Here is a 69762-nt window from a genome sequence, read left to right as displayed (position 1 = left end):
CGAAGGAACTATCAACAGTTGATCAGATCTTTGATATTGATGTAAGTATATATAAATATATCTTCTTTGCGTGACAAACTAAGATTGGTGAATCTGGATAGAGACAAGGTGGGCAGCCCACAGAGAGTATGAAACCTCAAAGGGCCCAAAACCTAAGCAAACCCTAGAATCTTAAACTCTCCGAAACAAGACAAAGCAGTCCATAGAAATTCAACGGGGCCCCTCTCGCGATGCTTAGTTTTTCAAATCAATCATTAGGGCAAGAGAAGCCAACTTGTGGGCCCGCTGTCATCTCAAGTTTTAACGCCATCAGGCAATAAAATCAATACCAATAGTAATAATAATAATTATAATGATAATAATGATAGATGATGATGATGATAATAGTGTACTTACGATTTGGATTCCATGTTTCTCCCCATGTGCTAGATAGGCAAAGAGGCCTCCCAGGATGACGGTCACCATTGGAGCTATGGCCGATACCCAAAATAGTTTCGGGTTCCTTTTCTTCTGCAATAAAATATGGTGGTCAAGGGAAAAAGGGAATTCGATATTAGAGGGGTATTCAAATCCTATGAATACATGCAAATTATCTCGTCCCATATATCGGGTAAAGCTCCACCTGTATGGTTGTAGGCATGACACTTAACGTTAATATAATTTAAACACGGAATCTACTGGACAAATGAAGTGTCTAACCACTCAACCAATTCGTTTGAAGTTTCTTGAAGCTATCCAAAATACTTAAACTTGGCTAACTAATACTATTCCAGTAAAGACTTGACCCATCGAGTTCAAATCAAGTTCGAATTGCTCAGGTACCAACTTAATTAACATCAAACCTCATAATATGCGACTTGAGTGATTAATAACTAGCAAAGCTCAATAGAAAAAAAAGTAAGTTTTTCTGTTAGAAAATACAATCCAAAAGATCAAACCATCAAGGTGAAGGGAGGTCGCGTGTATGTAAACATTTTGCAATCTCGTACTCAAGTGATGTGAGATGACACTCAAACACTTTCTATGCTATGGACAGTTCTTTACAGGTCTCCGAGAAAAAAAAAACATGTTTAAATACCCGATTCCAGTCTAAACCAAACATATGTAGAATTCCCTACTGAGGGTTCTAGAAATTATGATTGTTCTTTCATCAAGTTGTGAGGAATGCAAATAATTCTACTAGTGGTGAAGTGGGTTGGTGAAAGAGAGGTAGAGAGAGGGAGGGTCTCACCAAGTATCGAGTGAAAAGCAGAAAAGCGAGGAAGATCAAGCCAACAACCGCGGACTCCCACCTCCACTGCACAAAAATCACAATTTCTCTTCTAAATCAGCAGCTTCCAAGAAGAGAGAACAGAAGACAAACCCATTTTTTCTTTCTACCCTTCCAATTATTAACAAGAAAGAAAGAGTGTAAATTCCATCTTTCGCTTTCAAAGCACAAGCCAAGACTTTTTGTCTCATTTTGCCACAAGACGTTTTCCTTTTGGTCTTCCCTTAGCCTTCTATATTTGACATCAACATCCGACAGATGTTTAAGAACGTGTCGTTTTCAAAGAGGTTTCGATATCGTCACGCTTTATCATTCGGCACATGTGTATCCTTATTCGTTCGGTCCAGGTATTCTCTCGGCAAGTCATGTCATCTCTCTCCATCATCCAGTTCTCGTCCACAGGGTTTTTTTTTGTCACATCGTACCTGGTGAAAATCCCTTAAAACCCAAGAAAAGGAGTGCAATAGAAGCAAATGGGTGGAGCTTATTCAATTGATCAGTTATTACGTGCCTCGTCTCGGTTCTTGAACACGGCATGCAAGACAGATATCACGTCCGTTTTGGTGGTGAAGCGAGTCAGGCCAAAGAAGCCCTTCAACTGTTGCAGGCATATTATAATCGCAGTCCCGCTCATGAAGCCGACGATCGTTGAGTGCGACAAGAAGTCCACAACAATCCCCAGTCTGCTCATAGATTTGATGAAGAACAGATAGAGATTAGCTTCTTTGCTAATTAATGAATTGAAGGAGAAATTGAGGCGCGATCACTCCTATATATACCTTAAGAACCCTAAGACTGACTGGAAGATTCCGGTGAAGAGCGTGGCTGTGAAGACCAAGCTGAGATACAATTTGGGGTCAGCGTCCGGGGACACTTTGTCTTGAATGGTCGCGGCTAGAAGCAATGAAGCAGCGGCCACGGTCCCGATCGCTATGTGCTTCGAGCTCCCAAAGATGGCGTATATAAGCGGTGGTACGAAGCTCGTATCTGTAATCAGTCAATATCGTAAGTCGAAAGATGAAGATTTGTGAAAACAATGGCATGGTTATTATGACCTCGAAGATACTTTGTCAGTCGAAAAAGGTAGCCACGTAACACTACGCACAAATAGTCCAGTTTTCGGTACACATTGACACTAAAATACGTAATATCCGTCAGGAAGTTTTCATACAAATTGCAAGTGTGCTAATCAGTGTCGTTTATATTTAATTAATGTGCTCTTATTGTCAATCCAACACATGATGCGTCGAAAACAAAAGTAAAGAGTACGCATTTTTACGCAAGCTGGCAAGTTAATCCTCTGGACTTTGCCAGATAAGTCACAAGAACATGCCATTTGGGGTATTAACTTCCGTAAGTGTGCAGTGACGCATCATTTGTCCAACGCAATCCGGCGTCGAGAACATAAAAGAGTATATCACTTACACAGCCCAACGATAGGTGGAATGTCGCCGAGCTTTGCGTAGCTGATGCCCTGGGGTATGGCGAGGCTGGTGATGGTGATGCCTGCGAGCAAGTCGTACCGGAAAAGCTTGAGGTTGTATTTGGGAAGCCACTCGAAGATCGGGACAAAGTATTGCACCGCCTTCCTGATCGGCCGCTTCTCGTTCTTGAACTGCTTGAACGGGTCATCGGGGAAGAGGGTCTCCTTTGCATGGGACTTGAAGGTGACGGCAAAGCCTAGCGGCGGTGCGAAATTCACCTTGTGGACCGATTCTTGAGAGTTGCTCATGGCCACTCAAAGCGAAATCACCCACCAAGATTTGGGGAAGAGAGAGAGAGAGAGAGAGAGAGAGAGGCGATCTAGATCAAAGTTTTAGAGAGGTGGAGCGAGAATTTTAGGTGGGTTTTTGAGCAGAAGGTGAAGTAAATGAGGTGCTATATATAGGGCAAAAGAAGTGGGCTTGCACTGTAATACCGACAGTGGCAGCCAGATACTAATATTTTATTAAAGATAAATGTATTGAAAGTGCTAAAACTTGTTACGAAATTACAATTGAGTCCTAAAATTTTCAAAAAATGCAATTAAGTCATACAATTTGTCATGAAAGTGCCGTCGAGTTCTAAAACTTTTATAACTTATCAAATTGGTCTAATTAAGTCTTTCCGCCGATTGCACTTTTTGAAAGTTTTAAGACTCGGTTGCAGTTCCGTGATAAATTTTAGGATTTGATTGTATTTATTAGGAAAAGAATCCAACTAACGGGATAATCTCAAGAGATATTCTATTTTATTTTCTTGGTGTCATATCCATCTGGCTCTGTTGATTTATCCTAACTTGGAAGAGATTACCAAATATTGTGCTATTTTACACAAGAATGGTTAATGGTTAATCTCTTCAGATTGTTTCAAAGTTGGTAAGTGACTGTTATCGAATTAGATTGAGAGAGAGCCTCGTAAGCACTGCCTCGTCTACAGTATGGAAGTCTGGTTGGACACGACAGGTGTGTCTTGTCTAGGACAGGAACGACTGGATGGATTATATATGCAACCGACAGAGAAAAAAAGAGAGAGTAGTGAATAGATTACTAGAAATAAAGAGATTCTTATCTTGTCTTTGATGTATTAGGCAGGCACGCGGTTTGGCCTGCGTTTTGCTGATGATTTACACTCCGAGACGGATAATACCAAGTGTGACCGAGAAACTGAGGAAACGAAGTTAGAAAAATCAAGGAGAAAATAAAAGATTTCTTCTATATAGTTAATGTGATATTATCAAATTTGACATTTAAATAGATGTCTTGCGCTCAAATGCCAAATAAAAGTTGGATTACTTTGTTAAGGGGTAAATTTATGAAAATGAATATCACCATACTTTGATTCACCTACCCAAGATGTTATCATAATTTTCTACAATTTCTTCTCTCTGTCTAACGATAGAGTAGCCAAATCAACACTGCCGCCTCCCACGTAGGAGATTCGTTGTGACTCCACCGTTGCTCTGACGCAGATAGTTCAGCTGATGGTGGCAAGCGGAGGCGGGTGAGAGATGGGTTTGGCGCCAATGGTTAAATGCGACGGGTGGCGGTGGCCAGATGTTGGTTTGGCATGGCGAGAGATATAAGGGATCATGAAATTCGAATCATTTTTATGTATCGATATGGGGATCTTATCTGGCTGACGAATTAATAATTGTGGCCATTGAATCTATCTTAATCCACTTTATTCTGTTATGTGTCCACCAATTTTGTAGAAAAGTCTAAATAGATCCCGTATAGAGGCTCAAGACATGCCGAAATAGAAAACATGTATACGCATCACTACCATTGCTCAAGTTTGTGAGCTTATCTCAATGAGAAATTTGGGCCTTTGTGCCTAGCTCATCGCTTATAGAAAAAAGAAAAAAAAAAGTCTACGAAGACCATTGAAGAAAAATAAAAGCAGAAATAATGTAAAAGGTGACATTTAGTAAAAGGAAGCGCGGGCAAAACAGTACTATGCTCCATTGACTTTTTCGGAGATGTGGAGGTTGACTCTATTCTTTTGATATATTTGGTGGTGCAGAAGACCTAGTTAGGTGAATATTCGTCTGAGAATATTTGGTTTAGTTACAAAGAATGATTTCTTCAAGAAAATAGTAACTTTACATTTTCGTTGGCTTGATAATAGCTTTACATTGCTTGCGATCGCTTAGATTCTCAATATATATTTCCATGTGATTTTCCTCTATCTATTACTGTAATTAAATTTTTGGATTGGACATTGTAACGAGAAAAACGAGGTCTTTTATAATACGAAAACGGGCTTAACTAATTAGAGGGTTAAACACGTTGCGAGGGCTATTGCTTGATTAAACACTTAGCACTACGTTCACGATCAAGATTTTGTTCCTCCGAGCTCTAGTCACCGGAGACTAAATTATTGCGAATCACTAGTTTCTCTTGGATGTCTTGCTTAAATCAAGATTATGTTTCAGTCTCATAAGTTAACCAAAAGTCAAAGGATCGGACACCAATTGTCGAAGAACAGTGAAAGAGCTGCCAAACATTAGCAATGGTTATAGTCCTTATAGCCCAACGAAACGGCGGAAAATGATCAAATCGGTCATGTCACTCAAATTTCGTGGCTAAAGTCGTTTGTGATGGACCAGAACATGATAGACGCTTTGATGATTGACTGGTGTCATCGCGATGCTTTGTCCATTGAAAAACCTTAGTCTCAACCACAGCTTCACCCCCCCTTAATCAGATTAATTATGGCTAATAAGGATCTGACACTTCAATAAGGGAAAAATTACCAAAAAAAGTTATAAACCTTTCAATTTGATCAATTTAGTATTAAACATTTTTGATAATCTGTCAATTAAGTCATTTCGATCAATTTTCGCCGAAAATCTCTGGTATGAACATTGGCCGTCCTACATAGCATCGGCAACCCTTGTTGGCCGGCAAGGCAATCGGTGAGGCGTGACCAGCAAGGGTTACCATTAACCACTTAAAAAAAATTAAATTAAATTATTTTTCTTTTCTTTTATTCTGGTTTTTTTTTTCATTGTGCCAGCGACGATCACCGGTGACCCTCGCTGGCTGCGAGCAAGGCAGCCCTCCCAAACTAGTGAGGGCCTTTGTGGCCCCGTTGGCCATGGGTGAGGCCTGCGTGGTCAGCAAGGGTCGCCAGTGACCCTCGACACAATGAAAAAAAAAAAAGCAAAGAAAAAAGAAAAGAAAAATTAAAAAAATTAAAAAAATTCAATTTTTTAAAAATATTACAAAAATTGTCTATGTCAGTGCTGGCCTTGTCACGTAAGATGGCCGGCGTTTAGGCCATTGATTTCCAGTCAAAATTGATCGGAAGGACTTAATTAGCAAATTGTCAAAAAGCTTAAGACTAAATTGATCAAATTAAAATATTTATGACTGAAATAGTACAAGTGAAATAGGTTTAGTACTTTTTTTTGTTAATTTACCCCTACAATAAGCACCCTCTTGTAGATTGCGAAAGAAAAATCAAAGCCTTCTTCCTAGAATCATCTATTAACCTAACTTTAGCAAAAGAAGTTCGTTTGGAAAACCTTATCTTTCTTCCACACGTCTGCTTGGGCACTTCTTCTCTTTTGGCACGAAGCATCTGCATTGAAACTCATGTTCAAACTTAGCTAGCTTGACCGGAGTAGTAGTAAAATAATTCTATTCCAATTTATTTCAAGAAACCTGATATATGAAGGCGTAGTTTGCTAGTTAAATGTTTGAATATGTTGGGGAAAGCTTAGCAGAAGTCGAGTAACCTTTGAATAAGGAGATCTAAAAGAGCCCAACACTTGAGCTTATAAACAACTGTAATTGGACGCAGCCGCCCCGTGCGCCCCTTATACATCCGCACTGACGAATGTTCACCCGAATCTCTAAGGATCACCAAACAGTGCCAACGCGTCTTCACCCATGGTCTCTTCCCGGACCGAACTGAGATAGAAAACCCTACTCGGCCACCGTAATGTGTAATTAAAGGCTGCGAATGGTCCACGTTAGGTGGACCTAGCTAACGTGGATCGGATTGTCACATAATCTCATATTTTTCTTGATATGTAATTAATTGAGATAATTAAGTCATAAACCTAATGCACTTATGCCAATTTAGTCATAATCATTTCAATTGTGTTATTTTAGTCTTAAACATTTTCGCATATTGCTAAATGAGACCATCCGGCCAATTTTGACCGAAAATCGTTGACATGGGCTCCGGTAATCCTACGTAGATTTATTAGATTTGTTGCTAAAATATCGGTATTAAATCCGAAACAGCTGACATTAATATGGATAATTTGTTTTCATTTTTTAATATTTTTCCAATTTTTTTATTAATTTTTTTCTTTTTCCTTTTCTTTTTCTTCTATTTTCTTTCTTTCTTTCTTTTTTTCTACTATAGCAAGCAAGGGTCATCGGAGCTCGCTGGCCACTGGGCGAGGGCCACGGAGTCTCCGCCGGCCGCCGGCGAGGGTTGCAGCCCTCGCCCAGATTTGGGTGTGGCAATTGTGGCAGCGAGCAAGGCTGCCTTGCCATGGCCTTGCAGTCCGTGGGTGAAGGCAGCCATGGCAAGTTTGCCCTCACCCTGTGGCCGACGTCGACGAGCTCTGATGACCTTTGTTAGTCATAGTGAAAAAAAAAAAGAAGGAAAAGAGAAGAGAAGAAAAAATTTCAGAAAATTTTAATAAAAAATTTCAGAAAATTTAAAAAATTATCTTCGTCAGTGCTAGCCATGTCAGGGAGGACGGCTAGGGTTCACATCAACAATTTCCAGTCAAAATTGGCTAAATGGACTTCATTGGTAAAACGTGAAAATATTTATGATTAAGTTAGCACAATTGAAAGGTTTAGGACTGACTTGGCACAAATGCAAGTGCAATGGGATTAGGGCTTTTTTGATAATTTTCCTACCTTTACAAAGTGAAAAAGTAAATTACTTTTGCATGACCCAATGTTTGCTCCAAATTGACAAGGTAATTATTATCAAAGTCCCAGTGGGAGACGAAGACGAGAGTTCTGACCATGACCTTATGAAAGTAAAATATCGTTTACTCTGTCTATTTCTTTTATTTCGAATTCTATTCTGAGCGTGCTCCGAAGCCATAAAGGAAGTCAAATTAGGGTTACCACTAACCACTTAAATAAGCCTAACACACTTTAATTTTTCTGCAAAGACTAAGCCACGCGTGATGTCAATTAAAGTAGCCTGCTCAACTTTCTGTATTTCCACCTACGAAATGATTCTAATCACACGAGTCTAGGTCAACCAATTTAATTAGCTATTCTTTTGGAAGCAACTTTGAGCAATTATTCCGGTTAGTTTATCTTGCTTTCTTGCAGTCTGATTTATCAGAAAACATTATGATTGAATGTGGATTAGCTGAGAGTTTTGACTAACAACGGACCATCAAAGAAACCTGCTTTAATCAATAATCTTCTCCTCGATCTCGTAGTTCAGTCATATGATAGAATATTAAAATATTAAACCATGCCTTCATTTAACAACTTAAGTTTATAAAACAGTCGGTAATGGTCCCACAAATCTCACATAGTATCAGAGCATAATGTTATCAGTTCAAATCTTTCTAGGCCCTATTTGCGTGAGTGGGAAAGGTAGTATATTAAAATATCAACTCACATCATCAAATGACTAACATATACATAATCTTGCAGATGTTGGTACATATTCGCCAATCTGAACAACCTGAATACCTTTGTCTAGTGTAGAGCATACCCCTGACTCACGGATTGTTTCGGGTTCTATGCCTTAAAGATAAAAACATACCCTTTTTGTAATTCGGATTTCAACGTATATGAACATAGAAAATGTGACCTAAAAGTTACTAATTAAGCTTGGAATTCGATAAAAGGATATGAAGTGAATCAAGGGTAATTTTCATGGGTTATAATACCCTTCAAGGAAATCGGTATGTCTCAATGTCATCATCAAGGAATGAATTCAGATAACCCTCCCCCCATTTAGTGTAAAGTTTTTGGCGACTACTTGGACACATTCCAGGCAGTGTCTCCCCATTCATGCACCCAGCAGGCAGGTAAACCCTCCCCCAGAAGCGTGGAAATAGCAGCAGTCACTGACTCAAGGAGACCAACTCAGACCTAAAGAACCGAAAGGAAACGTCCACTTCAGCGGCACACGTCGGCAACTGGACATAATAGGGAGAGAGAGGAGAGGGTCTCTCCTCTCTCTCTCTCTCTCTCTCTCTCTCTCTCTCTCTCTCTCTCTCTCTCTCTCTCTAGAGCGCTCCCAACAGACCCACGGACGAAAACTTCGATTTGATTGATCACATACTTTGAAAATTAGGAGAAGTGAACCCTTTTTTTTTTGTGGACATTATTATGACGCAAAAGATCGAATAGAATCAACCGAAAACGAAAGGAGTGGATGAAAGGGAGAAAAGGAAAACATCCGCTCATTCTTGGACGCTACCCACTTTGCTATCTGAATGAGCCATAGCGTAAAGGTGTTGGCTTCCCAAAGAAAGAGTTCAAAACAGTGAGAGAGAGAGAGAGAGAGAGAGAGAGAGAGAGAGTTAGGGTTGAACTTCACCAAATACAACCTTCCTCAGTCATGCATGAAGAGAGCATGCTTACTTCAATAATGTGATAGTGTGCAACACATCACGATGAAAGCTGATGGTAGGCTTAATTATTCAATTTTGAAACACAACGGGATGGTGGTGAGGAAGTTTGTGTTGGTTTGGTGGATCGTTTAATCATGAAGTCGCTTTTCGGACTGCCTCAATTATTGCCTCTCCCTTTTTTGCACCGAGAGTTACGTGTCGATCCATTGTTGGAAGAATTTTGAAGCAACGCTCTATTTATTTCGCGAAAAATGAATTATTTGATAAATATTTTCTTAAAAATGATTGATTGCATCGCTTGAAATAATTAGCTAATTAAAATTGTTTTCATTATCGACAATAATTTATGTCTAAATTTTGAAGTTTCCCAAGTACAAGAGAAAATGTGTTTGAGTTCTCGTTGACTTAGTTGAAGTCGGACTCTATTGATTCCTTATATCCCGTTAGTTGTTAGGTGAATCTTAAGATATTGCAAAGCTAAATATTGCGATATCTTACCATGTTCACTGTTCCACTAGTCATTTCGATAATAACAGAGACAGAGAGATGCGGCCAATAACGATGGAGTGGTGTCAAATGAAAACGATAAGCAATTGCAAGGTGGTCATCGAGGAGAAAGGAACAATGTCGTCGACAACATCGTTTTAACACATCGACGTCGACTCTTGGTTGTATTATTGAACCCTAATCAATCTCTAGCTACGTTGGCATTCCAATTTTTTCCTTACTTTAAGCATGTTATCCCCAATCCTATCCACTAGTGATTACTAAGGCTATGTTGTGCTCGGTTGCTAACCAAGACCGGATAAGGCAGAATATAAAGGGGATATAACCTGGATAAAATAATTCCATATGTGGAGTGAAATAAAAGTGGATAGGATATGTCTCACACTCATCTTTATTGTTTACCCCCTCCACCCACCCATGGCTACTGGCCACAGCCTTCGCCACCAGCCACAGCCTCCCACCGAGCTCCATCTCATTGCCACCGACAAGTTCAAATAAATCTCGACCACGGAGGAGTTCCATGGCCAGATCTGGAGCTCCTCCATGGCTGAGCTCAACTTCATGAAGCTCAATTGGACCTTGGCCACAGAGGAGCTCAACTCGACCTCGGCAATGGAGGAGCTCCATGGCTAGATCTAGAGCACCAATTGTCATCCTCCTCTGTCGTCGTCCCCCATCATGGCCAGATCTGGAGCAACATCCGTCGTTCCCCTCTATCTCACACACCTTTGTCACGCGAGCAGTCGCACCTTCATCCATTGGCACTCGACCTCTGTGTCAACCTTGAAGGAAGGGGTGGCAACTGAACTAGTGGTTGTTGAAGAGTGCATGCTTGCGATGAAGATGGATGAAGGACTGGTAGTTGATGAAGATTTTGCAAGATGGTGATGCCTAGGCAGCTTGAACGTCCACAAGGGTTCGAAGATCTGACCAGTAAACATTCAATCCGGCATGATAGGAGGTGGAGGACAGCAAGGGGAGTGAAGTGGCATTTGCCAGCGGTGAGAGTCAGGTAAGTCACCAAAAAAGTCATAAACTTATTTTATAGATGTTACTTTAATCCTAAACTTTTTAATTTGGCAAAATTTGACAATATTACAAATGACAACACAAAAAAGATCTTACATTGTGTCAGCACAAAAAAATTGGGAGTATGTGGGATGTGCCAATTGTGCCATGTAGGACAGGTGGGGTCCACATCAGCGATTTTCAACAAAACTTAGTCGAAAGGACTATATATTGACAAATCGTCAAAAGGCTTAGGAGGAAATTCGCCAAATTAAAAAATCCAGGACTACACGTAGGACGACTAGCATCCATGTGGATAATTTCCAGCCAAATTTAGGGGGTGGGACTACATTGACAAATCGTCAAAAAGCTTAGGACTAAATTTGCCAAATTGAAAAGTCTAGGGCTTAATTGGCACCCGTACAATAAATTTATGACTTTTTAAGTAATTTTTCCGGCGATAGCCATAACGTCAACATTCAATCCGTCTAAACGGTCTAGTTTCTATCCATCTTGAATACCCCGATGTATAACTATCATTGTATAAGACATTAAAATTTTCATCTTTATCCAATTTGATCTATGTCCCATCTGACCTTATCATATCCGATAAAAAAGTCCAGAGAACAAACGCAGCCTAAATCTAATGTAAGACCAAATTAATCCAATCAAGCTCTATAAGGAAATGGGGCCTTAATATTTGGCCATCTATACGATTATAGATCTAAATATTCTTTGATGTAGGTTCTATAAATTGAACTTAATAAATGGCGTTGGCCAAATATTAGGTCCGATGAATTTGTTCATATTCAAGCTTCTCTATTTGTTTAGAGTACGATACAATAATCTTAGTAATTGCAAATGCAGTGGAGATGCTTCAATGCAGGAATCTTCGTGTCGCATGGGAAAAATTATTGTGATATAATCCTTGGACTATACTTTTGCTACTAGCTATGACTCAAACCTAGCATTTCGGAGTGTAAGGCGTTAATTTTCAAGAGATTTCCGTGAAAGATCATGGAGGTATTGTTGGTGGGCTATAGACGAAAGAAAATACTTGATGTTATAGATTGTGATAGGTTGAAGTTATTTAATTGATCGAAAATGGCTTAATTCAAAGTTGAACGAACTTCTTAGACGAAACTCATGCCAGCTTATTGACAAAAAAGGTCAAATCTTTTAAAATAAGAGTGTGGCAATGTGTTGGAGAAAGAAAAAGAAGAAATGAGGTAATGAGATGTAAGTGTGAGTTGTATTTAAAAAGTCTTACATTGAAGAATTTGTGCGATGTGAAGCAATTAGTGGGGAAAATTATCCGATAAGTCATAAACCTATAGTACAACGGTCAATTCAATCCTAAACCTTTCGATTGTGCCAATTTAATCCTAAACCTGATTTGCCAATTTTTCCTAAACCTTCCAATCGTGCCAATTTAATCCTAAACATTTGGACGATTTGCCAATTTAATTCTAAATCTCTTGACGACTTGGCAATATAATCATTCTGGCCAATTATCCAAATAATAGGTTTAGGACTGAATTGGCAAATTTTCATAAGGTTTAGAACTAAATTGAGCTCTTCCCAATGGAACTCATCTTAAGTTTCAAATTAAAAGGTTTAGGACTAAATTGACAAATCATCAAAAGGTGTAAGACTGAATTGACACAATTGAAAGGTTTAAAGACTGAATTGGCTTGCATACATAAAGTTTAGGACTTTTTGGACAATTATCTCGCAATTAATGTATCTTAGTTAGCACATAACTCATCGACTAAAACTTTTGAGTGAAAATGAGTCCAACTGGATATGTTGACGAGCTAGGACTTAAGCTAACTCATGGCCATCTTCTTGAGTAAATGTTTCGAGCTAAAGGTATCGAGCTTCTTCTACATACTCCCAACACGAGGAAAGAAGCAGAGACAACGGAAAAGTGATAGATAGATGATTGATTCAATTTTAGATAATCTAAACCCACTAGAGTTAGCATAGTTGATTGAGACGTCCGAGGAGATTCCCAACTCTGGAATCGAAGATTCCACGTTAACGATTTCCGGCCAAAATTAGCTAGAAGGACTACACAAATTTTCAAAAGTCTTAGGAATAAATTTGCTAAATTGAAAAGTCTAGGGCTGAATTGGCACCGGTACAATAGGTTTATAACTTTTTAAGTAATTTTGCCGATGAAAGCCATTACGTCGACATTCAATCCGTCTGAACAGTTGAGTTTCAATCCATCTTGGATATCCCGATGTATATCTATCATTGTATAAGATATTAAAAATTTCATCTTTGTCCGATCCAACCTATATCCCGTCCGATCCAACCTGTATCCCATCCGACAAAAAAGTCAAGAGACCAAACGCGGCCTAAATCTTGTGTAAGACTGAATTAATCCAATCAAGCTCTATACGGAAATGGGGCCTTAAAATTTGGGCATCTATACGATTAAAGATCTAAATATTCTTTGACGTAGGTTCTCTGAATTGAAGTTAATAAATGGCGTTGGCCAATTACTAGGTACGATGAATTGGTTCATATTCAAGCTTCTCTATTTGTTTAGAGTACGATACAATAATCTTAGTAATTGCAAATGCAATGGAGATGTTTCAATGCAGGAATTGTTGTGTCGTGTGGGAAAAATCATTGTGATATAATCCTTGGACTATACTTGTACTACTAGCTAAGACTCAAACCTAGCATTTCAAAGTCTAAGGCGTTAATTTTCAAGAGATTTCCGTGAAAGATCATGGAGGTATTGTTCGTGGCTTATAGACGAAAGAAAAAACTTGATGTTATAGATTGTGATAGGTTGAGGATATTTAATTGATCTAGGATGGCTAAATACAAAGTTGAACCAACTTCTTAGACGAAACGTGCCAGGTTATTGGCAAAAAAAGTCAAATCTTTTGAAATAAGAGTGTGACAATGTATTAGAAAAAGAAAAAGAAGGAAGGAGGTATTGAAATACAAGTGTGAGTTGTGTTAGAAAAGTTCTACATCGAAAAATTTGTGCGGGGTGAAGTAATTAATATATCTCAGTTGGCACATAACTCATCGGCTGAAACTTTTGAGTGAAAATGAGTCAAACTGGATATATTGACGAACTAGGATTTGAGCTACCTCATGGCCACTTTCTTGAGTAAAGATATCGAGCTAAATGTATCGAGCTTTTGTTGCATACTCCCAACGGGAGGAAAGAAGCAAAGACAACAGAAAAGTGATAGATAGATGTTTGATTCAATTTTCGATAATCTAAACCCATTAGAGTTGGCATAGTTGATTGAGACGAATGAGGAGATCCCCAACTTTGGAATTGGAGATTGCCCACTCAAATATCGCTTGCTGCATACAAACTAATCTAGATCAGGCGGGCCACTGTGCCTGTATCTTAGGGTCAAGCTACATATTCGAAAAGACAACTATATAATAATTTATTGATGACTTTATTGAAAGTGAAGAGGAAATTAGGAATGAGAAGGACAAGGGTAGAAACAATTTTTAGAGTCATTTAGCAACTTCTTTCACCCTCATTATTCTTCAATTAATTGAACGCAAGGGCATGAAAAAAAAAAAGGGGAAGATAAATAAAGAAATATTTACCATGATCCGGCTATAAATTCCATATAAATGCCCACGACAAATTACATAAGCATCAATTCATAGATGAAGGGGGGGTCCTCAATCAAATCTTCACCAAGTTTGGTCTGATAATTTGGTCACATGTCCCTCCACAAAGATTACTTATTGATCAACTTGGTATTTTTTAATTAATCAATCTCTCCCAAGATCAAACCACTATCTATACAAGATCATCCAATCTTGAAGATCCACCCCCATTTTTGCAATAACACATTTCCACTTTTGCTTCGGCGACTAGATTGTCATGGAATGATCCCTACTAGAAAGGGGCTACACATTGAACGATGACTTTTTTGGGCACCTGAAGTGTGTTCTTAGAAAGTGGAAATCTTCGTGTCTTCCATTATGATCTCTTGCCTTACAGGCTCCCCACCTCATCCACCGCACCAGCCAACAATTTCCTGTTCCTACGTGGCATTTAGCTATACCAGATTTAAGTTCGGCCCATGTGACCGTCGGGCGACGCTAAAGTTTCACGTGAAAAACGTTGGAATGTAACCACAACCATTTTTTTGTTTATCTTGCTTCAAAACTTGCCCCCTCCATGGCTAGTCCTGGCCTTTGAAACGTCTCTTTTTCTATATTGACCTTTGGCAACTACAAAAGTCAACTTTTTAGGCTCCAAACTCACTTTTTATTGGTTGAGATAGCATCGGAGTTAAAGTTCAAGTTGAGGATGTGAGCCACTTCAGTTGAAAAGCATCGTCAAACCCAAAAGTCCCATGATAGTTCAAATCTAATTTCTTATGCATTTCACGAAAACGTGATCATAATGGGAACGAGATTGGACACCAATTTGGATAGAGAAACACCTCTTCCTAGGGTGACCGGTACTTTTGCTACTTTACATTAGGACCATTTCCTCCAACCACCGTTCTGATAAGTAGATTACAAGTGTGGATGCTGATCACATGCTAAATCAACTAATTTTAAATGTAGGTGATGTCCGTGATCTTAACCCACCGACCAGAATGGCAGTTGAATGAGCTCTAGGGGTTGGAGGAAAATACGGCCCTTGATTTTCCTCCAACCCCTAGAGCTCGATCAATGGTTGTTATGTTTTCCCTCATCCTTAATTAGAGGAAACTTCCTGCAATTGGTCTTTCGATTGGTGAGTTATAAATATGCACATCACTCGCATGTATTTTTAATTAGGTTTGTATATGGATGATGTCCATAACTTGTCATTCCCATTGATCAAAGATATGGAAAAATATGTTAAATCTAAAGTTGATTTGTTTTCTTATCCTATTAGATTTTCTCTTTGGTCATCTTATTTACATGCTAAATGGGAATGCGGTGGCTCAACATTGCATCATTGACAAAACAAAAGTTCTCTGGGCGATCTCCTAGATTTCTATCTCTAGAGAGATAGGAAGAAGATTATACAACAAGGAAGTCCAAGAGCTCCCGTGGAACCAACTTTCACATAACAAAGTTTTTCTCACAACGTCTATCTCGATATCTCAAATGCGTACTAATAGATAGTAGGTCAACGTCGATTGAAACCGGATTTATTGACTAAATTAAAGATCTTAGACTGTGTAAGTTGGATCTCACGTTCACGCAAGGGATTGTTCTAAGAATGTTATCCTCATTGACAATATTGCAAATGACTGCACAAAAAAAAGAGAGACATTTGCAGCAATTTTTCTCTTTGCCATGCTATATCTTCTTCAAATCATGTCCTAGCTGACGCAGAATGGATATTCGGTCAAATGAATGAAATCTAAAGCTGACATTTTTTGTGGGAGTTTCAGGGTGAGTGGATGTACAAGCAAGTGCCACCAACTTTGGATCAGGATCCAATGAGAGCCAAGTTACAAATTAGACAGAATTGGGAGATTTCATATAAATTGAAGTGTCCTTTGGTTGGGTTAATTTTGGTTTATAAGACATCCAACGTGTCATATGCAAAATTTTCTACCAAAATAGGAATACCATTAGAATTAGTGGATGACTTTCATCGTTGACTTTGCATGTTAGCATTCAATAGCTTTTAAAGATTTGGATGCTTAGATTAGGAAAAAGTCTAATTTCAACTATAATTCACTTTTTGTCAAAACCCTAAGGCTATGTTTGGTAGTCCGGATAGGATAACAAAATATCATATCCGGTATTTGGCAATGTCTTCTAAACCGGATAAACCCAAATATAATCACAAGGACCCCTACCGTGCATCCATCCTTGCCTCCAACCACCACCAATCGTGATCACTGTCCAACCAACCGTGCTCTAATGACTAAGGGTGAAAAGGAGAAGTTATACGTCACATGGCCATCACTAAGAAGAACTCGAATACTTTCAGGAGTGCATTCGAAGGATCTTGTTGTCCACAACATAGGCGTGTTCTCCCTTGTTACTCGCTATCCCAGTGCCATTCACTGGTGGATCTCTATCCACCATCTCCGCCCCTCACTACCCAAAATCGTCGGCTTTGACGTCAAGTGGCACCTGAGCTTTGCGTGCGACGTCCACCATCACGTCGCCACCCTTCACCTCTATATTGGCCATTGTTGCCTCGTCTACTAGATCGCCGTGGCTGCTACCTCTTCGGTCACTTCGTGACGCCCTTTGTGACTCGAGGCTTGTCTCCGTCGACATTCGAATTGCCTATGATACAATGAAGCTGAGCGAGGACTACGGTCTAGAGGTGGGATTGGCAATGGATCTGGCGAAATTGGCAGGGAAGGAGACAAACCGGAGGGAGCTAGAGAGAGCAAGTTTGAGACGCTGGTGAGGGAGCTCCACCAGTGAGATTTGGATATCGCAAGAGATGGTGCTGGACAAGTGAGATTTAAAAAAAAAAAAAAACAATCTTTTCTTGGATTGCAGCAAACATATGATGGGATTTTCTACAATTAAGAAGATATTTGGAGAATTTATAATCCGACCTTATCCTACCATCCCAATCCAAATCCAGACTAGCAAACGTAGCCTAAAGGAGTTTCATGGTTTTGAAATCTTTAGAATCTCGATATTTTCTATGAGAAACTGGAATATGATAAGGCATCGCCGATCACTCTAATTAATAAACTTTTGTGCTTGAAGTATGACAATGCGTAAAGTGTAAGGAAACAACGACATCAAGAAGTTTAGGTTAACAGGGTGAGACAAAATATTACACCTAAAGTTTTTAATATAAACTTTTCGAATTTCCTTTGCTTAAAAATCAGAAAAATTGTGGGACCTAGAGGAAGCACATTCAGCGCTACGATTGAAAAGAACTCCTATGAGTAATTGGAGGAGTCTCGATGCTTATCTTCCGGTCTCACATAAGTAAAGCTACTTTCTTGAAATTACACTGATGTCACATTGAGGCCTAGTCTTTGCCAGGCCCAGCCCATCAAATGAGCTAAAGATTAAAACGCATCAAGTTTATGATTAGGTCTACTAAGTATGATTCGATAGAGATCATATAACATGTAACTACTCTTTCGACTATGGAGCAAATGAAAATGTGCAATGGTCGAGGCTTGATGACCGATATAGACTCGAAAGGAGCTAACGAACATCGGGAGTGCTTGAGAGACCTGTTAAAGAACCCGGGTCATTGAGTCCAATTAAAGAGCTGGCCGGACTCGAGACCCGGCCGACGTCTCCAATGCAAGCCCATGACGTCCTGCTTAAAACACACACCTGCCCAAGAAACATGAAGACTTGGAAGTCAAGGCATCAACAGAAGTAAGATTTTTTTACTGAAGAGTAACTGATTGTATAGCTAATAAAGCATAACTCTCACATCTGAACTGAAGTGCCAGAGAGCAATGCTTGGAATCTTATTACTTTTTCAGTGCTTTCAGTAGCCAAGTCTTCTAAGCTGAGTATAAAACTTCCCGTTTTACTTACTAAGCATGAGAGAGAGAGAGAGAAAGAGAGAGAGAGAGTTCCTGGAAGCCAGAGTGGATGACATTCATGTCCAGAAGTAAACTGAGACAACTGAAAACAAAAGAATTTCTCAAATTGTACATACAAAACAAGAACAAATACTGACACCCGTGCTATGGGCATGTTGCCTATAAAATCCTTCTCTACCTGGTAAAAAAACTATGAATCTAAGTCCTTCAATTGGATATTTTACCCCTTTCTTTTGTTCGAATGAAGCTATTTCGTTTTCCAATTTTAAATATCTTCTTCAGGGAACAACTCCTTGAGCAAAGGAGAAATCCACTGAATCTGTATATAGGTGATGTCCCAAAGATCATCATCTTCCTTCTGCACCAGGATCTCACTCTCCTTCATCTTTGTGATAATCTTCCTCAGCAAATCAGGGACCAACTCCTTCAACATTGCGGACTCGCCATATGGCCCCAAATTAGCCTTCATGCAGGTGTCCATCCTCCTCAACACTCCGAGCCAGAATGTCCGAAACCCGGGGCTCTCTGAGATCTGCTTCAGGAACTGCAGGTACACACTGGCCAGGAGCTCCATGGCAATCTTCAAAGTCCCTTCCATGCTCCGCATCTCCCGCTCCGCATTCTCACGCCGCGAGTACTCCAGCATCTTCTCATGCAGGTCGTCGACCATTGCAAAGATCACAAGGTTGAAGCAGTTTATGCAGTTAGTTGAGGTGAACTCAAGGTCCTCCGCTAATGCAAAGCTCCTCTGGAGAGAGAGAATGGCGTGGTTCCTAATCTCTTCCCGGCGGGCCAGGCTCGTCTTTCGCAGCGCCTCACCTAGCTTGATGAACAGGTTCAGCGAAAAGTTTGAGGAGCCTAGGCCTTTTAAGTTGTCCTCAATCGAGGCTGTGCTGTAGTTATTTCCCACATCGGATAATCCGTTCCTGTGCCACTGGATCAATAGATTCACGGACTCGGACAACAGGTCCAGTATTTTCAGGTTCTTGTCGAGCGGACTATTTTTGAGCGCCACAAAGCCAAATGCACAGTCGATGCAATATGCGTAAGTCGTCCTTGAAACATGTGTTCCATCAGATAAAAGCATGATCAGAGTCTCCACTCCTTGGTCATACGTCTCCGGGTGTCGGCCGGTGACGGATAGCAAATGGAGGACCGACTTCCATCCAAGCTGGGTTTGTAAATTCGCAGGGTATTCGATGAGGATCCTGCTAACTGATTTCGTTATGACCTCACCACACGTGTCGAGAATTTCCTTGTCGAGCTTCCACATCAAATTGATTGACCTGAAGATAAGCTCCTCGGAAATGCTGTCCTGTTGAGGCTCAGCAAGGAGCTTGAGACAGACTTTTAAGAGACTCAACATGGCCTTTTCAGCGAACGGAATTGGAGAGAATAGAGGGAACTGTGCAACCGTTAACAGATTCTCATGGAGAGAAGCCCAGAATATAGAGAATCGATGAATGTTGGCCAATGCGATGGCAACGATCAGTTCCCAGCAGAACCCAACCGTCTCTTCTTCTTCAACCGGCGTGCTGAACTTTTGGCCTTTACCAGCGGCTGCAAATATTAGGGAACGCCCGAGGTTTAGTATAGCCTCATCAGGAAGGCTCGAACTGTTTGTAAAGATGTTCCCGATCCGGCATTGCCTGATAATTTTCACGTTTTGTTCGAATTCGCTCAAACCGAGACTCAGAGATTCTTCCGCGCTGTCCAGGGAAAGAAAATGCGAGAACCGACCCATCATGCCGTAGTTATGCTGTGCGCCGGGTCTAAAATCTTGGTTAGGGTTAACTATGCCCGACTCACATTGCGTATCCATTGCAAGGTCCGATGATGAAGTGGAAGAGGCATCTGTTTCAACCACCGATTGTGGAAGTAGCTTTAGTCTTTTCAGCTTCAACAAGCAGTCGATAATATTCCTCCACGCCCCACGAATCGAGGACCCAAAGTTGTTTGCGATGGTAAAAACAGCGAGAGTTGCCATTCTTGGCTTTAAATCATGGCTAAAAGCGAACAGAGTTTCTTCGGCAGAGGCGTACGGGTTCAGGAACGTGGTGAATTTGCAGAAAGAAGCGAGGAGCTCGTCGAGTGTGTCTTCTAATCCATATTGAGCTATTCTAGCTATTGAAAATAACCCTTCGACACACTCGTGAAGAAACTCATCCTCATCGGCATGCTCAAAACACGCACAAAGAGTTGCCACCGATGGTCCTGCAATTGTTGCGAACATATCCCTGCCCAACGTACTGTTAAACTTGCACTGGACGTAAGGATGAACGGTCTTTGATCTGTTCATCAGTTCTATCCATCTGCTCGGGCTCATCTCGATGGAAATTCCTGATTGGCCATAGAGCCTTATTGCATTACTCGATATCGAGTAAAATAGCTCCGAGAGGTACTCTCTCGGGAGATCACTGCCCTCGTTAATCCCTCTGTTGTTTCTTATGAACTCCTCCTCTGTCATTTTCTTCTTCACTTGGGGATTGTGTTGGTCAGTGTTGAGCATAATGAGAGAATAGCAAAGAACAAAAACCGCATCCTTGCTGACAAAAACCTCAGCGGACTGCTGATCGAAGAACCTCTCTGAGAACGCCTCGAGGACCCGCTGGATCTTCTGAGCTTCTCCCGGTAAACGGAACGTCTCCAGATAAGTTCTGAGAGCCGTGTCGAGAATCATGCCTGCGAATTCAAAAGTGTCTGTGAATTCCTTAAGGACTCGAACATGGAATTCATCCGGGTCACCAAGATAATCCCCGATCATGTTCTTATCGAGGCCTGCAGTGTAGCGGAAGAAGAAAGCAAATGCCTTTGGATCCATAGGGTCATACACCAGGCGAGAAAGCTTCAGGTACTCTATACCCTTCCTTTCGTCACGGTTAAAATGGTTTCCCGCGATCATCATTTTCCGTTTCTGTGCTTTCCTTATTCTTGCCGAGTCCACCCAGTTCTCATCCTCATCTTCGAATTTCTCTACCCAAAAGGGTCTGTATTCTGTGATTTCGACTGCATGTCTTGCTAACGTGCCCGAATTCTCTTCACAGTTGATGTTATCTGCAATGTTGTGAATCACTATAACGAGCCCTTCGAACGCTTGGATTTGTAAACTCGTCAACGGATTAGATGTTGGAAAGGCATGCTTGCACAGCAACTTCCCCATTTCTTCAAAGACATTTCGGCAAGTGACGTTGCAGTCGTAGTTCACATAGGCTTCGAATATGAAACTAGGCTGCCTACAAAAGTTTATGATTCCTTCTATTGCAACTTCCTGGAGTTGAATCGAGGTTGCGAACATTGCGACTCTCAACAGAACAAAGCTGAAGAAAGCCTCCAACTGCAAACGGATAAACCTGAAAATTTAGAACAAACAGCTCATTTATCCCACGACTTTCATCATTATACAGAAATGATAAAGATTAATAATTCTTCTAAAGTCAGAACCTGCGTAGGAAATGATAGATACTCAATATCGTGCTGCAAATCATAGCCAAAACTAGTTGGCTTGAAGACATTCCGTAATGGATCAAATGGTGAAACAAGTCATCCTGGATCATTCTTAAAAGCTTCGGGTGCTTCGCGACTGCATCTCCACTCAAATCGATCGCAGAATTGATTAGAACCAACGCAAATAGCTGGACATCTTCATCGGTGGTGTGAGATGTGTTCCCTTCTGTTTCCACTATTTCCACCACATTCAGCAACGAGCACAGGAAATGAAAAATGTCTACTGTGCATCTAACTCCATATCCAGAATCCAAATTACCACCGACATCATCGGTCTCCGACTCGGAATTATTTTCCCCATCCCTACCATCGATCTCAGGCAACCGTGAAAATATGATCTGGATCAATTCGTGCATCGTGTACCTCGCGTTTCGCTGAAGCAAATCCCCTCTGCTCGCAGATTGTTGCACGACTTGAAAGCACGTGTTGACAATGGTGCAAACGGCTTGATCGGGGAGAAAAACCGAGGCCCGATGCTTCATGATGCCTGCAAGGACCTGCAAAATCCGCATCATGACCGCCTCTTCGGACCCCGAATCAGTCCTCTCGAGGCGGCAATTCACGGTCGCGGTGACGATCGAGTTGATCGCGTCCTTCGCGCCGTGCGTCTTCTCGTCGAACATTTCCAACTTGAGCATCTTCAAAATCGACGAGAGGGCGACGCCGGTGGCGGCGGCTGGAACCTCGTCGCTCTGGACGACGTCGAGGAACGGGGAGAGATAGATCGAAGGGTCGATCGCCCGCCATTCCTGCTGGGGATTGAAGATGAGGGTGCGAAGGGATTTCAGGGAGTGCGCGATCGAGGAATCGTAATGGTCTTCTTGGGTAGGGAGGAACGGGCCGGCCGGGTCGAGGGGTCGACGGATCACGGCGAGGATGGCGCCGACCTCGGTGTTGAGCATGCAAGAGAGGCCGAGCTCCTTCCGCTTGGATCGGGGGCCGGGCTTGTCCCTGTCCTTGCATTGTGAGGAGTCCTCTTCTTCTGGAGCTGGCTGGGTTAGCTCTTCTGCCATTTGAGCGCTGAGGGGACAGAGAGAGAGGGACACAGAGAAAACAACAAAAGAGAAAACGGTTGAGATTTAAAAGACGGTTGGAGATGAGAGGACTAAGGAGTGCTGTGAACTCTTGGCGGGTAATTCTTGGAATGGCCCCATCTTCTGTGGAGGACCACATCTGTCCCCCAACTTTTCCTCTCTCTCTCTCTCTCTCTCTCTCTCTCTCTACAGTGGCATCGCTCTTCTATTTCACAAAAATTTACCTTTAAGAGCGATGTTAAGGCTCCGTTTATCGTGCGAAAATTTTTTTCCGGCATTTGGATCGCTTAGAAAGATGAGCCAACAGAACATCTATGCTTAAATTCAGGAAAGTGATTTCATCTTTAAAAATCGAAAATCATTACAGCACGGGAAAACATTTTCCGTTAACTTAATGCTCTAAGTCTAGTTCTATACGCAAGGAAAAGAGCTTATAACTAGATCATCTAGACCGGCATATTTTGTAATCTATATTACGACGTAGTTGTGTCCCGACGCCCAGATCATCACCTTGCTTTCAAGCCCCAAAAATCCATTAGCATGCGAAAGATAAACGAGGCAAATTCGGCTTAGACGAAAGCCGATAGTTTAAGGGGCTACGGAGAAATGAAGATGAAAATCAAACAAAGAAACGGGAAAAACAGAACTAATCTTCATGATTGAGGACATGACAAAGGTGACGAACACGAGATTTTTTTATTGGATTTTTTTCTCGCGAGATCAGTCGGGACGTAAATTTGAAAAAGAAAGTTGACCAATGATGCGAGTAAATCGCATTGTTTCAAGTACAAATTAACTTTTCTCCTGAGCAATCAGATCATACATTTCGTGCATCATTGTGATGCACAAGCACAAGCACATACAGTAAGCATTGCAATTACGGACACAAGTGCTTATGCACATTCGCTCCGCAACGCCTAACATAAGAATAAGTAGAATTACCGCAGTGCCTGACCCTGATCCAAGACAAGAAAATTTCGTATTTACCATAGAAGTAAACCGGTCAAAAGCAATTCACAAAAAAAAAAACGAACAAATCTAATTTGACATAATTTCACTGAGAAAACTAATAGTTAGAGGTGACGTGAATTATGCTCCGCCAGCATGAGTACGTTAACAAAGCTGTAAATCTGGTCAGTCGGAAAAGCACTATTCATCCGGAGCCAGACCACGCTATAAGAAATGCAGTTGAGATCACTATCCAATCCACAACACGAAATCCTCGAATTTGCTCATCCACTTCACGAGAATGGTTATAAATCACATAAGGTCATACTTACAAAATTTACATTAGCACCAGCCCACGAGTCATGGTTACTTAGGAGACGGGTACAGGCTCTTCAATTCGTGCCAGAGGCAAAAGAAAGTGTCGAGAGCATCTTCATCGCCATCCACATTATGCCCTCCAGTTTGTGCTACAGATAGTAGTGTCTTTAGCCACTCTTCATGAAGGGTCGAAAACTCCAACCTCTGCTCGCTTGATTTGAAACTTCCGCCAACCGACATCTTCATAAGTCGGCCAGCCTTCGAAGCAGATTCAACCACCTGTTGCGGAATTCCAGCCATACAAGCTACTTGCAAGCCATAACTCTCAGGACATGCCCCGGACGAAAGCTTGTAGAGGAAAACCAGCTCCTGGTCGCTCTTGGAGTGATTTCCACAGTTCGACTTAAGAGCACAGGCCATGTGTTGCAGGGTAACGCGTGGATGAGAGCCAAATTCCTTTGTCAGCGGGTGGTAGTGTGTTGCAAACAATAGCCGGCAATTAACCTTCTCAACAAGATGCCGGAATACCTGACGAGATATTTACCATGGTTCTGAGTGAAGGCTATAACATATGTATGAAGCAAAGATTCTTTGCAAAGAATTTTGCAGCCCTTTGTCTGCAGAACAATGCAGTTTAGATCCATATCCTGGTAGAAGTTGGTAGGCAACTCGTGGAGCTTATTAGCTTAAAAATTCACACAAGTTTGGGATTAATAGCAAGAGATTGTAACTCTAGTATATGATTTGCACTCATCTAGAACTAGTTATGGCCGCAGATGATAAAGATTGCTTAGTCCGCATACGTAGCTGTACTGGATGATGGGTGAACAGGCTTTACGATGCATGACACTCGTAAGGCAGGAGAGAATTCTTAAATTTCATGAAAATGAGCGGAGACCCTAAGTAATAGATTACTGGAAGTAAATAATAGAAAAATAAAAAATCCCAAGGCCAAGGTCTTACAGCATAAGCAATGGCATAACCATCAAAAGTGCTTGTCCCTCGACCAAGTTCATCAAGAATTACAAGAGAATCTTCAGTGGCATTTTGAAGAACTGATGCTGTTTCTGTGCACTCAACAAAGAAGGTACCTGTCGCGGAGAGAGAGAGAGAGAGAGAGTTATGATACAAAACCTTGAAGATTCAAAAAAGTGCAATACGAGTCGTTAATTGTTGGTCATATGCTCTTTTGTCCCACCGACAATTATTGATTCACAATCCTGGGGAAAATCTATTTAGTTAGTAGACCCATCAGTCTGCTCAATCTTCCTCAACTTTTACCATGAGAGTATAAATCACATGCTGAGGATCCACAATGAGTATTTCTCAATTCAATAAGTTGATTTGATCTCACCAACCGACTGGTTCCGCGATTTCTTATTGGCACAGGCATCCCAAGGAAGTGAGAGAAAGCCCACTCCCCTAAAGATTTATGATGCAGGTATCTTGACTTATGTCATTAGCAAGGCATAAGGAAGAAAGAAAGAATATGTGCGATAGCCTCACACACAAAGTACCACTTAGTCCCTGATTCGCCATACCCAGCACATAAGCTGTTTCGAGACTTGTAGATTGAAAAATAACAAGTTAAAATCAGATGATACTGATATTTCATTAGAAGGGAACTTACTCTCGCCAGCCATTATCCTATCAGTGGCACCGAGCCGTGTAAAGATGATGTCAACTGGGGAGAGTATACACCTCTCACAAGGAACATAACATCCCAACTGCAAGTCAACAAGGTAGATCAAGAATCAAGAAAAATGAATTCAGAACTTTAAGGTCACAGTCTCACAGATTGCTATTTTCATTTTCATTTGGAAATGACTTAAGGCTCTAAAAATATGTTTTAACCTTTCTTAAAATTGTTTGCATCTAAAGACATATAAAAACCTTTTTAAAAAATATAACTAAAGACTTCGAACAGCTTATTTTTCATGTCTTGTCCAGTTGTACTCCTAAAGTGAGGACTTAAAAACATGGACGGAAAGGCTATTTTCACTTAACATTAGTCTCTTCCTCTTGATCTACTCATCTCAGCACAACTGTTCTGCGAATATTCAGAAAAGAATGCAATCAATCGTGTTAAATTTATTTTATGTATTGTTTGCCTAATTGCTACCCTTCCTTTCTTTTGTTCTTCTATCAGATATTTCATACTTTCAGTGAAAATGCAGATGTGTGTTCAGATCTGTCCAGCCTACAATTTCACTTTATTTGATAGAGCTCCAAAAGGCTTCATTGAAGGTTCAAGAAGCTTTTATTAAGCTCCTCGAACAATTGCCAAGACTATTTCAAAGATTCAAGGTAGTATCTTGCTGAAGCTTTGAAGCTTTAGTAAGGCTTCAGCTACACCGAAGTTCTATTGAAAGAGCAGCTAGCTCTTATATGAAGAGGAAAAGATACAAAAGGAAAAGCTTCATATATACTTGTGTATTGGTGAAAAAAAAAAAAACAATGCTTGCGTTTATGGGGGACCTCGTGAGTTTTGAGAATGATATTTTATGTGACAGATAAATTATGTGTCTACTAGATTTTCTTTTTCAACCAAATTTGAGATTAGACTGAATTTTGTAATTTTTTCCATCTCATAAGAATTGTGTTTGAAAGGTATTTTCACAATTTTGATATCCTTCAGGAATATTCATTTTCTTCTACCAAGTTCTCAAAAAATAGTTATTTTAATTCCTGTTTCCCAACAAAACAAAAGAAAACCTTTTTCCAAAAACCAAAAGCAACCTAAAGAGCTTTGGAAATGCAAAAGCATCTAGCGATTAGTTTTCTTGCATTACATATAACTTTGTACTATAACTAACCTGGGCAAGTATAACAGCAAGACATGTTGCCCTCAAAAGTGTTGATTTTCCACCCATATTTGGTCCAGTCAACAACAATGTATGAGGATGATAACCATCTGTATCTTCACCGAGAAGTATGTCATTAGGTACTGGCAATCCTCCATTCTCAGCTAAGGCAAATGGATGCCATAGCCCTGTAATCTTAAGTATTGGTCCCTTGGCCTCTGGGCTGAAGCACATTGTTTTTGATTGAGGCAAAATGACAGGTCGAGATGAAGCTCCAAGTGAAGATGTAGCAGTGAGTGTAAAAGATCTCAATACATCAATACAGTTGATGGCATGAATGACAGCAGACCATTCGGGGGCTTTCTCAACAAATAACTCAATCAGAATAGAAAGTGTTTCAGCATCTGAATCCGTTACATTATGGTCCTGTTGTCAACACAAATTTGAAAAAGATAGCAATTTTGAGCAACATAAATGGTTTCTGCAGAACATACCCCAAAAGTATATCTGATAAAGTTAAACTGCGAAAGACCAATTAGTCCAGTAGCAAATTACTAGCATAGAAGCAGAAAGGTCTTTTTTCTCTGGAAGAGAGGAGACAAAGGGCTAAACTTGTCTGGACTTGGGTCAATATGGATCGTGTCAATCACAGCCCTTCATCATGTGGGTCCCATAAACAAATTTATGGTTGTGATTGCATATGGTCCATGGACCATTGCAAGTTCCTTTCCGAAGACAAGACAGTAAATCTAGGAATTAATGTCAATTAAAATAAAGAATCCCTCTTGAGGAATTCCTTAGATTGGATGGGCCAAACCGAGTACTCAAGTAGATGTATGAGGACATAAGTAATTCACTAGATATTTTCTTCTGTCTTGTTGGCCTATATGGTAGAAACAGCTGGGAGGGCCGGAGAGGCAATGGGTTCTCCAGTGGCAGATGTCAGCGGTTTAAGTATGCTTATCTCCAACTCATATATTTAGCCTACATTATCTGATAGAACACCACTTTTTTCCAATTCAGCAAACCCCACTAACATACCAAACCTCAAAAATGACTAACTAATCAGTCAGCTGTTAGATTGTCTATATAAACAGTTCGTGTATACAAAACATTATGTATCCTATTAAGAAACATTTGGCATGTCTCCCAAATTAATTGAGATAATAGTGAGGTGCACACTTATAAGGAAAGTTTCAAACATAGACAAGCACGATAGCGGAAGGAGATGGACCTGGTACTTTGGAAAATCACTATCAATGGCTGCTTCAAATTGGGTGAGATACTTATCGAGCCCATTGTTACCGCCTAAAAGTGGAATGTTGAAGACTTTTGACAGAGATGAGCTTATGTTCCTTTCTTCCTGTAATACCATTAGCAAATTCACTGCAGTCCGCATGCCTTTCACAAGAGACCCAAACAATTTCACCTGACAAAATAATATATTCAACGCATCAACTGTTTAGAAAAATGTGGAAAAGCAATTAAGAGATTGTTTTCGTTTCTTCATTATCAACACAAAAGATAAGGAGTCCAAAATATTTAAGCCAGCTTCTTGCCCATAAGGCCTGAGAGTCAAGACAACAGACACTAACTAAGCTGGTTAGGCATTAACCATGTATAATAATGACCTAAAATATAGCAGAGGGTACGGTTTACCATACAATGTACCAACCTAATTTCCAATAATCAAGGTTCACCCCAAACAGAAAATCTTATAAAGCTCATCGTCAACTTACCAAATTTTTTAGTAACTTTAGCCCAACCAACGGCAGTAACAAGGAGGCTGATAACTGAACGCTGGACTTGACCCTCCCAAGCAGCCTTTCTAAGTCTGGCAGTTTGTGAAGATTTTGAGCAATAAGAGACATTACTTCCGGTTGTGCAGCTAGACTGTCAATGACATTGAGTCTATTATTAATGCTCTCTACATCTTTGAGGGGATGACAGATCCAGTGTCTTAAAAGACGCTTCCCCGAGCAAGTTGTACAGTTGTCAAGGTACTTGTATAATGTACCTGAAAAGAAAGCAGATCAGAAGTATAATGCAGACACTAAAATTAATGATCGAAACAAATGTAAGAGTGGTACATTTTGTGTGCAGAAATGCAGTACATAGAATGTTACACTGAAGTAATTACTTACCTGATGTACCACCATCCGCACTGTTGCTGAAAATCTCAAGATTCACCAATGTCTGCCCATCCATTCTGAGGCAACCCTTATACACCTCATAAGGCGTGATATCCCCATTTTTCAAAACATCATCTAACTGCAAGACAACACCGTGAGTTGTAAACATTCAGAAAGAAGCATAAGAAGGTTATAGTTTTTCATGTTAAATGGCCATGATAACAGGCTTACCATCAACCTTGACATATGATCGATAAGACCACCTAATGCACATAAGGCAACATCATGTCGCACTACACCATCAAGAGCACAATTCGACAAGCTGGAACACCTCTTGAAGTAGTCTTTTGACTGAATCAAATTCATAACATCAGAAGAATTTGGGAAACCAGCAACCGGCATTACGGGAGTCAGTTGCACTGCCATATTGCCTGCAAGATAAAAACCTTCATAAACATTGAAGGCATGGTAATGCCCCTCACCATTACAAGGCTAAGGCGAGCATTAACATTGGTGGTTCCATCTCACACTTGACTGATGAGAAATTCGGAAGACAGAAACAAGTAAAGAAAAAGCAATACAGAAGAAATTTTTTTTCCAATATAACAGGTGATAAATTATCACGCAGAAAGCACACATCATGCCCTCCGTTAGAAATACACATACCAAGTTATACTGTTCATATTAGGGCTATTTATACAAGATTTTGTATTAATATCGTATCTAATATAATAATTTTGTTTAATGGGTTGTGCTATCTAATGAGAAATCACAAGAATACTATGCTTGTTTCCATGAATATGAAATAAAAATAAGGACAATTTAAAGGACATGAAATTAGTTCAAAATCAAAGTATTTTACCAGAGTATAACACTCTAGGTGTTTTATTCGTGTATAGTTCGGTCTACTCCAAAAGAACAAGTATTTTTTTGCTAGTTGAGTGAATGAGCGGGAAACTGAACTTCAATGAATAACATACATACAAGTATTTTACGTAAAAGTACGATCATTTACTAACAGAGGTCATGCTAGAAATTTCAACAGCCTTCCAAGTCTAATGCTTGTTTATCTCACCCATTAATGCAATCCAACTTCTCATGCCTTTTTATCGGATCAAATACCTCAGCAATATTTGCTTGCTTCTCACACAAAAGTTTGAAAACAACCAATGACGGCCATAGACTATTATTATGATTCACGTGATAAAGAATCCCGCAATCATTTTCAGCATACTTTTGCTCCAGAAAGTAAAACACATAAGTCAATACTGCCTATAGGGGAATGTAAGTTTCATCAAGAATATTATAGGACAAATACAAAATGGATGACAGAGATCTGCTCAATCCTGTGAGCCTAATGGTTTTGACATGTTAAGGAACCTACATTATTGGAATCAAGCAGGACACTGAAGTCCTAAATCTTAAGTCAAATTGCTTTAAGATCTATACTAAGAAGGGTAGAGAAATTGAATAGCAAAAGGTCAGGTTCACCATCTCTCACCTGTCAATGAGTACTTTCTGATTGCTTTCAATGCTTCTTTTGATAAACCTGTAATGTTCAGAGAATTCCGCATCATGTTTAATAACATAAATTGAACTCTTCCCAGCCCAAGGAGGAAAATACAGATTAAGGCACTCCTAGCAGGTGCCAATGCAAACTGACAAAGCTCATTACCGCCAAAGAAAAAAAAAACACACACTGTAAAAGAGAGAGAGAGCTTACTTCTGCTCTCATATATCACTTCCTTGGGTGCTACCTGCAACCAGATTTGGTTTAAATGAGTGATATAGTACATGCTGAGAATAAGAAGACAGAAATGAGTACCTGCATCAACAGAGCCCCCAACGCAGCACAAGAAGCATCATCATTAATGGAACCAACCCAAAACTTCAGAGCAGCACAATCAATGAAAGCAAAACCATAGGCAATTGAACTGCCATCTTGTCCATGCTCCCCCTAAAACAAAATAGGGTAAGAACACCAACTTTAGAAGCAACCTCACAATTTCACGTGCGGGGAAAATTTTAATAGCTACACTACCATCGACAAATTATCTAACAACTTTGTTTCATACCAAAATAAATTTCATTATCTGATGAGGACCTTTAGAATCATTTTGTTGATAACGAGCCTCATCTCCACATTGTTTCCAGGGATGAAAGTTATTGATTAACATAAAATGCATTACGACTAGCAAAGGTTGACTTCATGCCCAATTCATACATATCAGAGAAAGCGTGAATGCAAAAGTCTGCCTCTATGCTTCAGTTTTCATCAATGGCACTATGAAGTGCTTATATCATCTAGCGATAGAGGTGTGCAAATGAAACAAATCATGGGAGTATCCACTACTAACAAAGGAATAAGATTAAGAAGCAACAAGCAAAAGCAAGACAAGATAACACATATGCATCAACCTAGGTTACAAAATTTTACATCAAGCAATTACTAACCTCTTTTATTGCAAGAAGATGAACAGCATCAGGGCCAATGTTGCTATCCACTGAGGTTGATGGAGTAATCACATGAACCAATTTTCTTGAAATTACCTAATCCATGTGATGCAGTAAAACACTAAGGTGAGCACTTGAAGTAAAAGGAAGTGCAGCACACCAAATCGAACCTCCTTGCCCCGAAGTAAGAGATAGAAAATGCTTCATGGATTTGACATCAAGAACTCGTGACTAGAAGAGAATATCGAAAACTAATAGCACACTCAAGCTGGTGTAGTAGGCAAATAGGTGGTAAGTAGCTCATAGAACTTACTCAGAAGGCATGACAACAACAGACCAGTGCACCATCCATATGAACCAGTCACTTCACTATCTGAGCATCCATTAGAAGATTTTACATCTCACTCTTCTACAACACTAGTTTTAATTCATCTGCGCAAAACACCTAGTGAAGGCAACAAGCTTTTCAAAATCATCACATATTCTTGCCCTGAAGAAGCAAACGGTGCCTTCAATCTGACTTGCATTCCCGTAATTTGCACATCATGCGTTCTTCAAAGGCTAAACTCGGTGAAAGCTTCTTTCCAATTAATAGCAGAATGCAAAAAAGAAGTAGAAAAGAATGGAATTAAGAGGTGAGCAACAGAAGAAAGTTCAGGTCCTTGTCACTTCTTGAATATACTGTCATATCGTCAAAATTCCAACTCAACAACTTAAACTGTTAGGTAGAAAGAGACTATATGTATATGAGACAGATTACCACCACTTCTCACGTGCAGACCAAAAGAAGAACAAAATATGAAATTGGCAAACGGGAAATAAAACAGACAAGAACCACATGCCAACTGAAATATTATATGAGGTATGGAAAATTAAGACTTGGCTCTAATGCGTCCCAGAGAGTTCAACCCAAGAGACTAATTTATTGGGTAAAAGGAACCTATATGTATATAGAAGGCAGACAAATCCCATGAACAAGTGAAGTAACTATGGGATTCTCTAACCCATATGCTTAAGCCATTTTATCGAGCATACAGTGAAGGAGAGTGCATTATCGCAACCAATCTATGGTTAAAAAAGGCCAATATAGATACGAATTCTTCCTAACCTTCAATATGTCCCATCAGTTCATCATCCTCAAGTACAGCAAATAAGGCCACGTTACAGACCATTTATTTGAAAACATAAGCAAAGAAGAGAAACGGGACACTTACAGAATTTGGACCTCTGGCTTTTGCTTGTGCAGATGTCTCCACTTGCTCCATTCGTCCAACTTTATATCTTCAAAAACAGACACAGCAAACCTAATATACATTGATGCAGGAAAAGTAGACATGCAACACAGCACCAGATAAAGGTGTTCATCCTAAAAAGAATAGTCCATTATAACGTAAAGAGGATTCTAGAACCTATCAACACGGTGACTATGTCAGAAACAGATAAAGAAAACTCACTAATAACACAAACTCCTAATATTTTATCCATAAAGAAAAATTGGGGCAATTGACTAGGCTACATAATTATTATAGAAAGTAGGCCATTTTCTTACCCACGAGCAACCAGTTTCTGAACAGCATCGTCGATTCCACTCTCGGAGATTCCAACCTGGTTAGCAGGGTAGAGAAAATGAATATATCAAATTAAGCTCACTACTTTCTTGAGTAAATTGCGCACTTCTAATCGGTTCACAATATATCTAAAATGAGTTAAAAGATTCATCCAGAATACCTGCCGACATTTTCCAACACCACTTAATGTAATCTTCCAGTCAAGCTCTTTGTGACCAACGTCTGCATCCAGTTCATACAGCTCATAAAACTTTCCCTGCATCAAAAAGCATTCAATACCTTTTAGACATATGAGACCAAAGAAATATGCTGAATCATTACTAGAATTAGAGGGTGAATTCTGATCCAATAGCACAAGATGATTAAGTGACCCAAGACATGTCAAAAACTTAGGCAGAACTTGAAGCACATAGAGATTGGAAAGTACAAATAACTTTTCCTATGTGGAACAGATGTCTTGCCTGACATGCACCTAATGCACCAAACAAATATCAATGACTCTTTTTTATTATCAATTTTCAGTGAAGTGTTCTCCAATTGGAAATCTACAGTATGATCTAAATAATGTAGTATGAGAAGCAGAAGAAACTAACCACTTTAAAGAAAAGCACAACATCCATATATTGACATTTAACACTCCAATATTGTCTCTGACTAGCTGACATCTTGCTCAAAGCCTCAGGAGGTATGTAAAGCGTCCGCTTGTCATAGAGAGGATCATCAGGTCTTCTTCTGTTACCATCCCTAATTCGAGAAGGATCAAGCCATTCAAATTTGCTTGTAGGATCCTGTGTGTCTTTCTCATTCTTATTTGAGGGTTTGCAAATAGAGTCGGGAAGAATTTTCAACTTTTTGCCAGGATTGAAAGAGGATGAGTCATGTTTAGACTCGAACTTAGGAGTTTCCTCTTGAACTCGCTTAAATCGAGGCACAAGGGGTCGAACACCTGGTGTTTCGGGACCAAGAATGTCACTATCACTTTCAATTTCCATGAAACATTCATGATCGACCTTCTTGTTGAACTTGAAGTCATTGTCCGTTCTAGGATGTTCGCTGAGGTCACCGACTTTATCAAATAAAGGGGAAGCCTTAGATGTACCATAGTGCGACTGCGAATTGTTCCTGCAAAATATAAGAACGCAACTTTTAAGGAGCTCAACAAAGAAAAAGAAGCTAATTAGGGAAAAAACAAGTATCTATATATGTATGACAGTTGATGGACATAGAGGCATCACAATGCGCAGGATCAATATCAATACAACCGATGAGAACAAATAAAAGTAGCCCTTATCCACACACGCCCTCGCCAGGCACAAAAGGAAAAAATCCATAGAAGTTTTTTGTTACAGGAGTTATGGCGTTTGTTTGCCTTAGATCATTCCTAAACAAGAGCCTTATGCAGACTTAATACCTTCCTTGGAATGCAATGCAAGCATATGGGTTCTGACATTATGTGGCATAGTCAAAGGGATGCGAAGGAACTAGCACATCACAAGAATTTCAACCTACAGCATTGCTAAAGCAGGTATCACGTCATAAGCCTAAAATAAATTGCTTATCGAGAGACCGTAGCTTCGCAATGACACAGCTTGAACATAGGCCAATCACTAAAAAGCAAATTTTCACAAAATCAAACTAACATCTAGCTAAGTTCTATCAATGTGGTTTTCTCGCCAGAACACAGCAACCAAACTGAAAAAAAGAGTAACGCATATCATCGTATTCATCTCCACGCTATTCCTCAAGCTTAATCCAAGCAGAAACCCAGCTTCGAGCAAAAGTGCTCGCTAAAATTAAACGAAAAATAGAAGCAATACAACAAAGCAGAAGCACCAGACGACATAGAAAAAAGCATCCAAAAAATAACAAGCAAAACATCCCCGTCATTTCCCCGATGGATAGGGAAAACGCACCGATCGCTCGTCCTCTCCTCGCCGTCGACCCTAACGAACTTGCGCATGATGCTGGAGTACAGGGAGGGACCGCCGTCCTCGCCGCCCGACCGGAGGACCTGGCGCGGCGCCTTCTCCGGCGGAGTGTCGGTGCCGCGCACCTCCGCGGACGAGCCGGCCGCGCAATCGCCGGGGGCGGCGGCGCCCTGGAGGCCGCCGGAGCTCCGGCCGTCCGACGAGGGCCTGAGGAAGGAGAGGATGGACTTCTGGCGCTGCATCGCTGAGGTTTCTGGGCGCAGAAATGGAAGAAGAAGAAGAAGAAGAGAGAGAGAGAGAGAGAGAGAGAGAGGAGTGAGAAGAGGAAAGTAAAGAGTGGAACTTTGAGCGCGCCAATTTTAGCGCTCCCCGATTTTTCGAGGGCAGCGCCCCTCCGGTCGGACCGTGTTGGACCGGATAAAACCGAACCGGTTTTAGTGTTTATTTTTTTTTTTTTTTTGTTAATAGCACGAAAAACCCCGGACCGGTATACCTGTGACAAATTTACCCCCACCCAAAAACCCAGACCGGTACACTCGCAATAAATTTACCCTCCATTAGTTTATGTTAAATTAGATTAATTACCATGAAAAACCACAAATCAATATACATGTGACAAACGGAGGGTAAAAATCCAAACTGATACATCTATTAAGTATCACATGTCATCTAACTCGATAATTTGACGGTAAAATTCAACGAAAACTAACGATGATATATTTGTTACAGGTGTGTCAATTTGAGATTTTTTATGGTAGTAGATATACAAATTTGGGATTTTCGTGATAGTAACCCTTTTTCTTTGTTAAACTTTTAGTGCTTTTCTCGTTTGTTGATTTTGTGTATCACCGAGCGAGCACTTGACCGTTCTCCATCGGTTGTGGCGGTTGTCGCCATACCTCGCTCACATCGGATGATTAATAGAGAGAGACACACACGGGTCTCCAATTTGAAAGTGATCTCAGAAGAATGCCCATTTACGACGGTTCGAATTCATGCGTTAAGCAAGGCAAACAAACACACATATCACTCAAAATAATTCAGTGCGGCGGCCTGTAAAGCCCACCTTCGACCTTCGCGGCTCCTTTATCTTTCGATTTCCTTCTATTTTCGATCCCTTGCGCCTTACATTTCCCGCCAACTTACCCATGAGATTGTGCAGGTCCATAAATGATTCTACAACTCCATACTATTCAAGTCCTCAAGGATGAACTTATCAAACTGAGTCCTTTCAAATTTTCAGAGCCAAGGAGAGTTGAAGATGGGAGTGACAACAGACTTGACGTGAAGATACTTGTGAAGAGCTTCCAAGCCCATGTCCCTTCCGAAGCCGCTCATCTTGCACCCTCCGTAAAGCAGGTCGTTGTCGAACGCGAAGTAGCAATTGATCCAGATGATCCCTGCCCGGATCGACCGCGAGACGGTGTTCGCCACGTTAATGTCCTTTGTCAAAATTCCCGCCGCGAGGCCGTACTTGGTGCTGTTGGCTCTCCGTATTGCCTCTTCAGCAGTCCTGTACTTGGTCAGTTCTTTCATCAGCTAAATGTTTGTTGTTCACTTGCATCAGAACAGATAACCCAAATGTCTAAGGGGTTACAGAGTATATACTCACTTGAACTTCATGAGCGACATCACGGGTCCGAAAATTTCATCCTTCGCAATTGGCATATTCTCCTGATGTTTTCCGAGAAGATGACAAAAGCGCGAATCGGAACTTAAAATCCTTTTTTTTTATAATGTTTCTCTGTGAAAAGAGATCGGAATTTTTACCTGGACATTGGCGAAAATCGTCGGCTGAATGTAATGCCCTTTTGTGTCCAGAGGCTCACCCCTGTCAAAAGGGTGGCTCCTTCTCTCTTTCCGTGTTCAATGTATGAAAGTATTTTCTCGAACTGCTTCTTGTCGACCTGCGCCAATCGTTAAATCGTAAGTGATCATTCACATAATGTCGCTCATTCGATGCTGGCTATTTCAGTTCCATCGACTTAAAGTGTCTTTTGCTTATATATTCCAGCTCTAACCTGGCGTCCTTGACGGGAATTTGGATCAAAAGGATAGCAGATCGGCCAATTTTTCGCCTTCTCTACCAGCTTCATCTCGAACACCTGGTAGATCCCTTCTTGGACATAAACACGAGACCCCGCAACACATATTTCTCCCTGAAGTCAGAGAGTTAAACCGTGAGCTCTCTCTACTTATCACTCATTGGACTACGATATATCTTACTTGGAGGCATAGTCTTAAGCAGCTTACTTTGCTGTAAAGTACTCCGAGGAGAGCGATAGCAGTAGCTGTATCTACATCGGCATCATCGAAGACCAGAAGAGGTGATTTCCCCCCCAATTCAAGTGACACCGGCTTTAAATTGCTCGTAGCCGCCGCCTGCATTACTAGGCACCCAACTTCCGTGGATCCCGTGAAGCTGACCTTTATGTTTTCGAGACAGATAATTGAAGGTTCAAATCCGAAACAAAACAAAAGAATGGTCATCGTAGTTTTACTCGCATTTTATCGATCACAGACTATTAGGGACAGATAGCATCCATAAGATTAGAACTAGGAATTTACCATATCAATGTCCATATGATTGGTAATAGCTGCACCGGCTGTTGATCCGAAACCGGTTACAACATTGATCACCCCGTCCGGAAAACCGGCCTGATCAGCAAAACGACGAAAGAAACCCTCAAAAGTCAACACATTACGAATAAGACTTTAATGGAATTGAATGTAATAGGTCTTGGTGTAGAGTTTAGTTCCAAAATCAAAAGATGGAAGCAAAAGAATCCAATCTAGCAGAATCAGCATTCCCTCTGTTAGTCTAGGAATACAAAGCGCACTTCTAAGAATTGCCTTGCGATTGTCAATCTCCAAGAGAAGATGTCTTTGCCTCAGCTTCACATTTGGACCGCAATTGCAGGACTAGATTGACTTTCTTTCATTTTGGTTATGGAAAACCCGAATGCAATAGCTTCATGCCAAATATTCCCCTCTCTAAGAGGTGGGTAGGAATTCCTAGAAGGTGCTGCGAGATAAGGAGAATATGTACCCCAGCCCCCAACACTCACAGACGCTTAGATAACTGCAACTGAATTTGTAAGCAGCGCAGGGCAGGATGGACGAGAAAAGCGGCGAGAAGAAGACAGAGAGGGAGGGAGGACCTGCTTCTACTGCCTTCCCAAAGATAGAAGAAATCTAGAGGAACACATACATAGCGGTTCTGACCTGACTGATCAAAAAGCTTTTAAGAGAAAAACTATGTGACAACTGGGTTTGATATTGTGTTCTGCTGGAAAACTCAACAATGTCTTTCTTTCCAATCTCACAAACTTGAAATGTAAACGCAAAGAACAAGGTATCTGAAAATGGTTGCTTTACCTTTTTAGCTAGATGAGCATAAAAGAGGGCTGACAGTGGGGTCTGCTCGGCGGGCTTCACGACCATGGTGCAACCCGCGGCCAGCGCGGGGCTGACTTTCATGGAGAACATGTTGCTCGGGAAGTTCCATGGTATGATGTGCCCGACCACACCGATGGGCTAGCTCAGCGTGAACGCGTGGAGCTCGCTCTTCATCTTCAGCACCTCCCCCTGGACTTTACCTGCGGCACCCGCATAGTACCTCAGCAGCGAGGCGGCACGGGGAATGTCCAAGGTCTTGCCCCAGGAAAACAGCTTGCCGGCATCAATAGTGTCCAGAGCGGCCAGTTCTTCTATGTTATCGTCGATCAAGTCTGCGAATCTTGGCATGATCCGTCCCCTTTCCTGGTCATGACACGAGTACAAGTGACCCATAAATAGACATGAACAATCAAAGATAGCTGTTGATGAGTCTATACAGACATTATGTGTGATACTGGCAGGGGATCTCTCTTTTCGTAATAAAGACGAGCCCACATTTTGTATGATGTGTGCTATAGTTAGAACAGCAATATGAAGATACAAGGCACTTACGTAGCCGGACATGCGAGGCCATGGACCATGATCAAAGGCTTCTCGAGCCGCTTTGACAGCCAAATCAACATCTTCCTCGTCACCTTCTGCAACTCTCGCTATCACCTCTTCTGTTCTTGGATCGATCGTCTCGAAAGTCCTTCCTATTGATTCGTAACGAGGGGAAAAAGAAAACAAGAACCCAAAGACATGCACTTGTCACAATCGAACCGTTCATCTAGTACCCGGGCCAATGAAATAGCTCACTTGTATCATCAACTAGGGAAGATGCTGCAAGTCAAAACTCGAGTGGGATCGCGCCAAGTTTTATGTAACGATGTGCCCGAAATTGAAATACCTCAAGTGAAAACTTCTGTTTACGGAGTAGTAGTATTCAAAAGAACAAGTGACTCGCCGCGTACAACTTGTCTCCTAACTTGTCACCATTTTCCCTTTCGTGTTTGATGATAGATATGTTAGTTTTAGAACACTCAGGCTCTGTGGTTCTAGAAGATATTCATATAATTAAAATAAGTAACTCACTTTTCCGGACTGGCATTCTGACCAAAAAAATGCATAACGAATGTCATATGCGCAATTCATCTAAAGTACTTTCTTTCTTAAGAACACAATTTGAATCAAGATTTGTAATCCGTCCGTACTTGTCAAACGGATGGGTCGAATTTAGATAAGTCAAAAATGGGTCCAACCCAAAAGGGAAACAACATCGTATGGATGAATATGGTGCCGAGCTCTTCCATTTGTAGACCTCTTATATAAAGTTCACACGACAACTTACATTCAAGTCTCGTTTATTTTACGGAAAATGAATGATTTGAAAAATATTTTTCTAAACATGATAATTTGTGTATTGATTCAATGAGAAAAGTTTTCATTATCAACAGCACTTTATGTCTAGCGACTAAAGAGCTCTCGAGAAAACTTTACAGAGAGGGACCGAAGAACGATGAAGAGATGGAAATCCAACCACCTTTCACGGAGTTGACGAATCGGCCATTGATGAAGAGCTTGGTGAACTTGATCTCCGGAACATGCGCGCGCCCGGGCTTCGCGAGGCTTCGCGCTTCCATTATAGTTGCTGTGCTGATCTGCCATTACAATAAATGCGTCCGAGGTCTCTTGTTCGTTCTGGAGAGGGGTGGAATTCTTATACTCGTGGACTGGTGCTTCTTCGATTTGGCGTTTTTAGCAAAGGCATCTTTTTCTCTAGCTAACACCCGAATATAGATAGAGATATTGTATATGATTTCCTTAGGGAAAATTACCAAAAAAATTTTAAAGCTATTGCAATTGTGCCAATTCAGTCATAAACCCATTTTTTTTAGCCAATTCAGTCCTAAATCTTTTGCAATTGTGCCAATTCAGTCCATCCGGCCGGGCGGCGCTGACGTGGACGCCGGCCAGCTGACGTGGCAATATTTGAATATTTTTTTGAAAATTTTTTATATTTTTTCCTTTCTCTTTTTATTTTTTTCTTTTCCTTCTTCCCCTTGGCCGGACGGGCCAGGGGGAGGCTTGCCCTCGCCGGCACTAGTGAGGGCGAGCCTCGCCCAACTCTGGCGAGGGCAAAGCTCACCATGGCTGGGCGAACTCCGCCCTTGCCGCCGTTGGGCCAGCTCGACCTCGCCCAAATTTGGCGAGGTCGAGCTTCGCCATGGCTGTGGGCGAGGGCGAGCCTCCTCAGTGGTCGGCGAGGTCTTGCAAGCCCTAGGCCCTGGCCGGTCCGGCCACCGGATCGAGGGAAGAAGGAAAGGCAAAAAAAAATAGAGAAAGGAAAAAAATAACAAAAATTTCAAGCTCTGCCCTCGGCAGTGCTAGTGAGGGCGAGCCTCACCGTCGCACAACCATGGAGAGGCTCGACCTCGCCAGATCTGGGCGAGGTTGAGCTTGCCCAGCCATGGTGAGGTTGAGCTCACCCAGCCATGGCGAGCTTCGCCCTCGCCGGAGCTGGGCGAGGCTCGCCCTTGCCAGTCCCCAGTGCCCTGCGAGGTCACCTCGCTGGCGAGCCTCCCCCTGGCCGGTCCGGCCAAGGGGGAGAAGGAAAAGAAAAAAAAAAAGAGAAAGGAAAAAAATTCAAAAAAAATAAAAATATATTAAAATATTGCCATGTTAGCCGTCCGGCGTCCACGTCAGCGCCAGCTGGCCAAAAGTGGCTGGATGGACTGAATTGATACAATTGCAAAAGGTTTAGGGCTCAATTGACCAAAAAAAAATTTAGGATTGAATTGGCACAATTACAATAGGTTTAGGACTTTTGTGGTAATTTTCCTGATTTCCTTACGCCGGCTGTATAACAATGTGATTAGCTTCTCATTCTTAAACTAATTATGCCCAAGGGAGCGAATATGCTTGGAAAAGTTTTTTCATGTTTTGCAAGATTTGCTATCGTAGATGGCCATAATCAATGGGAAAGTTTCCAAGTAAGGGCACAAAGTGGGGATGTCCAGGGCCTTGGCGAAATAAACGCAACCTTAGACAAAATTGTCACTGCTCTAGTAGTTGGAAAAAGCTGCCAGCTAAGATTTGGTCGGCCGGCGAATTTGAATTCTCATTTGAGACAATATCCACTATGTACATGCTTTTGAGAGAATGACTCAACTTCAAGTTCTTATTCGAAAATTTTCCCCAATCAATGCGATGTGATTTCAAACAAACCTTTCAACGGGTGTATGGATATGATATGATGTAAGTTTGAGAAAACCTTGCAGCCCATATACACTGATAACCTCTAGCCTTGGCTTTAATTACATAATTTATATTAGATTAGATGACTGCTTAGACAAAAATATTATAAATATATGTTAGTATAATGAAAACTCTTGAGGATAGACAACAAAGAAATTGCGCACAAATGCTGCCCGTTTTGTAGCATAAACCCGTTAACATCATGTGGGTACCAAAACGATCTGCATTTTGTTACTTGTAAACTATACCTTATAATCATGTTTGATTTTGAGAAAACTTCGTGATGAAGGAAAACAGTTTTCAAGAACTCATTTTCTAGGAAAATGCTTTCCCCTTTTCAGATTGGATTTTATTTTCCTAACTTTAAGTATGCATGCTTTTTTTTACCGTAAATGATTTTCCGTTAACCGATCAGTTTTAGCATTTCAAAGGCTCGAAAGTTCATAAACTAATTCACGGAAAATACTTTCACACAAACAAATACACCCTTAATTATACATTATTTGAGCCATCATATGATGCCAAGTTTTTCCCCTCGTAAAATTCTCTCAAAGCCAGGGAGAGTTATAAATAGGGGTCACAACAGACTTAACATGTAAGTATTTGTGGAGGGCGTCCAAACCATAATCTTTGCCGAAGCCGCTCATCTTGTAGCCGCCAAAAGGACAGTCGTTGTCAAATGCAAGGTAGCAGTTTATCCAGATGGTGCCCGCTCGGATTGACCTCGAGACCGTGTTCACTAGATCTATGTTCTTGGTTAGAATCCCCGCCGCTAGACCATACCTCGTGTCGTTGGCCCTCTTGATCACCTCCTCTGTAGTCCTGCAATCCGTTGTAAAATGTTGAATGCGGCACAATATACTTTGATATTTCTCTATGTTTGTTTTAGCTACAATAGGGCTTGCTCAATTGCATCAGAACCGGGGTAGATAGTTTCGGGGACCAATAGCGGGTTGTACTCACTTGAATTTCATGAGCGACATGACGGGGCCGAAAATCTCGTCCTTCACGATCACATTGTCCTCCTGATGAAGGGAGAGAATTAGACGAAAATGCAGAACAGACGGAAGTTTAGCTACTCTTCAACAAAGGTTCATGTTCTTAACGGAATGTGCACTGGATTGATAGCGTACCGTAACATTTGTGAAGATTGTTGGCTGAATGTAGTACCCTTTGGTGCCCAGAGGTGCGCCCCCGGTCAAAAGCGTGGCTCCTTCTCTCTTTCCATGCTCGATGTAAGAAAGTATCTTCTCAAACTGTTCCTTACTGGCCTAGGATTTATCGTTATTCGTGTCAGGCTAATTGTCAACCATATGCTTTATCGCAAAATCTAGCAGGTTCTTGCTACTTGCTAGTGTTCGTTCTTACCTGCGGTCCTTGACGGACATTCGGATCAAACGGGTCACCAACTGACCAAGCCTTTGCCTTCGCCACTATCTTCTTCTCGAACTCTTCATAGATCCCTTCTTGAACGTAGACACGAGATCCCGCAACGCATACTTCTCCCTGAAACAGAGAGTTGAATCGATAAACCATCACATTTTCGAGTATCATTCGGAGCTTATCTTTTTTTTTTTTTTTTGGTGACCGAAGATCCGCCACCATTCCCCGGGGACGAGCCCGCACGGGTAATCGAGGCACCTATATCTCGGGGGAGACTAGCCCAACAACCCACCGCCAGGGCCCCCCACTTAAATTACGGAACCGAGCGGGGATTCGAACCCAGAACCTCTAAAGAGGGAAGGAAAGCACCCACCAACTCGACCATGCGCAGGTGGGTCATTCGGAGCTTATCTTTGTCTTCGCAAATCCCATAAAAAGTTCAAACACCGTACCTTGTTAACGAGGATACCCGTCAGAGCAAGATCAGTAGCGGAATCTAAATCAGCATCATCAAAGACCATAATAGGCGATTTACCGCCTAATTCAAGCGACACTTGTTTCAAATTGCTCGTCGCCGCGGCCTGCATCACGATGCGTCCTACTTCCGTTGACCCCGTAAAACTGACCTGAAGTGAAGTTTTCATGCTGCATCGGTCAAAAGCTAAAAGTCGACGAGCACATCTATACTAAGTTCAACTGATGTTATGTCATTCCAAAGAAAGTATTCAGAATCGCACCATATCAATGTCCATATGACCGCTTATCGCCGCACCGGCTGTTGGTCCAAAACCGTTTACGACATTGATCACTCCATCGGGAACACCGGCCTGATACAAAGCAAACCAAAATTTTAGGCAGAAAAATTACCTGAACAATTTCCTGGTATAGCCTCATTTTTTTCTGAAAACTGTTTTTAGGAGCAACTTTCACATGGCATAAATTATGTTCAGTATTATGTTTTCACTTGCTCTTATATTGCTGTCTTCGAAAGTTTGATTAAAAACCTGTGGAACATTATTACTATAAAGCTTAACCATCACTTCTAGACTAACGAATGAAAATTCTTTCATTTTGTCTAGTGAAACTAATTCTTAGTAATTAAGACATACTTATTAGTACAATTATATGCTAGAAAAATGACTTATTCTCTCACAAATTAATTTTTTTGACTTGGAACGACGTACCTTCTTAGCCAAGTGAGCGTAAAAGAGAGCCGATAGAGGGGTTTGCTCGGCGGGCTTCACAACCATGGTGCAGCCTGCCGCAAGTGCCGGCGCAACCTTCATCATGAACATGGTGGCAGGGCCGTTCCAAGGGATGATGTGCCCGACCACGCCAATCGGCTCCCGCAGCGTGTACCCGTGAAGGTCACGCGACATTTTCAGTACCTCGCCATGGATCTTGTCCGCTGCACCGGCATAGTACCTGAGCGACGCGACAGCGTAAGGGATTTCCATGGCCTTGGAGAAGCTGAATAGCTTCCCACCATTTATAGTGTCCAAAGCTGCCAATTCGTCTATGTTCTCTTCGATTAAGACCGCGAATTTTGACATGATCCTTCCCCTTTGCTAGTGATGAAATTTATAAACACATGTCACATAAAAATCAAAATACATGATCATTAGAATTTAGAATGAAATGTGGCTAAACTATGTGTTGGAGGTTTAGATAGAACTACATATATTTCGCCATCTGTTTATTCTTTTGGCACTAGATTGTTATGATTATGAAACGAAAATTAAAAGAAAAAAAAAACAAAAGAAAGGACTTGTATTACTAACTGAAATCGAACAATGCTACACTCATTCAAGTTGTCTCAAACTATAAGTGGCCTTTTAAACAAATGAGCCACGTTCAAGAACCTATACAGTTGACACATCGTTTTGTAAACCGATTTGTCTAGCATTTTCTATTGCGATAACACTAGATATGTATCTTCATGTATGCTTCTCTAGATGCAAGAAAATGAATCAAAAGCATATGTTCCTAGCAAAAATGGACTAAAACACATGTTGTCTATAATAACTAGTAGTCAAGAAAAACTGTACTTCTGCAGCTTTGGGAATATATTCGATAGATCATTCAAGTTGATTATGTGCTCTAGCTTCTATGATTGATTGAAGAATCTTCTTCAACATAATTACAATGAAGTGTTCAATAATGCAGATGTGATGTGAGTGGGCCCCCCCAATTTAGTGATTTCAAAAAGACAAGCAAGTAGGAAAAAGACATAAAATAATCTTATCTCCATCATTATCATGGCCGAGAAGATGCAATTAAAATACGATTTTGAGAAATTTAAAAAAAAAAATAGTTCTGTCCTTTTCCCCAATCTTGTGAGGTTAGCGTTTTGCGGGGGATCATGTTCGGCCCACCAAAAGTACCCCCACCAAAAAAATTTATATCTTTAATTGGGTGTTGAATTAGGAGGTGTATCAATCAAGATAGTATTAACAAATCACAAGTTATGGACCTTAGAAAATTGTCTTGGGTTTTGTTATGTGTGCTTTTCTGCTAATTGTGTGAAAAGACAATGTTACACGCTGTCATTATTTATAACAAAGTCTTCATATGATTGGGGAGGGAGGAGGAGAAACTGAACCGAAAAATATACCATACTATCGTATCCGTTAGATGTATCATCTAATAGTACGATTCGCATTATACCTATCTCAATCGAATTTTTTTGTTTGAGTTTCGAATCTTTCTATTCTTATTATTTGGTGCTCTTCACGTGTCATTGCTAGGTGACGTGCTGCCTGACGTTTTTGGGATATCTAGAACGGGTATTATCTTTTTCCCCTAGAAAGCCAGAAAATTCCGCTCATGACCTCGAGGGCAAGCATTGGGACACCGCACTTTACGCTCGACTTGTGAAGATTTTACATGTTAGTCACCCGTCATTTTTCTTTCTTAGCTTCAAGAGTACGCTCGAACCCGTCAACGATTCTTTAATGAAAATAGAGATCAAAGACAAACATCACACGATCAATCACTAAAATCAATTTACTAAATGATGCGTCGAATTCTAACTTCTAACCGGTTGCCTGGCTCACGAGCTCGAGGCAAGAAATGACTGTAGTCATTTCGATAAAATTATTTTTTTTTTTTTGGTCGAACCGATAAAATTAGATTCATAAGGTAATTTATGAATTAATTTTTTTAGTGGTATCATCTTTTTAATTTGATGGAAAAAGAAGATAAAAAAGGGAGGGAGGGGCGTACGTAGCCGGGCATGCGCGGCCAAGGGCCGTGGTCGAATGCTTGGCGAGCAGCTTCCACGGCCAAATCCACGTCCTCTTTGTCTCCCTCTGCAACTCTCGCCGTCACTTGTAAATTTCTTGGATCTACCGTCTCCAATGTCCTCCCTGTTCATCCAGTTTCAATCGCCATAACAAATTAGAAACCCAAGAAGAAGAAGAAGAAGAAGAAGAAGAAACCAACAAGAACGAGGCTTTGTTAGGACTGCGAGGGTAAAGACTCTCTCAAGATCAATCTTGATTCAGATAGCCCTTTTTCCTTCACATACTCTGTTTTCTGTACTTCCGAACAGAGCAATGAACTGTACTCATCAAAAAGAGAACTGCTTGAAAGAGAAACTACAGAACTGTTTGTTTTACGGCGCAACTCTACTCTGTTTCCTTCCTGCGAACGAGTGTAAGCTAAGCAAGAACAGATCTTGACGAGCAACATCTGTCTGAGAGAAGAGTGTGGGGGGAAACATGAAAAGCCAAGAAACGAATCCTCATCGAGGAAGTGCAAAGACCCGACGAGAAGCTGGCGATTTCTACCTTTGACGGAATCGACGAACTCGCCATTGATGAAGAGCTTGGTGAACTTAATCTCCGGGACATGATCATCGTAAGTCTTCAGACTTCCGTTCGCATCGCTCCGGTTCTCTGCCATCTCTCTCTTCTCTGCACTCAGAATCTCTTGCGTCATTGGCACAGGAGGGAGGGCCTCTTTTATATGATAGGTAGTCGTTTTCCTTCTCGCAATACGTAGGAGTAGCTTGGGAAGAAACACTTCTTTAGCGTTATATATTTATTGGTTATAGGCGACGAGAGAAAAAATCAGTCATCCTACATGATTAATCTAGTCTCCCCGATCTTTTGTCAAAGGAAAACCATAAGCAGACGGCACCGTCGGCATGGTCTGCGCCACATATTTTGCTAAGGAAACCGGGCAACTTGCTTGTCCGGTCTCCTTGGAATATTAATAAGGATCCCCCCGGTGAAAAGGCACCGGGAGCCCCACGTCTGACGCTCTGCTCTGCTCTGCTGTATTCCCGCTACTCTCTTTCTCTTCTCTCTATGGAAATTAAAGAAATAAATGAATGAAAAACAGGAAACATAAAACAGAGATCTCGAGGCAGTCGCAACTTCAGAGTGTCGAAATGAAACTATTCTTTACTGACCAAGAAGAAGAAGAAACACACTTCCCTCACCTTTTTCCATTTCAATCATGCCAACGAACTCGAAAAGAGAAAAAACACAGCTTCTTTCCTTCTTGATCTCCCAGCTCAAAAAAATCGTATTCTAATAGACTTGTACGATCTCAGAATTTTACAGAAAGAAAGAAAGCAAAACCATATGTATTTCCCCTGGCTTGAATAGCTCGACAAGAACTCGGAAAAAGAACAGCAAAAATAAATGCAGAAAAAAGAGCGCTGGCCAGTAATTTCCTCAAGATCGAGACTGAGTAATCGAGGATCCGGGCGGCGATGCTGTGCACGGCGAGGGCGGCGTCAGAAGGAGAAGAGGTCGGGCTCGAGGACGGGGAGCATTCGAGGGGTGGAGTTGTGGGCAGGAGGGTCGACAGGCGAGAGCCTGTGCTCAAGAGCTTGAGTAGCAAGAAGGCAGCGTTGGTGATGGCGGGGACGAAGAGGATGGCGCAGACCGGGGGGGAGAAGGCGGAGAAGGCAGAGGCCCAGTTGCCCAAAGTCGCTGGAGGAATTGAGGATGTTGCTGCCTTTGCTGGAGAGTGTCGTGGGAGAGAGATCAAGGAGGAGAGGAAGAAGAAGAAATTGAAGCGAGAGAAGAGACAGTAGAGCAGGAGCGTGAGTGGTGCAGATGAATGAAAAAGATGGAATCAGACGTGGGGCCAGTAGTCATGTACACGTGGCAACTGATAAGTGGGCTCGAGTAAATTCAACACGTATTTAATATTTTCTCTCCACTCGGTTGCCCATCCCATACGGGGTTGTCCATCCTTTTGCAAAATAAAACATGCGGTCCAGCTTGCACCGTTACAATTTGCCCGTGACGGTGCCCGCCGTTATGCTAGCCAGGTCCAAGTTAAATCACTCGGAACCCTTCGATTGCCTATGTTAAGAGTTTAAGACCTTCGATGTGCAACATAATTGGTAGGAAGATATATGCATTTGACGTGAATGGACCCATTATACTGTTGGTACTTATATGGGTGAGACTTTGCTCAAAGGTCACGTGAACGTGATTCTATTCTCTAGATTTACATATTAAGCACTAAGCTCCATAAGCTAGAGAAATGTTAAAAATATGTCTCGAATTTAAAATCGATGAACAAACACGGTCCGAATTAAATCGAATAACTGTAGCGAGCGCCGCTCAAGACGAAGAATGCGGCCGGAAGGAAGCGTGCAGCTGCAAAAGGGAAAGTCCAAAATTGCTGCCTTCATTTATTGCAAATAGTGAGGCCCTTTCTTTTGTTTTATTATGCCGAGTCTTAATTGGCGTTGGATTCTCTGAACGCGAAAGGAGAATGGCAATGTAAGTGGGACTTCTTCACGTGTGAACCGTCGTGAAGAGAGACAAAGAGGAGATGAAGTGCAATAATGATGACCATTGAATGGTCATGGCCATTGAATGATGAAGACTCTCTTCAGACTCTTCTGCATTATAAAAGAGAGTGAGAGACGTCCAACGAAGAGCAGCGCCAAGTCCTTGGTGGCCGAGAGAGCGCTAAGTCCTTTTGGTGGCCGAGAGAAGACAGATACTTCTTCTCGTGAGGATTTGTTTGTTGTAATTATACCCGAGTGATTTTAGCCAATTAAATTCTTGGAAGTAGAATTTATTTAATTCCTTGAGTGAGATTTCACTAGCAATTGTGAGGGGCTAAACACTAAGTGAATTATTGAGTGTAATTGGGGGCTGAGAAACACCGAGAGAGTGTTTGAGTGCTCGAGTAATTGTAATCTCCGTTGTATCGCTTGCTTCTATAATGGAATTCCATGCTGCTCTTCTCGTGAACGTAGGTTTCGATATTTAGACCAAATCACGTAAATTCGGTGTCCAAATTTCCTTTCCTTCCTTCCGACTATTTATTCGATCCGCTTGCCTATTATTCTCAACAAGGAAACACTTTTGTAGCGATATATATATTGGTTACAGGTGACGAGAGTAAAAATCAATCATGATACACAATTAATCTAAATTCCACGATACCCTTTTGTCGAATAACAGTAAGATAAGGGCTAGTAATTCGCACTAGCGATATTTAAGTTAAGGACATATAACGTTAAAAATGTTAGTCACTCGAAACCGTTCGATTGCCTATATTAAGAGTTTAAGACCTTCGATGTGCAACATAATTGGTGGAACGATATATGCAATCTGACGTGAATGAACCAATCTTACTGTTGGTACTTATATGGGTAAGACTTCACTCAAAGGTCATGTGAACGTAATTCTATTCTTTAGATTTATATGTTAACCACTTTGCATCATAAGCTAGAGGAAACACTTTTGTAGCAATATATATCTATTGGTTATAGGTGACGAGAGTAAAAATCAGTCATGATACTCGATCAATCTAAATTCCACGATACACTTTTGTCGAATGACATTAGATAAGGGCTAGTAATTTGCGCAAGCGGTATTTAAGTTAAGGGCATATAACATTAAAAATGTTAATCACTCGAAACCCTTCGATTGCCTATGTTAAGAGTTTAAGACCTTCGATGGGCAACATAATTGGTGGGAAGATATATGCATTTGACGTGACTGAACCAATTTTTTTGTTGGTACTTAGATGGGTAAGACTTCACTCAAAGGTCATGTGAACATAATTCTATTCTCTACATTTACGTGTTAAGCACTTTGCTCCATAAGCTAGAGGAAACACTTTTGTATCTATATATATATATATATATATATATATTGGTATATAGGTGACTAGAGTAAAAATCAATCATGATACACAATTAATCTAAATTCCACAATACATTTTTGTCAAATGATATTAGATATGGGCTAGTAATTCGCACTCGCAGTATTTAAGGGCATATAATGTTAAAAATGTTTGATCACACAATACCTTTCAATCAACTACATTAAGAGTTTAAGACCTACGACGTGCAACATAATTAGTGAGAAGATATACACAATCTAACGTGCATGGACCATATTAATTGATTGATACTTATGGGTAAGACTTCGCTCGAAGGTCATGTGAACTTAATTCTATTCGCTATATTGACGTGTCAAGATTTCGCTCTATTAGCTATGTCTACCCGTTGATTTCTCTAATTGCGATGCAAATGATGTGTGTACCATCTAGCAATATCATGGCATCTTTTGACCAATTTTCATTCGAGGATGTGGTTTCATTATATTCACAATCTTTGAAAAGTTTATCTCCACATTTTTTTTTTTTGGGTGAGAGGAAAGTTTTATCTCCGCACGTAATCGTTCCTGACAGAGAGAGAAAAAGATGGATTCCTCTTATTTCTTTCCCCTACCAAAGCACTACTCGATCAATTATTGCTCTTTCGACCACCGCTCGACTCCTCGTGGATGATATATGGAAGACTAGCCAAGTCAATGTGATGGTGGATGACGGAGGAAACGTAAGGGGTGCCGGTGATGGACGAACGAGAGATCTGCGTTCGACAACGTGTCCGCGAATGAGTACTTCCTTCTATGAGTGCTTGCGTGTTCTCTAACTTTCAAAGCGGAAATAATTACACAAATTAAGGGTGAGCGTGATCCGAACACGCGATTCCTGACATGAAATCAAGAACCGCCTACTAATGACCGATTTTGAGAAATTGGAACTGAGAATCGCCCGTTAGTTCCATAGATCCACCCAGGAACCGGACTATCGATCCAGTCCGGTTTCCGGGTGGATCCATGGAACCGGTCCCATCAAGTTTCACGCAAATAGAGGTGACCGACAGTGAGAGAGGAAGGCGATGGACGGCTAAAGGCGCGATCGTGAGTTGATGGGAGTTGAGAGTCAAGCTTTAGATTAGGGATTTTATAGTTTTCATTTTTCTAAAAATGTTTTCTTTTTTTTTTTGGTTAAAATTTTTCCAAAAAAATTATATATATGCATATATATATTACCGGTCCGGTCCGGGTGGGCGGGTGGGCAGTTCCACGGCTAGAACCGGGAACCGGATCAGTCCTCACGGGAACCGCCGGTTCCGGGCCAGTCCGGTCCGGTTCCGGGCTGTCCGAGCGGTTCCCGGTTCATTTGCATACCCTTAACACAAATAATCTCTGAATTTTATCACAATTATAATGTAGTACATGAATATTTAATTTACTTAATGTGATCAATGTACTTTAACCTAATGTGCAATGTGGTCCTGAACTAATTTGTTCAATGTGATCTTTGAACTTTTGATACATGTTAGTTCAGGAACTGGATTGAACATTTTCCAAAAGTTCATGGATCACATTAAATAAATTAAAAGTTCATGGACCATATTGCACATTGGATTAAGGTTCATGAATCAGATTGAAGAAATTAAAAATTCAGGGACCACATTATAAATCGGAGCAAAATTTAGGGATTATTTACATTATTATAACCTATCTCAATTAAAGCTCAAAACCATGTCCTTTTACTCATGAAATTCGGCAAGTCCTCCCCCATATTGGCCGAATTCTACTGTCTTTACATGCCTAGTCCATATAATTCAATTAAGTCCACTCAACACCGCCGGTCTAATTAAAATGCATTTTTATGAACTTAATTATATAATATGAAATGCAAAATACTCCTGAGACTATATGTAATTTAATTTAATTTTTTGTTTAGAGGCCAAAGTCGGTCTCTAATTTTCTAGGAAATAAATACCTGATTGAGTTGCCAAAATTTATGTGTCAATAATGACGATTTTATTTTTGAACAATCTTGATAAAAAATTAATTGTCGATTCGTAGCTTTTCTGGTTTTCGACATGGATGAAACTATTAAATTGATTGGTACTTATATGATAAAGCGTTCGCTCAAAGGTCATGTCAACATAATTCTACTAGCTAGATTCATGTGCTGATTTCTTTAAGTGCGACGCAAATGATATGTCTAGCATTTAGCCATATCATGACATTGTTCCTCCCTTTTTCGTTCAAGGATGTTATATTCACAATATCCTAAAAAACTCACATACCGTACTTGCTGTATCTAACAAGTATCCCTAGGTCACATTACATTCCGTTCCGTATCGATTTGGGTTGTATTGGAGTTTCGATTGATTGGCGTCGCAAATTCATTTGCGTGATCTCAAGGAAACTTTATGACCACTGTTTGGATATGATATGATATAAGGTTAAGTTAGATTAGATGATTCCTTAGACAAAAATATTATAAATAAATGTTAGTATAACGACAACTCGAGGAAAGATAACAAAGAAATTGCGCACAAAAGCTGCCCGTTTTGTACTATGAAACCCTTAACACCATGCGAGTGCCAAAATGATCTGCATTCTGTTCTTGCAGATCATGCATTAGTTAGAACCCTATGATGCAAAATTTTTTTCCCTGTAGAATTTTCTCAAAGCCAGGGAGAGTTATATACGGGGGTCACAACAGATTTGACATGAAGGTATTTGTGGAGGGCGTCCAAACCGAAATCTCTCCCGAAGCCGCTCATCTTGTAGCCGCCGTAAGGACAGTCGTTGTCGAACGCAAAGTAGCAGTTTATCCAGATGATGCCCGCTCGGATTGACCTTGAGACCGTGTTCGCCAAATCTATGTTCTTCGTCAGAATTCCCGCTGCTAGACCGTACCTCGTGTCGTTAGCCCTCTTGATCACCTCCTCCACGGTCCTGCAATCCATCATAAAATGATCAATGTAGCACAATATGCTTTGTTAATTGTCTATGCTTGTTTCAGCTACAAATATTACTTGCTCAATGGCATCGGAACCGGGTAAGCGATAGTTCTGCGGACCAATAACGGGTCATACTCACTTGAATTTCATGAGCGACATGACGGGGCCGAAAATCTCGTCCTTGACGATCACATTGTCCTCCTGATGAAAGGAGAGAGTTGGACGATAACGCAAAACAGTTAGAAGTTTTAATTCCTGTGAAAACAAAGGTTCATGTTCATTAAGGAATGTGCTGTGGATTGATAGCATACCTTAACATTTGTGAAGATTGTTGGTTGAATGTAGTACCCTTTGGTGCCCAGAGGGGCGCCCCCGGTCAAAAGCATGGCTCCTTCTCTCTTTCCATGCTCGATGTAAGAAAGTATCTTCTCAAACTGTTTCTTATCGACCTAGGATTTACCATAATTCGTGTCAGGCTAATTGTCAACCATATGCTTTATCCCAAAATCTAGCTGGTTCTCGCTTCCTGCTAGTGTTTGTTCTTACCTGCGGTCCTTGACGGACATTCGGATCAAACGGGTCACCGACCGACCAAGCCTTCGCCTTCGCCACTAGCTTCTTCTCGAAGACTTCATAGATCGCTTCTTGAACATAGACACGAGATCCCGCAACGCATACTTCTCCCTGAAACAGAGAATTAGAATCAAGAAATCGTCACGATGTTGAGTATTAAGAGCTTATTCTTTGATTTTGCAAATGGCATAAAAAGTTCATACACCACCCGCTTGGGTGGCGCTGCTGGAGCGCGCACTCTTCCTCTCGCAAAAGGTTGAGTGTTCGAATCCCGGGCGCCGCAGAGTGACTTAACCGGTGGCACGTGTGTGGTGGCTAGCACGTGTCGCCCCCAGGGTTTACTCCCCGGCTGTCGGCCGTGCGGGGGTTCCCTGGGTTATCAAAAAAAAAAATAAAAAAAAAAATAAAAAGTTCATACACCATACCTTGTTATAGACGATACAGGCTAGAGCAAGATCGGTAGCGGTATCTATATCGGCATCATCAAAGACTATAAGAGGCGATTTCCCTCCCAATTCGAGCAATACTTGTTTCAAATTACTCGTCGCCGCAGCTTGCATCACCATGCGTCCTACTTCCGTAGATCCCGTAAAACTGACCTAAAGTGAGGTTTTCACGCCGCATCAGTCAAAGCTAAAGAAGGACGAGCATATCCTCACATAATTCAAGTGATGTCATGTCGTACAATAATAAAACATTTCACGAGAGAAAGAACTCGGAATCATACCATATCTATATCCATATGACTGCTTATCGCTGCACCAGCCGTCGGTCCAAAACCGGTTACGACATTGATCACTCCATTAGGAACACCGGCCTGATACAAAGCAAATCAAGATTTATAGGCAGAAAAATTACCTGAATAATTTTCTCGTCTATCCTTTTTTTTTCTTGACAACTATTTTTGGGGAAGACTTTGTTGTGGCATAACAATTAGTCAAAATCATTTTTTTTCACTTGCTCCGCAATTGCTGTCTTTAGATTTTTGATAAAAAAAACCTGTGGGACATTATAACTAGAAAGCTTAGTCATCAGTTCTAGGCTGATAAATGACGATATTGTTTCGTTTTGTCTAGTGATAACTTATTCCAATCAATTAGATTACCTACTTAGTAATCCAATTACATGCTAGAAAAAATGACTACTGCTCTCAATAACAACTTTTCCGAGTCTGATTGACGTACCTTCTTAGCCAAATGAGCGGAAAAGAGAGCCGATAGAGGGGTTTGCTCGGCGGGCTTCATGACCATGGTGCAACCAGCCGCCAGTGCCGGGGCGACCTTCATAAAGAACATGCCGGTCGGGAAGTTCCAAGGGATGATGTGCCCGACCACGCCAACCGGCTCCCGCAGCATGTACCCGTGAAGCTCACTCGACATCTTCAATACCTCGCCGTGGATCTTATCTGCTGCACCAGCATAGTACCTCAACAGCTTGGTTGCAGTAGGGATGTCTTGGGCCTTGCCGACACTAAATAGCTTCCCGGCGTCTATAGTGTCCAGAGCAGCCAGTTCGTCCATGTTCTCATCGATCAAGTCTGCGAATTTCAACATGATCCTTCCCCTTTGCTATTTGATGAAATATATAATCGTGTCATATAAAAATTGAAATTCTTGGACATTAAAAATTATAATGAAATGTTGGCTTCCACACAATTCTTGGAGGATTAGATAGAACTACATAAATTTCGCTATTCATTTATTCTTTTGGCCACTAGATGGTTATGATTATAAAGTGGAAACTCAAAAAAACAAAAAAAAAACAAAAGAAAGGCCTTTCGTTACTAATTGAAATAGAGCAATGCTACACTTATTTAGACTCGGTACACAAGTTTTGTTTGCTAAGTGATAGGTCAGATTGTAAGTGGCCCTTTAAACAAGTGAGCCGCATTCGAGAACCTATAATAGTTTGACACATTATGTAGTAATTCGATTTCAGTTGCATAGCATTTTCTATTGAGATAACACCAAGACATATATCTCCATGTATGCTTCTTCGGATGCAAAAAAAAAAGAGAACAAAAACATATATTCTTGGCAAAGATGAACTAAGACATATGCTGCATATAATAACTTGTATTCAAAAGAGGCATTCCCAGCGTTCGAAACAAATGCAAAGACTAACTATAGCAATGAAGTGTTTCTAGCATTTCTAGCACCGGTCGAAGAATCTTCCTCCACTTGGTTACAATGAAGCGTTCAAATTTCCTACCAAATCCCCTTTTTTTAAAGCATGATCATATGTATAATACACATGTGAGTAGGCCCCAAATTTTTTTTAGTTGTCCATTAAATTAGGAAGTGGCCGACACTATCAATCAATATTAGGTACAAATGATAACAAAGTATTGATATGATGGGGGAAGAACGACGAGAAAAAACAAAAACAAAAATAGTATCTTACCTACCAGTCACATGTAAATTAATCGATCAACATATTGTTCGCATTATATGCATCTCAATCGACTCTTATGTTTGTATTTTGAATCTCTCCATTCTTATTGATTAGTTTTTTTCATGTGTCATTATTACGTGGTGTACCGTCACATTAAGTCACATTCATGTTAACAGTCGATTTACCTTCAAAGTGATTGCTTTACTACCAAAAATGTAAAAGCATATACTTGGAACGTCATACTTTATTATAGTCTACTCTATGAACAATAAAGATTTTTCCAAGTATTCACCCATAATTTTTCTTGGTTTAAGATTACATTTGAACCCGTTAATCATTCTTTAATTGATACAGAGATTAAGATAAGCACGAAAAATCAATCCACTAAAAATCAACTTACTAAATGAGATGTCAAAGTACTAACTTCTAAGTGGTTGTTTTGCTTAAGTTATCTCACATAAACATCCCGGCCAAAATTGACGGTGTTCTTTCGATAAAATTATTTTCATAAGCGAATTTGCGAATTGGTATCCATTGGTATTATCTTTTTAATTTGATGGAAAAGAGAAGACAAAAAGGGAGAGAAAAAGGGGACGGGACGTACATAGCCGGGCATGCGTGGCCAAGGGCCGTGATCGAATGCTTGGCGGGCAGCTTTCACAGCCAAATCCACGTCCTCTTCGTCTCCCTCCGCAACTCTTGCAGTCACTTCTCCATTTCTTGGATCTATCGTCTCGAATGTCCTCCCTATTCATCCAATTTCATTCACTGTAATGGATCAGAAACCCAAAAAGCCGAAGGAGGAGGAGGAGGAGGAGAATTTGTTAGGACTGCGAGTTTTTCTGCGGTACTGTGCAAAACCTTTCTCAAGATCAATCTTGATTCAGATGGGTCCTTTCCCTTTCGATACTCCGTTTTCTGTACTTCCGAACAAAGCAAGGAGTTGCAGTCATCAAATAAAGCACTGCTTGAAGGAGACAAACCCAACTTCGGAACGGTTTGGCCATGGCACGAATTTACTTTCTTTTTCGTTTCTCTATTTGAGAAAAAGAATAAGCAAGCAAGAGCAGAACTAGACAAGAACATCGGTAAGAGAGACGAGTGTGGCGAAACATGAAACCAAGTAGTGAATTCTTCATCAAGTGCAGTGCAAAAGCTTGACAAGAAACTGGTGATTGAATTGGAGGGCCTTCATGAAATTCTAAAGAAACTGAAGGGACATAAGAACACAGAGCTGTTCTTTTGCGAGTCACCGAGAAAATCACAATTCGAATGAGTATTCCGAATCCTACCTTTGACAGAATCGACGAACTCGCCGTTGATGAAGAGCTTGGTGAACTTAATCTCGGGAACATGATCATCATAAGTCTTTAGACTTCCATTTCCATTGCCGTGGTGCTCTGCCATCTCTCTCTTCTCTGCACTCAAGCTCTCGCGATTTTGGGCAGGAGAGAGGGTCCCTTTGTTGTATAGTCAATTTTCCTTCTCGTAACAGGTAGGGGTATTTTGGGAAGAGAAACTTTTGTAGCCATCCTTATTATTCTTCTATGTTTGTTTAGCGGAAAATGAATAATTTAATTTTTTTTAAATGATCGCTTATATGTCTTACAAAAATAAATAAACAAAAAATATTTTCATCGTTCGCGAAAATACTTGGATATAAATTATTGGTAATAATGAAAATATTTTTCATTAATAAATGCAAATGATCCTTTTTAGGAAAATACTTTTCAAAACATTAATTTTTTACGAAACAAACGGAGCCTTATATGTAGGTTATATAGGTGACGAGACGAACAATCAGTCACAATATACAATTCGTCTAAATTCCATGAATTCCTTCTTTTTTTCTCAACAATTTTATGTGCGTTGCAATCATTGTTCCGCAAAATGGGTCGAAGCAATTTTTTTATAAAAATATTTCTAAAAAAACAATGAAAGAGGTGTTAGATTTCAGGGTTAATACCATGAAAAATCCTAAACTTGTACACTTATGATAATTTTACCCTAAACTATTTTTCTGACTACAAAAAATCCCAAACTGGTACACTTATGACAAATTTACCCAAAACTAATATTTTGACCACTAAAAACCCTAAATTGGTACGTTTGTGACAAATTTACCTTCCGTTAATTTACGTTAAATTAGATTTATATCACAAAAAATCACAAATTGATACACCTGTGACAAATAGAGGGTAAAACATAAAACTAGCAAATCAGACAATTATCATGTGTCGTTTAACAAAGTAATTTGACAGTAAAATTTAACGGAAACAAACTTAGGGTAAATTTGTCACAGGTGTACCAATTTGGGGTTTTTCGTGGTATTAACCCTAGATTTCACTAGTGCAAGAGATATTAAAATGATTCATTCAACCCTTATTATACTCAAGTTAATGGTCAAGTCGAAGCATCAAATAGGCCATAGTCAATCTTATTAAGAAACATCTCGAAGAGAATACGGGAAGCTGTTAATTCAGTCCTTAAATGGTAGAATGCAAACTAATGTATTAAATAAACATTACGAATGGTCATTGTATATGAATTTATATGAGTTGGATGAATTCAAGCATTAGCACTAGAGAATATTATTGCTGAAAAGAAAAGAGTTGATAACAAGTTGCCATTGGTGACTTGGCCCGGAAGACTTTTATCGATTAATTCAAAAAGTGATGAGTTTGGTAAGTGACCCCCCAGATGTATTGACTAGTAACACTAATTGTGTTGTAACTTGTGACACGGCCTAAGCGAATTGTAACTTTACAATTAAATCGAGAGCTATAGAAATCGACAAAGAAATAAAACGTGAAATAATAAAATGACACAAGAAATTTACGTGAATGTCCAAACCTACGTCCACAGGGAGAGCCAGCAAATAATCCACTAATAAATCGGAGAATTATAGAGTTTTACAATCATTCACACACTCGAGCGTTTCCCAGCCTTGGTTTGTACCCAATACCCACAATGTCGAACAGCTCAACTCGATGGACTCAACTCTGCGCACAAATCTCTCCGATCTCTCACCTCACTTCATCTCTTGAGCTCTCTACTTCTGTTCGTCTCTTGCTTGTGGAGAACTCACAGTGAGCTTCTCTATTTATGCACACAGAAGTGCCCGCACTCATTTATTATTACGAATGGAGAAGCCTTCCCTTCTCTTCGGCTGCCGCGGGAGGAAATCAATGAACAAAACAAACCAAGCCCACACCTTTTGATTGTTATATATAATACTGTCAAAGTTAGGGCCCCCTTCATTTATGTGTGCAGAGAAGATCTCACCGTATCGGTTGTCTTCCATGCAACTCCTTATAGTGCCAAACTTTTGCAGTCGTCTTCATCAAATGTGCAGCCTGTGGCAGTCCTGTGCGTGAAGGAAATTGAAGACCCTGCCGCGGGTTAGTCCAAAAAAGTACCGTCTCATTTGTCTTCAACACGAGGGAACTCTCTTAAATGGGACTCATGCGGAGCTTCCGATAAATGCAGCTCATGCGCCACCGAACATTAGATGAAAATGTGTGCAACCAAATCCACAAAATCAACAAGATGACCTACGTTAAATAATTTTAGATTGGGTATTGTCCAATGGCTCAAACTCGAGATATTTTAACAAGTTGATTGGTGGACCTAGATGGCATTGTCACAATCGATAAACGAAAAAGACTTTAAATTCTCTCATTCGACGAGTTGAAGGAGAGTTTGAGTTTGGTTGAGAACTGAACCTTGAGGAGATGAAAGCTTCGGTGAAAGGTTGAAGATGAAGCGACTGTGAAGGTAAAAATGAAAAAAATGTAACCTTTGCTCAGAATTTGTACTATTTGAAGGACGTGCCGACTGACATGTCATGATTTTTTCAGAGGTAACGGTAGAAAAAGTAAAAAGTAACCATCAGTTGTACGAGACAAAATAGAGTAAGCATTAAATGCATGTTTTTTATGATCACACAAATAATAATGACTCGTTTAAATATTAAAAAGAATTAAATAATCAATGAAATCATTCAATCATTTTAGAAGGGGCATGTTTGTATACAAAAAATGACTAAGTTTTATTATCAACAAACAATGAGTTTGATCGATTAGTCATCAAAAATCAACATGCCATCAGAAGAATCATTGACGATAGGTGAGAGGAGTTACCGACAAGGACTATTGTCAGTCGAGGATGCTTATCGACATCCATCACCACAAATTTTACTAAGAGTAGAAATTAGAGGACAAGGAGAATGTGTCGATTCCGATATCAAATGATGGTTCCTATGGCAATCCTGATGACCTTGGAAGTCGTAACTTCATTTGGATGATGATTATCAACATACGAAAAACATGCTTAAAATCTAGGAGAACATGCAACGCTAACTGCAGTTAGAGAAGTTAATGTTTATGGGTAACTTTTGCTCTAGTGGGCAATAAATGCTCATTGTAAGTGCTGCAAGCAGGCTCTCTCTCTCTTTTCCCAGACACTTCAGTCCATAGAAGTTATTAATTACCTTTTATCTTGACTTTAAATTCTAGAATTTGTTCTTCATTTTCTAACAATTTCAGGCCAAGTAATTTCCTAGATCAACGTAAAACCCTTCTTTTTCGTAAAAAATCAAAATCAACCATTTTGGTAAAAAAAAACTTCACTTTTTAGGTGAAATATGTATAACGAAAACTCTTGGGGATAGACAACAAAGAAATTGCGCACAAAAGCTGCCGGTTTTGTAGCATGAAACCGTTAACATTCTGTGAGTGCCAAAACAATTTGAATTCTATATCTTGCAAATTATACTTTGTTATTCAGAATTATACATCATTCAAGCCACCATAAGATGCAAAGCTTTTCCCCGTAAAATTCTCTCAAAGCCAGGGAGAATTATAAATGGGGGTCACAACAGATTTGACATGTAGGTATTTGTGGAGGCCGTCCAAACCGAGATCTCTCCCGAAGCCACTCATTTTGTAGCCGCCATAAGGACAGTCGTTGTCGAATGCAAAGTAGCAGTTTATCCAGATGACGCCCGCTCGGATTGACCTCGAGACCGTGTTCGCTAGATCTATGTTCTTCGTCAGAATCCCCGCCGCTAGACCATACCTCGTGTCGTTAGCCCTCTTGATTGCCTCTTCCACAGTCCTGCAATCCGTCATAAAATGATCAATGTAGCACAATATACTTGCTCTATGGCATCGGAACCGGGTAAGCAATAGTTTCGGGGACCAATAGCGCGGGCGTACTCACTTGAATTTCATGAGCGACATGACGGGGCCGAAAATCTCGTCCTTCACAATCATGTTGTCCTCCTGATGGAAGGATAGAGTTAGACGAAAACGCAGAACAGTCGAAAGTTCAGCTCCTCTCAAAACAGCAGTTCATGTTCTTTAAGGAATGTGTTGTGGATTGATAGAGGACCTTAACATCTGTGAAGATTGTTGGCTGAATGTAGTACCCTTCGGTGCCCACGCGCTCACCCCCGGTCAGAAGCGTGGCTCCTTCTCTCTTTCCATGCTCGATGTAAGAAAGTATCTTCTCGAACTGTTTCTTATCGGCCTGGGATTTACCGTAGTTTGTATCAAGCCAATTGTCAACCATATGCTTAATCGCAAAATCTAGCAGTTTCTTGCTTTTTGCAAGTGTTCGTTCTTACCTGCGGTCCTTGATGGACATTCGGATCAAACGGGTCACCGACCGACCAATCCTTCGCCTTCGCCACTAGCTTCTTCTCGAACTCTTCATAGATCCGTTCTTGAACATACACACGAGAGCCGGCAACGCATATTTCTCCCTGAAATAGAGAGTTGAATCGAGAAACCGTAATGATTTCGAGTATTCGGAGCTTATCTCTGTGTTCGCAAATCTTATAAAAAGTTCATATGTCGTACCTTGTTGAAGAGGATACCGGTCAGAGCTAGATCAGTAGCAGCCTCTAAATCAGCATCATCAAAGACTATAAGAGGCGATTTACCGCCCAATTCAAGCGACACATGTTTCAAATTGCTCGTCGCCGCGGCTTGCATCACAACGCGTCCTACTTCTGTAGACCCCGTAAAACTGACCTGAAGTGAGGTTTTCATGCTGCATCAGTCCAAGCTAAAATCTCACGAGCACATTGTCACAGAATTCAACCAATGTTATGTCGTATGATAATAGAAATTTTCATCAACGAAAGAACTCGGAATTGTACCATATCAATGTCCATATGACTACTTATCGCTGCACCAGCCGTCGATCCAAAACCGGTTACGACATTGATCACTCCATCAGGAACACCGGCCTGATACAAAGCAAACCAAGATTTAAGGCAGAAAATTTACTCGAATAATTTTCATGTGTCCTCTTTTTTTTTTTTTTGGACAACTGTTTTTTTGGAACAAGTTCGTTATGGCATAACAAAGATTCAAATTCGCGTTTTCACTTGCCCCCCCAATTGCTGTCTTTAATATTTTGATAAGAACCTATGAAACATTATAACTAGAAAGCTTAACCATCACTTCTAGACTAATAAATGACGAAATTCTTTCATTTTGTCTACTGAACTAATTCCAAGTAATTAAATTATCTACTTATTAATCCAATTACATGCTAGAAAAATGACTTCTACCCTCAAAAAGCATCTTTTCCAAGTCGATTGACGTACCTTCTTAGCCAAATGAGCATAAAAGAGAGCCGATAGAGGGGTTTGCTCGGCAGGCTTCACGACCATGGTGCAACCAGCCGCAAGTGCCGGGGCGACCTTCATAAAGAACATGGTGGTCGGGAAGTTCCAAGGGATGATGTGCCCGACCACACCGACCGGCTCCTGCAACGTGTACCCGTGAAGCTCGCGCGACATCTTCAGTACCTCGCCGTGGATCTTGTCCGCTGCGCCGGCATAGTACCTAAGCAGCGTGGCAGCTTGAGGGATGTCCAGGACCTTGCAGATGCTGAATAGCTTCCCGGCGTCGATAGTGTCCAAAGCGGCAAGTTCATCTATATTCTCTTCGATCAAGTCCGCGAATTTTGACATGATCCTTCCCCTTTGCTGTTGATGAAATTTATAACCAAAGGTGATATAAAAATCAAAATTCATGGGCATTAGGATTTAGAAAGAAATGTGGCTTCCACACAGAAAATTATGTTTTGGAGGTTTAGATAGAACTACAAGAATTTCGCTATTCGTTTATTCTTTTGGCCACTAGAATGTTATGATTATGAAATGAAAATAATTAGAAAGCAAGGCCCAGTGTTACTAATTGAAATAGAACAATGCGCCACTTCTTTAGACTGGTCTACAAAGTTAGTTTACTACGTGATGTGTCGGGCTATAAGTGACATTTTAAATAAGTAAGCCACATTCAAGAACCTAAAATAGTTTAACACATCATCTAATAAACCAATTTAATTGTCAAGCATTTTCTATTAAGATAACGCTAGACATATGTCTCCATATACACTTCTTTAGATATAGGAAAATGAACCAAAATATATGTTCTCAATAAAAAATGAACTAAAACCTATGTTGCGTATAGTAACTAGTAGTCCAAAGGGGGATTCCTAGCATTCAAAACAATTGCAGAGACTAAGTATAAATTCAATCGAGTCAATCGCAACTCCGGAATTAGTAATCATCACCTCAAGAAGAATGACTGTACCCGATATATATTTTTTCTCATAATGATTGACTAATTCTAAAAAGTGCTAAAGTTAGAAATGCTGAAATATTTATTTTCCTAATCCAGCATAAACAACTGTAAGAAATAAGAGAGGAAAAATGAAATAAAATTATCTTCTCCATGACTATAATGGCTGAGAAGGTGACAATTAAAATGCGATTTCGAGCAAAATAATGTAATTGGTAAATATTTTCCATATTTCTCCCTATCTTATGGGGGCTCCACAAAAGTATTTAATGGACCGTTGAATTAGGAGGTGTCTGACACTGTCAATCAAAATCATAAGGGACAAAATCACAAGTTGTGAGCATTGAAAGGCTACGTCACTTCGTGGAATTGAATGATTCCCATCCCGAGGGAATAAAAATTTACAAATTGATGAATTTTCCAAATTGATCTTTTTTTGGTTTGGTCGTGTGTCCTTTTTGCTAATTGTGTAAATTTTCCGCACTTCCACGTTTGAAAACACATAATACACGTTATCAAATATTTATAACAAAGTATTGATACGATGGGGAAGAACAAAGAGAAAAAAGAACGGACAAAAATATCTTCTGCGATCGATCTGATGCACATCAATCGGCCGATGATGTCGCTTGTTAGCGGTTGGTTTTCTTCACATGTCGTTCTTATGTGGTGCGCCATCAAATAAAATCACGGTCATGTCGACTCACATGTTGCTCTTAAGAAAATACAATTGTTGCCGTTTGATCGAAGAGATTGCTTTAGTACCCAAAATGTAAAAGGAGCCACTTGAGATGCGGCGCTTTATTATAGTCTACGCTCACGAATCATCTCTTCAACCATCATTTTTCTTGGGTTTAAGATTACGCTCGAGTCCTTTAACTATTCTTCAATAAAATGGATATTACGCAAACATGGAAATCGATTCGTTAAAATCAATTTACTAAACGAGGCGTCAGGTCCTAATTTCTAAAATTAATAGCGTAATTTCAATGAAATAATATTCAGGAGTGAATTTATGAATTTATTTCTAACGGGTATGAACCTTTCTATTTGATGGAAAAAAGAATTCGCAGAAAATGAAATGAGGACAAAAAGGGAGAGAGAGAGAGAGAGAGAGAGAGAGAGAGAGAGAGAGGGGAAGGAAGGGACGTACGTAGCCGGGCATCCGTGGCCAAGGACCATCGTCAAAGGCATGGCGGGCGGCTTCCACAGCCAAATCAACGTCCTCTTTGTCTCCCTCTGCAACTCGCGCCGTCACCTGTCCGTTTCTCGGATCTATGGTCTCGAATGTCCTCCCTGTTCGTCCAAGTTTCATCCGCCGTCATAACCAAGAAACCCGAAAAGGAAGAAAAACACAAGAAGGAAGAAACCAACGAGAACAAGAATTTGTGGGGACTGCGCGGTTTTCTATGGTCAACTGCAATACTGTGCAAGATTCTCTCGAGATCAATCTCGATTCGAACGGCCTGTTTTTCTTTTTTTTGTTCTCTTTCGATGCTCTGTTTCTATGTGCTCCGAACAGAGCGGTGAATTTCGCTCGTCCAAAAACAGAACTGCTTGAACGAGACCGAGACCGACTTCAGGACAATTAGTTCATGGCACAACTGTACTCGTGTTTTTTTTTATCTCTTTTTGAGAAAAAAGGACAAGCTAGCAAAGGACAGAACTTTAAAAGCACGTCTGTCCGCGAGAAAAGTGTGGTGAAACATGAAACTGAGCGACAAATCTTCACGTGGGCAGTGCAAAAAACTTGACAAGAGGCTGGTGATTGAATTGGAGGGCCCTCATGAGATACTAAAGAAAGTGCAGACAATATTTTTCTGAAGAAGAAGAGAAACTAAATTTACTAAGCATAAGAACACAGAACTAGGATTGTTCGTCGTCGTCGTCGTTTGAGTTACCGAGAAAACAACAATTCGAACGAGTATTCTGAATTCTACCTTTGACGGAATCGACGAACTCGCCATTGATGAAGAGCTTGGTGAACTTAATCTCCGGAACATGTTCATCATACTTCTTCAGGCTCCCGTTCGCGTTGCTCTGGTTCTCCGCCATCTCTCTCTCTTCTCTGCACTCAAACTCTCTTGCCTTTTTTGGGAGGAGGGAGGAGGGACGGTCCCTTTATATAGAAGTGTAGATAGTCGTTTGCCTTCTCGCAACGCGTGGGGGTATTTTGGGAAGAGAAGCTTTTGTAACAATATCTATTTATTGCTCATGGGTGACAACACTAGAGGGAAAATCAGTCACGACACACAATTCACCTAATTTCCATGAATTCCTCCTTGTTTTTTGCCTTTTGTTCGGACTTTAGTCCATGAAAAAGAAAAATTCACAGACGCCATTGGTCGGATTCGACAAGGGCTCGTGGTGGTTCGTGCTCACGATATTTAAGTTAAGGGCATGTGCCGATAAAATTGTTAGTCACACGAAACCCTTCGATCGGTTATGTTAAGAGTTCAAAAAGTCCGTCAAAACTCATGCGGGCACAAATGCGTTAGCTAGATTTATGTGTTGATTTCTTCAAATACCATGCAAATGATATGTCTAGCATCCTCCTTTCTTCCATTCAGGATGGAGTTTCTTTATTTTTACGGTCATCGGAAAGTTTTTATCCCCGCATGTAGTATTTATGACGTAATAATTGTGTAAATATGAGGGAGATTGAGTTCTTAATGATCTGCATGAATATTAAGGAAAGGGACAAAACCCTTCGAAGGACAACTTAACAAAACCATTTTAAAGACAACTTACTTTTTGTTATGATGGTTGACATAAGACTTCAAAGAAAGCAAGGCATGGTGGACAAGTTTTAATAGCCACGTTCACACGTGTTGACCACGCCTTATTTTTCCTTTAATTTATATGTATATGGAATTATTTGAGGTTCAAAAGTCAGAGGACATCAATTAATAGATTGTTTTTCTTTTTTATTTTCAGAGTAGATTGTCATTTGAATGAAAATACTTACGGTGCATTTGTTTTGCGGAAAACTCAATAATAAAGGAAAATATTTTCCGAAAAAGCATTTTTCGATAATACGATTAGTTTTCCTTTGTTTGGTGATATATGATCGAAAACATTTTCTAATGTTTGGATTTTATTAGAAAATGATTTCAATCTCATGACTTTATCTCAAGTAAAAAAAAATCTAAATTTTTAATAATTTTAATTTTAATTTTTTTATTTTATTTTTTCTCTTTTCTTTTTCTTTTCCCTTTTCTTTCCTTTTCTTTTCCTCCTTCCTCCTTCCTCGGCCGCGACCGGTTGGCGATGGCCACAGGCGAGCTCTCACCGAGATCTGGCGAGCCTCGAGCGAGCTCCGACCTCGGGCAAGGTCGAGGTGAGGTGGAGGCGGCGACGTCAAGGCAACGAGGTTGAGGCGAGGTCGAGGCGACGAGGTTGAGGCGAGGTCAAGGCGACGAGGTTGAGGCAAGGTCGAGGCGGCGAGGTGTGCGAGGCCTGAGCTCGAGCCTCAAGCTCGTCGGACTCAAGCGAGCTCGACCTCGCCCTGGCGAGGCTGGCGAGCTCGGCCTCCATTGAGGCCGGCTATCGCCGTCCCACACTTATGGCCGGTCGCCGAGAGGAAGAAGGAAAAAGAAAATAAATAATATTAACAAAATCAAGATGTGCAATTCCGGAAAGTGTTTTTACATTCTTAAATTAGGGAATTCACTTTTTTAATTTTATACATGAACGTTTTCCTTGACTGAAAAGTATTTTCGGTTGACTTACCATTTTCGGTAAAGTCCGAAAAATGGATTCAGGGAAAACACTTTCCCTCAAACAAACGCACCCTTAATCTCAATACAACAAAAACATGAGAATTACCTTTGAGATAAAAAGGCTTACAACTTTGAAATTGATGCGTGGAGTAACTTTTATTTTGTTTTCGTTTTCGTGGTGCAAGTTTTTGATATTAACATCTTTTGTAAATCTAAGTATTTTGACTTATTTTCACTTTTAGACGCTTGAAAACTTCTAAAATTGCAAATAGTAACATACTAATTCACATATGATATTGCATAAGTTTTAAAAATTAGAAGAATATTTTAAATGTCGGCGGAAAAGAAATAAATTGTTTTTCACTATTTAGGAATCGCAACAAACAAACTCTACTACCACCCGCCTGGATGGCGCTGCTGAAACGCGCACTCTTCGTCTCGCAAAAGGTTGAGTGTTCGAATCCCGAGTGCCGCAGGGTTACTTAACCGGTGCACGTGTGTGGTGGCTAGCACGTGTCGCCCCCAGGGTTTACCTCCCTGCTGTCGGCCGTGCGGGGGTTCCCTGGGTCATCAAAAAAAAAAAAAAAAAAACAAACAAACTCTACTTAATTACTCAATTGTGACACAAGGGGAAAGAAATTATACATCATTGAAAAAGATTATCGAGCAAAAGAATGCGAGTATCGCATGAAATAGTTGAAAAGTAAAATGAAAGTAGAGAAAATTTTAAAAACGAATGATTATCAGGCTTTTTTAATGATTAAATAAACGCATATATGTTTTGAAGAGTCGTGAATTAGGCGCATGACATAAATTCCTTCAGTTGTGTTACGCAGTGATTCGATTATTCCTGCTAATGTCGTACTGTTTACGGCTTGATCTACATAAAATAAAAGATTTAGTGCGGTCCTTTCTCCACTATATAATTATACTTCCCCATTTTTCTCCCAAATTTTTTTTATCAGCAGCCCTACAATTCGAGGGATAAGAAAGAAAACTAAATGCAAATCAATCACGCAAGCTGGCCATAGAATTCGGTCAGAACAAGCTAAAAAGCACGTTCAAATTGAACTTTTGCAAGCGAAACCTATCTTTCTATTTCACATTATAGAAAACAAAGCAAAGATTACTTCATCTTTTCTTAAAATATGTTTTTGTACACCGAATAACACACATTAATTTCTTTTCGAGAAAATAATCAATTGAACACCGCGACAAAAAAAACGGGCAAAGTAATTTCGTCGAGCCGATTTGTGCTTCAGGTACTTTGATTTCGCTAATTAGTTCGATTTGAATAATCGGATTGAAATAGAAATTTTGGTCCCTAGAAGTTTTTGGGAAAAAAAACTTAATTGTGATCGATCAATGCTCCAACTTCCACCATCTTGCGGTAGGGCCATGCAAAATCAAGGAATTAAAGGGCTGTGCTAGGAGCTGATAAAGTTGGGTACGGCAGGTTCTTTAGGGTTTTGTAGGCGTGGACGAAATACTATCTCAAAATATAGTAAAGACAAGGTTTGCACATATTAAAAGATTGCCAATTATTCAATTTATTTGCAAGTGGATTCTCGCAATCTCACTGTTCGTTCTTCCATCTGTAAGATGAAATGTCTTGTGGTTAGAAGGTCAAGTATAGGAAAATGGGCTAATATATTTTCCTCCATCCCAACTTGGAGGATTGCTACTAATCAAAAGGAATTTGCTTCGGTCAGAGATGAAGCCGAAACTTAGAAAATTGTCTCGCCATTCTTCATTCCGGTTTGATTGCGGGATGAGTTATACCATGTCCCCCATGTTTGCGCACGAGCGTCACGATAGCCTTTTTATATATCCTCAACTAGCTATCCTCAATGATGTTGGGTATCGAAAATGGTCAACCAATTCCCATAAACACATGGGTATCATCTACTACAGACAAATTTAGTGATGTTTTGACCTTTGGAATGACGAGCGAATGACGGGCGTGATCTCGAAATTGCATCAAATCGAATAAGCTATGATTTGAATACATAATATGCAATCTTATTCCCCAAATGTGTAACCGTTCTGGGTTGTCGCAATCTCCATTCAATAAGTCAACGTTTATCATTGACATCACTTGCCTTAAAAAAACAACATAAAGAAATCGACATTTGCAGGTCAAACTCAAGCCATCTCAAGCCGCCCGACGTAATTATCGGGTCCACATGGGCTGTTCATGGAGCGGTGCAGGATGTGTCGACGGATGCGGGGACACCATTTGGGCGAGGCAGAGCAATGTCGTTGAATTTGTCAAAAGTTCTACCTCCCTCACTGCGTCTACACATTCGTATATATATTTATATATAGAGTTAGAATGGGCAGAGAAAAAAAGAGCGGTGCTAGCATAATGGTACCGT

The 69762-nt window shown here is 40.6% G+C and overlaps 6 protein-coding genes and 1 pseudogene across 11 annotated transcripts in view; all 7 read right to left on the bottom strand.

The window, feature by feature from the left end:
* Nucleotides 1–3108, bottom strand: part of LOC115690419 (probable sulfate transporter 3.5) — a 5836-nt gene extending 2728 nt beyond the window's left edge. For both annotated transcript variants that reach the window (XM_056306167.1, XM_030616752.2), the window contains exons 1-5: nucleotides 2696–3108; nucleotides 2050–2257; nucleotides 1782–1953; nucleotides 1232–1297; nucleotides 397–510 (exon numbers count right to left, since the gene is read on the bottom strand). In XM_056306167.1, coding sequence (XP_056162142.1) covers nucleotides 397–510; nucleotides 1232–1297; nucleotides 1782–1953; nucleotides 2050–2257; nucleotides 2696–3002 — 867 coding nt within the window. In that variant the 5' untranslated portion in view covers nucleotides 3003–3108. The remainder of the gene's footprint in view (nucleotides 1–396; nucleotides 511–1231; nucleotides 1298–1781; nucleotides 1954–2049; nucleotides 2258–2695) is intronic.
* Nucleotides 3109–18377: 15269 nt separating this feature from the next.
* LOC115690464 (ARF guanine-nucleotide exchange factor GNL2) lies at nucleotides 18378–22869 on the bottom strand. Its single transcript, XM_030616803.2, has 2 exons — nucleotides 21785–22869; nucleotides 18378–21693 (listed from the first exon to the last, which is right to left on the bottom strand). The coding sequence occupies exons 1-2, from the start codon at nucleotides 22858–22860 to the stop codon at nucleotides 18609–18611; spliced, it is 4161 nt and encodes a 1386-aa protein (XP_030472663.2). The 5' UTR covers nucleotides 22861–22869; the 3' UTR covers nucleotides 18378–18608.
* A 1231-nt stretch (nucleotides 22870–24100) lies between these two features.
* On the bottom strand, nucleotides 24101–35343 carry LOC115690463 (DNA mismatch repair protein MSH7). Its single transcript, XM_030616802.2, has 17 exons — nucleotides 35019–35343; nucleotides 33699–34227; nucleotides 33266–33361; nucleotides 33087–33142; nucleotides 32752–32818; nucleotides 31538–31633; nucleotides 30909–31040; nucleotides 30807–30840; nucleotides 30585–30632; nucleotides 29315–29514; nucleotides 29096–29222; nucleotides 28691–28968; nucleotides 28186–28380; nucleotides 26964–27377; nucleotides 25778–25874; nucleotides 25111–25238; nucleotides 24101–24675 (listed from the first exon to the last, which is right to left on the bottom strand). Exons 1-17 carry the CDS (start codon nucleotides 35273–35275, stop codon nucleotides 24196–24198), a joined length of 3234 nt encoding a protein of 1077 aa, XP_030472662.2. The 5' UTR covers nucleotides 35276–35343; the 3' UTR covers nucleotides 24101–24195.
* A 929-nt stretch (nucleotides 35344–36272) lies between these two features.
* Nucleotides 36273–40079, bottom strand: LOC130134638 (aldehyde dehydrogenase family 2 member C4-like; annotated as a pseudogene).
* A 2030-nt stretch (nucleotides 40080–42109) lies between these two features.
* LOC115690441 (aldehyde dehydrogenase family 2 member C4-like) lies at nucleotides 42110–47182 on the bottom strand. Of its 2 annotated transcripts, XM_030616775.2 has the most exons (9): nucleotides 46844–47182; nucleotides 46278–46420; nucleotides 44237–44620; nucleotides 43790–43879; nucleotides 43505–43678; nucleotides 43038–43175; nucleotides 42803–42940; nucleotides 42633–42694; nucleotides 42110–42491 (listed from the first exon to the last, which is right to left on the bottom strand). In XM_030616775.2, exons 1-9 carry the CDS (start codon nucleotides 46992–46994, stop codon nucleotides 42218–42220), a joined length of 1554 nt encoding a protein of 517 aa, XP_030472635.2. In that variant the 5' UTR covers nucleotides 46995–47182; the 3' UTR covers nucleotides 42110–42217. The 2 variants fall into 2 exon arrangements, with proteins under 2 accessions (XP_030472635.2, XP_056162216.1); XM_056306241.1 differs by lacking the exon at nucleotides 43790–43879 and having other exon boundaries at nucleotides 46844–47174.
* Nucleotides 47183–52582: 5400 nt separating this feature from the next.
* Nucleotides 52583–57580, bottom strand: LOC115690442 (aldehyde dehydrogenase family 2 member C4-like). Of its 4 annotated transcripts, none has more exons than XM_030616776.2 (9): nucleotides 57354–57576; nucleotides 56666–56808; nucleotides 54852–55235; nucleotides 54395–54484; nucleotides 54093–54266; nucleotides 53641–53778; nucleotides 53406–53543; nucleotides 53234–53295; nucleotides 52583–53089 (listed from the first exon to the last, which is right to left on the bottom strand). In XM_030616776.2, exons 1-9 carry the CDS (start codon nucleotides 57466–57468, stop codon nucleotides 52816–52818), a joined length of 1518 nt encoding a protein of 505 aa, XP_030472636.1. In that variant the 5' UTR covers nucleotides 57469–57576; the 3' UTR covers nucleotides 52583–52815. The 4 variants fall into 4 exon arrangements, with proteins under 4 accessions (XP_030472636.1, XP_056162220.1, XP_056162219.1 ...); XM_056306245.1 differs by having other exon boundaries at nucleotides 54852–54947; nucleotides 57354–57575; XM_056306244.1 differs by lacking the exon at nucleotides 54395–54484.
* Nucleotides 57581–60798: 3218 nt separating this feature from the next.
* On the bottom strand, nucleotides 60799–65768 carry LOC115690439 (aldehyde dehydrogenase family 2 member C4-like). The gene is made up of 9 exons (XM_056306242.1): nucleotides 65603–65768; nucleotides 64816–64958; nucleotides 62681–63064; nucleotides 62228–62317; nucleotides 61926–62099; nucleotides 61691–61828; nucleotides 61456–61593; nucleotides 61285–61346; nucleotides 60799–61179 (listed from the first exon to the last, which is right to left on the bottom strand). The coding sequence occupies exons 1-9, from the start codon at nucleotides 65715–65717 to the stop codon at nucleotides 60906–60908; spliced, it is 1518 nt and encodes a 505-aa protein (XP_056162217.1). The 5' UTR covers nucleotides 65718–65768; the 3' UTR covers nucleotides 60799–60905.
* Nucleotides 65769–69762: the final 3994 nt, after the last annotated feature.

The sequence above is a fragment of the Syzygium oleosum genome, unplaced genomic scaffold (genome assembly GCF_021117445.2).
Source record: "Syzygium oleosum isolate NSW1041296 unplaced genomic scaffold, Sole_v2.1 Sole_v2.42, whole genome shotgun sequence".
In the NCBI taxonomy this organism is placed as follows: Eukaryota; Viridiplantae; Streptophyta; class Magnoliopsida; order Myrtales; family Myrtaceae; genus Syzygium; species Syzygium oleosum.
Note: the sequence above shows the minus strand (reverse complement) of the source record. Positions and strands in the feature narration are given on the sequence as shown.

What these genes read in the sequence shown, in the direction of transcription:
- LOC115690441 (XM_030616775.2), bottom strand. Translation starts at nt 46,994, where the DNA reads ATGACGCAAGAGATTCTGAGTGCAGAGAAGAGAGAGATGGCAGAGAAC. An exon ending in GGCCGCGCATGCCCGGCTAC is followed by an intron (nt 44,621 to 46,277) that starts GTACGCCCCTCC and finishes TTTCATCACTAG; the next exon opens with CAAAGGGGAAGGATCATGTC. An exon ending in ATGTCGCTCATGAAATTCAA is followed by an intron (nt 42,492 to 42,632) that starts GTGAGTACAACC and finishes AACGGATTGCAG; the next exon opens with GACTACAGAGGAGGTGATCA.
- LOC115690463 (XM_030616802.2), bottom strand. Translation starts at nt 35,275, where the DNA reads ATGCAGCGCCAGAAGTCCATCCTCTCCTTCCTCAGGCCCTCGTCGGAC. An exon ending in TAAAGTTACTAAAAAATTTG is followed by an intron (nt 28,381 to 28,690) that starts GTAAGTTGACGA and finishes TTATTTTGTCAG; the next exon opens with GTGAAATTGTTTGGGTCTCT. An exon ending in TAGGATAATGGCTGGCGAGA is followed by an intron (nt 25,239 to 25,777) that starts GTAAGTTCCCTT and finishes TCTCCGCGACAG; the next exon opens with GTACCTTCTTTGTTGAGTGC.
- LOC115690442 (XM_030616776.2), bottom strand. Translation starts at nt 57,468, where the DNA reads ATGGCAGAGCACCACGGCAATGGAAATGGAAGTCTAAAGACTTATGAT. An exon ending in CCGCTCATTTGGCTAAGAAG is followed by an intron (nt 54,485 to 54,851) that starts GTACGTCAATCA and finishes GCTTTGTATCAG; the next exon opens with GCCGGTGTTCCTAATGGAGT. An exon ending in ATGTCCGTCAAGGACCGCAG is followed by an intron (nt 53,544 to 53,640) that starts GTAAGAACAAAC and finishes GGTAAATCCTAG; the next exon opens with GTCGATAAGAAACAGTTTGA.
- LOC115690464 (XM_030616803.2), bottom strand. Translation starts at nt 22,860, where the DNA reads ATGGCAGAAGAGCTAACCCAGCCAGCTCCAGAAGAAGAGGACTCCTCA. An exon ending in ATCTATCATTTCCTACGCAG is followed by an intron (nt 21,694 to 21,784) that starts GTTCTGACTTTA and finishes CTAAATTTTCAG; the next exon opens with GTTTATCCGTTTGCAGTTGG.
- LOC115690439 (XM_056306242.1), bottom strand. Translation starts at nt 65,717, where the DNA reads ATGGCGGAGAACCAGAGCAACGCGAACGGGAGCCTGAAGAAGTATGAT. An exon ending in GTCATATGGACATTGATATG is followed by an intron (nt 62,100 to 62,227) that starts GTACAATTCCGA and finishes ACCTCACTTCAG; the next exon opens with GTCAGTTTTACGGGGTCTAC. An exon ending in CAATCTTCACAGATGTTAAG is followed by an intron (nt 61,347 to 61,455) that starts GTCCTCTATCAA and finishes TCCTTCCATCAG; the next exon opens with GAGGACAACATGATTGTGAA.